The sequence below is a fragment of the Crocodylus siamensis genome, chromosome 1, assembly GCF_052110815.1.
Source record: "Crocodylus siamensis isolate JL-2025a chromosome 1, ASM5211081v1, whole genome shotgun sequence".
Classification (NCBI taxonomy): domain Eukaryota; kingdom Metazoa; phylum Chordata; order Crocodylia; family Crocodylidae; genus Crocodylus; species Crocodylus siamensis.
Window position 1 is genome coordinate 38,079,907 of NC_143395.1, and position 72,089 is coordinate 38,151,995.

Genomic DNA, 72,089 nt, shown 5'->3' on the forward strand with positions numbered 1-72,089 from the left:
GAGCAGTGGGGGAATCCTCCATGACTGCCCTGCCTGCTCCATCCCCTACACAGCCCCATGCTCCGGGCACTTAAAAAATGAAGAACCCCCCCCCCCCCCCTCCACGCTGACCAGCTGCAGCAGCGGGGATTAGAGCCCCACTCTGCAGCCCAGGTGTGAAGGCCAGAACCAGAGGGATTAATAAGCAATAAATATGTCCTTCTTAGAGGCATTTGGTATTTTGCCTAAACAGATAATATTAGTTAATATAAAGCTTGTAAGTGTGTAAACTGCAAATGTAACTTGTCTGTCATAAGTTTAACCAAAATGATAAATTAACTGTTCGTGGAATTGACTGGGCCTCATAGGCAAAGCTGTAGCTGAGAGATTAGGAGAGCTAAAGGTTTTTTGCTCAGGGTTCAGCCTTGATGATAAAACTGGATCCAACTGCCTGGCACAGCCAACACATTCCCGGAAAACACATCCCAAGAAAGCATATTCAAATGAAACTTAAAAGAGGTTGAGGCTTAGGCAGAGCAGTGTCAATTTCAAACCTAAAGGTGCTGCATCATAATTTGCTTATTGGATTAACCCAAATCTGGGTAGTAACCTTTTATGATAATTTTAACACCTTTCAATCCCATAGGGTAACAGCTATAGGGTAACATTGTGAGTGGCTCTAAAGCCAACATATTAGCATAAAACTAGGTATAAAAAGCGTGTGGATCAGGTGATCAGCAGGAAAGAGGGAACAGAATGGTCATTTCTGTTCCATTCCCAGACCCCGGACCCCTGGCGTGTGTGAGGATAGGATCCTGATCAAAGAACCGTTTCTGATAATCCCTCTGACATCGTCGATCAGGGACACCTGACTTTGCTGGAATCACTTGACACACATCTGGCACTGAGGGACTATTGATAAAGTTGCCAACCCATGTCTGTCTAGCTGTTATTTTGAACAGCCCACTGGCTAATACCCTTGCAGTGCCCAGTTGGCTTGCGACAGAATTAATCTATCTATCTATTGTTATTATCTGTTATTTACTATTAGCTCTTTAATACTGCATTATCTGCTTATCGCATTTATCTTCCTGTTAACTGTTGTGTGTGTGTAAGCTATAATAAATTTGCCTTTACTTCACTCCTAACTTTGCCTTCTCAATCCAAAACTGAACCTAACAGCCCAGCTGGCATGTAATAAAATTAATACACTCGCAGTACCCAGCTGGCCTATGGCACCCAGGGCAGTGGGGATCACCCCTCCCCCCCGACTGGCACCTGCATGGGTGCAGTGTGGCTTGGCAGGGTGCTGCATGCTGTCTGGGACCTGAGGATGCTGAGGCTGAGTGGTGCTGAGTTCTGGCTGACTGCTGGAGCCATCCCAGCTCCCAGACAGCATGCAGTGCTCACGTGAGTGCAAGGCAGAGAAGGGTGATCTCTGCTGCCCCCCACTGCACAAGGGGGCTCTGCCATGCAGAGACCCTTATCACTTCTGCTACAGCTGGTGAGTGTTTTGTTTTTTAAGGGCCAGGAGGTTGGGATGAGCAGGGGATGGGGCCAGGCAGGGTAGTCATGGGGACTTCTCCTGTAGCTCCCCTCACCAGGGCAGAGACAGGCACAGCCAGAGGATAAAATACTTTATACTGGGATAAATCTGACGTCTGTTTGCAGCTGCTGTGTGCAAATAATTAGCCAATAGACAATGTTGTAGATGCCATGAGTTGGGTTTTGTAGGACCAGTCCTAGTTGTTGCTGTGCATAGCAGATAATGTCTTATGTGTATTTTCTTATTTAGAGCTATTATCAGTGGTCAGCAGTCTCATGCTGATCTTTAGTATTAACTGTATCTTACAAACATTCTTAACCCTGAAACAAGTATCCAGTTTTGCTAATTTTGGTAGCATAATGAGGAAAGCATCCTTGGGTGGGGGATCCAGAATAGTGGTAACGATGGTGCAGCCATCACATTTGGCTATGTGGCACACACTCAAGAGAGCTCATTCTGCATGTTCCACACAGTCAAAGGGGGTGTGAATAAAACCCCTTGTTGTGATTCTGGATGCCAGTGAGCTCTCTTGAGTTAAGTTGCATATCAACAGAGCTCCTGCTTGCTGCTCTGCATTGGCCATGAGCTCACTGGCTGGTTAGCATAGGGTCTGCCCAGATTCCCTGCTTTCAATCAACTCCAAAGTGCTGCTGCTTTTCCCTCTTCTGTGTCCCTCCTTTCCCATCTCCCTTTCTTCCCACCCTCAATTCAGCACCTGGAAAAAGGAGATGAGCAGCAGTGTTACATAGTCCCTGGTCTCCAGAGCTGAGTGGAAGCACAGGCTGAGCATTGCTGCCAGCTTCTCATTCCCTCCTTTCCCCTTTTGCTGAATTTTAAGAGGTGGGTGAGGGAGGAGGAGGGAGCTCATTATGCATGCATGACACAGATAAAGGTGAGGGGTGCAATTCTGCTGCCCACCCCCAAATCCATCCCCAGAAAGCATTGTTTTCTAGGATAGAATTTAAAGCTCTTGTCTTGAACCACATAATTGCTGATGCCTTTCTCTACTAGTCAAATCAAACTTACCTCAAATCTTGTGCAATTAAGGCACACTAGTTACCACAAACAACTGAAGACATGGAAGCAATGTGTTTAGCATCAAATCTGGTTGCCGTTTGACTGCCTAACCAGAACAAGCAGGTACATATTAAGAGCTGAGGTAGTCTTCATCACAAGACCAGAATGGGGCTTTCAACAATATCTCAGTGGTTCACTGGTCCTCTGATCCTGCTTGCATTGACTTATTTGCCCTTAGTATGGTGACCAACTCTCCTAAATTTTCTGAGACAAGTCCAGATTTGAAGGCTATGTCTTGGTATCCCCAAATTGTTCCTGATATTAAAGTTTTGTCTTTAATTTGAACAACCTCTCTCTAGCCCCCCAAACATTCCCAAAGCTCTACATAGTTCCATACTGAGATGCAGCACTCTCCATGTAGTTAACTACATCAGAAACAGTAGAGGCCTGTTCATAGAGTGCTTGCACCTGCATTAATTTGCACTTTTAGCACCTCTAATTAATCTGCCCTCAGGTACATACTAAGGTAAGAAGACTAACTGGAATGGTGTGGACTGCTTTGTGTGCCTGAGCCCTACAGTGGGTGCTGGATTCTTGGAGCCTCCAGGACTATATCCTGGAATCTGGTTAACAAAAGTTTGCTTTAACTTCAGCCACAGCATAATCAGATGCTCTCTTATACTTAGCAACAACCTAATGACAAGGCTACTTGCTCTTTATGTGTTTTCTGTGATAACATTGACATTGACCTTTCTATCAATTTCCATAGAAACATTTTTTTGTTGTGTGCTTATCTTTTAGTCCAACACATACATTTCGGGTATTTAAACTCTCTGCAATATGCTTATCACTATTTTTTATTCTTTTTAAATACTGTTAGATTTATTTTGCGTTAAGAGCAGCTCATTCAAGTTTGTTCATTTTTTTTTGTACTGAAGTAGTGCTCATGCTAACTAGATTGGTGCTGTGAGCCTGGAGGAAGAATGCTGCAACTAGAGTGGTTTTGCAGCATTGACACTATATTTCACACTCTACCTTTTTCTTTTCCTGGTTCCTTTGAGGACTCCACACTCAAGAGTTGAGGGATTACATGTACTTCTGAAGATGGAATCTTCACAATATCTTTATTGTGGCACCAGTGCAGAGACTGACAAGGCAAATTGCACCCATAACCCCAAGACATATTCATATTCTCTTTTAGGCTAGGGATAGACATTGGAAAAGTCTTAGCCTGAATTGATTCAATCTTTGCAGGTTAGTCTAACCTGAGTAGGTTGAACTGATTTGAAACTGGACAAACATTCTCTCTGGACTTAGGAAATTCAGGCAATGCCTGCAGGGGCTCAGGGTAGATGCCAGGGAGCACTAGAGCAGCCCTCCCTTCACTTCTGCAGTGAGCTGAGCTGAGTGGAGGGTGGGGCGTGGCCAGGCTCGGGCAGGACTCTTTCATTAGGGAAGTCTTCCTGCACAGTCCCAGGGTTTTCTTTGCTGACTGCTCGAGGGGTGAGAGTGTTGCCAGTCCTGGGCTAGCAGTCTGAAGCAAGGGAGTGGAGTGGGGTGTGCAGTGCATGCATCTATTGATGATACAGAGTTTTTCAGTGTGCTTCCCTGCTTTGTCATACTGCCTGCAGCAAATTGACAGGTGAGCAAGCCAGCTGGGGGGCTGATAACAATCTTTATCACCTGATTACTAAAATAACAGCCTCTCTCCACATTACTTCAAACTTCTTAAACAGCTTACTGTCTGACCTGTTGATTAGCTCCAAAAATGCTAAGCAGTCACTGCTCTGTCTGCCTATCCCAGTGAAATTAGAGAGAAGCACATACATGGACACCTCTCAGCATTAGTTAGCATTAGAACCAGACCATGCTGGCTCTGGTCTCTGATCTGGCAGAGAGGAGGAAAGGATCTCTGCTTAAACAGCAAGTGGGGAGAGCAGGGCATGGGGAAGCCAGCAGACCCTCCTGTGCCTGCAAGTCTGCTCTGAGCACCAGCCAGGGAGCAGAGGCCAGGGGCCAGGGGCCAGGGGCCAGCTCTGCTGTGGAGCAGAGAGCCCTGCCCAGCCCAGAGAGCATTCCAGGGTGCTGGGGGACTCTGACTTAACTTAAACCAGGTAGGGGGCTGGGACAGACATTGCATGAACTGGTTTGAGCCAAAGCAGTTAAGTCTGATACTACATTCAACCAGGTTTATCTCAAACCAGGTTCAGCCATTTTTAAACAGTTTATGTGCACTGAACATCTGTTCTGTTACAAGTTTAATCCAGTTTCTGATCACTTAAACCAGTTTATGTGTAAAGTCTATTTTAGGAAGAAAATCTGTGGTAGTATAAGGAATTAAACCCAAGTATACAACATCTCAACATCTCAATATAATTTCCTAAACAGAGGACCCTCCTCCCTCTCTGTGGGTGCCAGTGGCCAAATGCTGCATTGGGACTATTGGGGAAAAATATCAAGCTCCAAATTTAACAAAATAGGAGAAAAAATAATAAGAAGAGGTACTTTAATTTTTGTAGATTTGCCTATGACAAGGTGATCTGTGTTCCCCTGTTTATCTCTTCCTTTTAGAGGAAGAATGGGTTCACTTGTTTTGAAGTCAGGGTCAATGTCCATCTTGCAGACAAATTAAATTAGAAACATTGCATACATTTTCTTCAGCTCCAGCTCACTTCAGATACTGTGAAAGGACATGCACACAGCAGTGTATAAAATGGACAGAGTGATTTGTATGCAAAAGTCAGGATGGGGAGAGAGGGAGGGGCAATGCTGTGAGAGGCCAACAAGAAGGCAATACACCCATAGTAATAAGGGGCCTTTAGCAAGCTCATAATGCTTGCAGTTCCGCCTTAATATAATGATTATAATCCAATCACATGCTTCAGAAATTTAAGAGGGTCCCTTGCAAGACCTTGGAAGGCATTTTTCCACTAATGAACAATTGCCTAGATACATTCCTTTTTTTTTTTTCTACCACACCTTCCTTTGAAGCATCAAAATGTGATGTTACAGGTAACCTTTAAAACATCTTAACACTGTGGAATATTATGCCATCCCAAGGTTCAAGCAGTTTCAGCGCAGTTGCAGGTTAAGGCTTAATGCCATCTCACACCTGTCCAACTTTGACTTGCCACTAGACAGCCTGGTGAGCAGGGTTGTGGACAGAATCTGGACTTTCTTCTTTCTCTGTGATGGGAGAGGAGAAGGGAAGGTGGTATGTAGCTCAGAGATAAAGAAACCACCATGTGACTTCTCTCTCTCTGCAGTCAGCAGGAGCTGCAGGTGAAAGGGGGAAAATCTTGAAAACAGGTTGCTTGAAGTGAATAGGCAGGAGGCAGAAGTAAAGAGAAGAAAACCAAACCAAGCCAAAACAAAGGGATCAAAATCTTGCTTGTTTCACAGAACTGGGATTGGGCTAGGGGGACAGTTGGGTTTGTATTCGCATCAAGGCAGAGCTGAGACCCAGTGAGTTTGCTGCATAGGTTGGGCAGTGGGGAGGGGTGTTGATAAAGTCATTTCAGATGACTAGTGGATCAGTTCAAATTAATATCATGGGAGAAGGGAGGTTGAGTCATAGTGCAGTGGCTAGCAGAAGTGGGGTAAGGCTGGGAGAGGGGAGAAGATAGTTGCCCAGTACTAAAAGCCAATTTCTTGTGCTCTTTACTGCTAAATTGGCTTTTTAACTGCCCTCTTGAACCAATGACCAGCCAGCCAAGTGCAAAGGGGTGGTAGAGCAAGCAGCAAACCGGTGAGCTGCACTTGGGTGCTCAAAGTGGTCAGGGTGTGCTTGGGTCATACCCTTGGGGATAGGAAGAGGTGTTGGCTTGGGGCTAGCACCACCCCACTGGGCAGTAGAGGTGAATGCTCCCATTCTAAGTGTCTTCATGACAGTTTAAAGGTAATCTGTAACACCACCCAAAGATGCTTCTGAGTTGGGACACTGGATGGAGAAGACCATTGTTCTGTGGCATTATCGATATTCCTTCTTCTGAAAAGTCTGTCTGGTATTCCTTGTTCATTTGCATTACTAGAGTTAGGATTTGGAAGAATTTTTTCCCTAGGTCAGACTGACCACTGGGTTCACCCTTCCTTCGCAGCATGGTTCCCTACTGGACATCCCTCACCAAATCAGTCCCTTACCATTGCTTTGGAATTTGTGGCACCTGGATATATCTTTTTCTCCAAATGCAGTAATCATTTTAGGATTTTTGACCTAATTAAAACATTTGAATGTGATATAGGATACATGAATGATGCTTGTGAATGGAAAAATACAGGTAGCAAGACTAGGTTATTCAATACTCTATTTTGGCTTGAAATTTGATATACTGAGGAAAAATTATTCATTGAGACTTTTAAATAGATGCTTAATATAAAAGGAATAATCATTAGATAATACCCATTACATACTGAACTAGGAAGTCAAAATTCCATTTGATCTACTTATTTTGCATACATGTATTCAAAATTTCATAGCTCAAAATAAGAAATAATATTAAAAAATGGCAATATTGTCCATATCTCTCTCTCTGATAAAGCCATTTAAAAATGTTCATCCTTAAGTTTATCATTTCTTTCCTAGAGTACCTCATAAAAGGAAGATCCTGGGTTTTTCATTTCTCTGATACAGGGAATGTTCTGGTGGTAGAAATGCTAGGACCCTAAGCAGTAGGATGAAAGCAATATTTATTTTCAGAACTGGCCTTATATTTTTTTTCTCAAACATTACAGGCATGTACACATTTCTTTACATGCACTGTGTTTTCCACATGCATTATATTTACTCTCAGACATTACCTTAAAATATCTTACCTTAAAAATTAAAATAATTGCCCACCCACGCGATCTATAGTCTCACAATTAACAGTTCAATAAATACATCAGAGAAATATGGTCCCTTGCAAATTCTATGTTCATCTTTTCTTTATAATAAAATGCCAATTATATTTTATGATAACATGACAATTATTTACTAATTTATTAATAGTCAACCCTGAGGATGAAACAAGGCAAATACAGAGTAGAGATTCAAAATTAAAAGGGCTAGTTTGCCTAAGAAACCTTTTCATCTTTACTGATCTGCCAGTTGATTTTACATGGGCATTTTCAGTTACTTTGTGAAAAATGAAAAGTGAAAATCAGAGCAAAAGTCTGGTTTTGTATTTATACTACTCCACAGGAAATTTTCATGGGATTCCCTACTGGAGGCAAGGACTTAGGAAGGCTTTGTGTTGAAAGAGGGTCTCTCAGTTTTCACATTTGCTGCTAAGAAATATAGTGCAGTTACTGCTCAATGAGCAGAAGAATCACCTGTATGACTCCCATTACTGTTAATAGAAGTTGCCATCATAAAGCCCCTTGTGCATTAATGGACAGAAAAGACTTATTAATACTCTGTCATCATTATCTTAATTCTCTCCACCTCCATCCTTTACAGTCACTGACTCAGCTCTTTCCTACTCACTGAGAAGTCACAGTGCAACCTGTTTATTTTGGTCCTCTGCTTTCATCTTTCTTTGATCACATTAAGTGGTTGATTTACCCACTAGGGGAACTTAGGAAAGCACTTGGAGTGCATATTAATATTATTTGTTATCTTACATCATTTATCAAGATTTATGTTTTTAAAAAACCAGACTTGTGCTGCATATTTAATACTTAACGGTAGGTTATTCAAGGGAAATGGTCTATAGGTCTGCCTGACAAGTGTAGCTTTCCTGACTGCATTGGTATGGACTCCCTTTTACCCCTGCACAAGTGAGAGCAGAATCACTAAAATAGCTCTTTCCCCACTTGTGCGTGACCACGATGCAGGTGCAAACAAATGTTAATTTCAAGCTTCCCTCAAAGGTAACTCCTAATTTCATGTCATTATCTGCTGGTGCAGAAAAACTAAAAAGGAGAATAGAAGAGGCATGATTAAAGTCTATTTTTATGTTCCAATGTAAACAACATGATTACTCTTCATTTTTCTATGGCAGATTCAATCAATCTTAATTGAATTATCTAGTATTAACTGAAACAGATGTGAGCAAAATAAGCAACAAGAAAGCACAATACGAATCAATGCAAATGATTTGGTTCCTGGAGATCAGATCAAACAACAAACAGTATCAAATTAACTAGTGATCAGATTAAATGGAAGTCATTGTACTAGTAAGCTGTTTCCTTCCAAGCTGACATCCATTCAGTTCCATAAATACATGCTGTTAAACAGCTCCTGTTTGTTTATTTCATTTGAAACTGACGCACCTATCCCTGGCATTTAAATGTTTCAGTGCCTTCACAGCTATTAAAATAGTTACCAAAGTACAGAATTACAAAATACAATTACCTCTTGGACTACTTATACAAAACCCCCATAATTGTGCTATGAATAGAGTACCCATGAGAAACCATCCTTTATATACCTATCAGTCTATCCCTCTTCCAAAGTGCCCAAGAGATACCAATTAGCACTGTAGCAGTCCCTGAAATGTGATAAAACAGGGATCTGTTCCAGAGTGTCTCAATCCCAGCTGTAAGAAGAGGATGGTTGCTTTGTGACAGTTGCGTAATTGCCACCTTCACAATCTTGAATTACCTGACAGTGAACCATATGCTCATCTGGATACCACTACACGGTAGTGGTTTTTTAGTGTTGTCCAATCAAATCTTGGTTACACATGCAGAATCAGATGTCTCAATAAATCGATGAATAATGCTAATTTAAAAACATTTAATAACAAGGAACAAAAGAGTGAAGCACTGGCATCTTGTGTTCTTGAAATTCAAAAGATTAGACCAATGAAAATCAAGATTAAAGACCTTGGCCTCAGTTTTTGTTCAATACCTATTCTTCTTTGCTCATCTCATCCCCTCCCCACACTAAGGATAGAGAGGTCCAACCTCCATAATGCAAATTCTCTGTGTTCTCCATATTTCCATGCACAAAGCTGTGTAATTCAGCACTAGATCAACTTGGATAAGTAATAGAAGAAGCACAGTGGTCGTAGCTAGGTGCCTGAATAAAATACTTCAGGACAAAATGGAGGCTATGTAAAATCCCCAAACAGATATCAAACCCCTACACCCAATAATTCCTCATTCCACAGTTTATCCCTGAAAATCTCCCCCTAGCTTTTAGAGCTTTCACCTTAGGTAATAACACTCCTCAAATTCTTCTTCAAATTTCACTATGCACAGGTCTCTTGTCCCCATTATGTTGGTCTGTTGCTAAGTCTGACTACTGTTTGGAACAGGATAGAAAGCAGGTGCAAAACAATGAAGTTTAATAAACAGCAAATACGGATGTTTCACCTCCATACAAAAATCCTATCAATCCTATATCTGTATTCATTTCAAGCAGTCACTGCCTCCTGAAGAATAAGTGTTTCACATATGGGTTTTTTTCAGATTTTAGTCTGTTTCCTAAATGAATTAAACATTTTCATACATATATTATAATTTTGTAAATCACATCCTGGACAAACTGAAAAGAAGCTTCCTTATTCAATGTTGGAATTTAAAGTCACACACTGGAAATCAGATCAAGGAAATAAATATATATCTCATTAGGATTATCAGTTTACTTGGGGATTAAGAGAAGTGTACTATAACATACAAATGCTGATCAAACCATTCAAGCCCACGTTCATCCATGCTTTAGAAGATAATGAAATAGCTACATTAGAGAGTAATATGGATAATATGGCTTTACACATATAACTTTTTCTCAGAATTAAATCACATCTGAAATGTTCATATGTCCTTAAGTTATTGGACTGAACACTTTTCCATTTGTTTATATAGTTTTTTTAAACAAATTGATAACTTCCTTTATTTCAGAGCAGAAGATTCTGAAGTATAACTGATGAAAATCTACATTGTACTCTCTAATTTTTAAAATGCAGCTGTAGAAGTTGCAGTAGGTAGGGTGCTAATTAAGATGCAGCACAATCTTTTCTAGATACCATTAAACAAAATTCCACTAATGCATTTAGATAGCACTCATCACTAAAGGGAGAAATGCCAGTCTATAAAATTAGCCTTAAAACATCTCAATGGGGCATGAAAATATTTTTTCCATGTCACAGTTATGAAACTTTGGCTATCTATACATAGTGTAAGAGTGAAGTTGTAGCCAAAATGGTCTGAATATGTGAGAGGCAAGGATTTCATAGGGTGATATCTTTTATTGGACGAACTATGTAATTAATTGCTTGCAGGCTGCATGTGACTGCATAGTTGGTCCAATTAAAGATATCACCCTAAGAAAGCCTTGCAGTATGTATACGTAGCACAATGCAATGCTGTTAAAAGTAGCCTCTTTTGGTCAAAGAGGAAATTTGCAGTACGGCAAAGGATTGATCCCACATCTTCAGAACTCCAAACCAGGATCTCAACCTCAAGGCCATCCTCCCTCCTCCTTTCTTTGTTTGTTATCCTTATACAGGACATAAAATACTGTTACAATAACTAAGACGTTATTCTTTTAAAGTTGTCCAGTCATATTTACCACTGCTATAAACCAAGACTATCCTGTGCCCTACTCTTGGTAGTGGCACGTAGTCACCGCTTCCCCCCACCACTCATTGCACAGGCTCTGGCACTGATGGCAAGCAGCACCTCTGGCCCCTGTTGTTAGCCAGTGCAGGCTTTTGTGATGGCATATGCCACATGGGCTGTGTAGGTAGTGAACAGACCCTCCCCACCTCAAATCCAGTCTGTGGGCCGCTAGTTGGACAACCTTGCTGTAAATCATCAAATAGTGATTTATACAACAGAGATTCTAGTTCCTGAAGAGAAAGTTAGGAGGGAAATCTTTTTTTTAATTTAAACATTTATCGACACAATGACTCAATTACTGCAGGACCTGGCTTGAATAAAGCCCAACTGGAGACACAATTTCTAGTGAAAAAAGGGGCTGGAGGGATTGTGATGATAAAAACAAGAAATGTAAATAACAGAAACTCTAGAAATACAGACATTCTGGGATGGTATCAGTAGAACTTTCCTTGCGTCTAATATGTTACACTGGGCTATGATTTTTTTAAATTGCTATTTACAAAGGTGAAGTTTTACGGTAATCAGTCATCTTTCTGGAGCAGAGGGTAATATCACATAGTTTCACCTGTGAAGTTCATTTTACTTTATTTTTATTTTTTATTTTTTTTATTCTACTTGAGGTTGCAGTCCTTTGCTGAGTATTTAATAGTACTTAATCACAGGTCCTGGGGCCATTCTTTTGAGAGCGGGATTCAGGGAAAAGAGAGATATAAGACTTGAAGAGGATAAACTTGCCTGATGGATTTTCTTTCTGGTTTCACTGTTGCTTTTTTTTTCTGTGGAGTCTAAGTTCAGTGAAATAGTCTCCTCACTTTGTATCCCAGTGGATGAGCAGGTTTAGAATGAGATTCTCCTCAGGAGTGTAGGAGACACATTTCAATTTCTAGCCATTTCAAATGTTAAACTGGATTTTTTACACCTACTATAGCAGGAAATTGAAATTTGTCTGTGTTCCAGGAAAAAGTAGACTCAGAGCCAACCTGAACCTTCACCTAAAACTTGAAATTAGAGTTGGGCAAATATCACAAAAGCATTTTCATGAGTATTTCTTCTAATTCCAAAATGAATTTGCTTCAGCCATATGCACATATTCTTAGTGTTTCTTGCCATTTATATTCAGGTGATTGTGTTTTACAGGCATGAATTCTCAAAGAAAGCTAATTTTAGCCTTATATGCAAGTGCTGAGGCATAGTGAATTACAACCTGACACACAAGTGAACCCAGCACAGGATGTATAGGACACTATTTGCCACAGCAGGTAGCTAGGTACCAATAACATGGAGGAAATTAAATGAAGGAAACAATGATCAGATGGTATTCTAGGATCATGCATGCCTATACTGCACCATAAGCTCATTGGCACAGATCAGTGATTCTTAACCAGGTTGCTGGGTGCTTCCAAATCCTTTGAAGGCTGTTGGAAGATGTGAGGAGATAAGCAGGTATGAGAAGCTAGGCACAGGTTCAGGCTTGGCCCTGCCTGGATGATCTCTCCCACTGCCCAGCCCGCCTGCAAGAAGGTAAGAACTAAGAAAATTAGTTTTTGAAATGGGGTGCTGTATGATTCACAAAAGTTATAGAGGGGTGCCTTGAGTCTAAAATGGTTGAAAACCACTGGCACAGATCAATACTAATTTTAATCGCCTACCCTGGAAATATTCAACAAGAGACTAGACGGTCACCTTATTGGGGTCACTTGACCCCAGTTATTTTTCCTGCTCGGTGCAGGGGGCTGGACCTGATGATCTTCTGAGGTCCCTTCCAGCCCCTTACAATTTATGAATCTATGAATGTAGCTCTGCTGAAGTTAGTTATACCCTTTGGGCACATCTTCATGAGTGCCAATGTATGTTTCCCGGGGACAAAGAGCAGGGGCACAAGAAGTGCTGCTGCTGCTTGTCCCCAAGAAACACTCATGTGTGCATGTTCTGGAATGTAGCATGTTGCCCCAGGTTGGGTAGGGGAGGCTGGGACCAGCACCTAGGCTGGCTCCAGCAGCCTTACCTGGGGTCCTGAGGGCCTCCAGAGGCTGCAGCCAGCGCAGTCCAGCAGCGTGGAGCCTGGTCGGCAGCTGGAGTATGGCTCCAGTCAGCCAGGCTCTAGTTTCCAGTGGTGCATACTGCTGCTATGTGTGCTGCCCTGCTTTTTTAAAATGTGGGTTTTTTTGACACTGGGATCTTCTGGTATCAACAGCCCCCACCTCCCCAAAGCATGGGGAACACCTTTATGTGCGACCAGTCTGTAGAACTGCACACTGCATGTCCATGCTTGTCTGACTGTGCCCATTGATACCGAAGACTGAAGTTTAAACTTTGGAGCCCACCAGTAAGTCTTAATGTAGCAACCTTTTTCTAGGAATGATGGACCCATAAAGGAAAAAGTGTTAACCTGCTCTTCTACTACCTCTTCCTGTAACTCTTATATTTAGGGGGTGTTAGCCAGAATCCAGAATTTAAAGAAAACTTACAGTCAGACTTTTCCCATAGGATTTCTTATATAAGTTCTAGACCAAGGAACTTCAGAAAAAGCAAATTTCAAATAGGCACCCAGATATTAGCATTCTGATCAGAAGAGAATAGAACCTCCACATCTCCACCTGGGCACCTGTCGCAAATGCACCAAACACATTTTTCTATTCTTTCTTTCTTTTGTTCTTTCCTTTTTTCTTTTTTTTTTCTTTTTTTGCACAGTTACCAGGATTTTGCAGTGAGGTAGAGATATCTGAGTAGAAAAACCCAGCTCAGATCAGCACCACATGTGCATTAAGCACTGTGGAAAACCAAAGTAAGAGTGTGTGCCTGGACTGTTTACTTTCTAAACTGGTAAGGTTGAAAAAGGATGGTAGAAATGAATTATCATATCATTTTTAGAGAAATGGGGAACTGAGGCAGAGAGATGCTATCCCATGGCCTGATTTCCTTCAGGAAGTCAAAAACTGAACAACAACAACAACAAAAATCCTGTATCCCAGTCCAGTTTACAAAATCCTCCTTTCTTCAAGAAGGAAAAACTACTAAATTTGTTGAATAAATTGTTGCTGTAAAATATTCATTCAGCTCTAGGGAGCCCATTGTTTTCTATCACAAACTAATGAAGCAACAAATTTTTCAATAGAACAAGTGCAAACTCTTATTCCTGATGCAATCTGTAGGGACTTAGATATATAGCCTATTGTGGTTACAGCATTATTTACTGGTGGTTCTCTCTTTTTGATCAACAATCCAAACATAATGTTCAAGAGCAGTACATAAGATTAGTTATGTATTGTGGATTAAGATTAGTCAACTAGTTTTTTCATTATGATGCAGGATATACCAGTAACAACATGCCTCACTACAAAAACTGTATTAATACACTATTGATAGAAGGCTATCATGGTTCTTAACTAGAGCAAAAATACAGTTATCTCCCTCATTATAGGGAAGCTTTATAACGCTTCTCAGATTTGGCTCCCAGGGATAAATTCATAAAAGGACAGATTGCATTGTATCTGTTTTGATTTAATCCAGATATTATCTTAGGTTTTGCTACCACAGTGTAGAATGGTGTGGAAATAAATAGAAATCATTATTGGATGTGGGTTTTCAAGTATAGAGCAAGAATGTATCAGATTTGCTTTTGCTGCTGAGCCTGAAGTCACTGACTGTGACAATGTTTAAATTCCACTTCACTATTTTCTCTAGAGATTTATAATTAGTCCTGTGAAAGAAACAGTACTTTTTCATTATTGGTGGTACAGTGGTGGATCCAAAAGAAGAGAAATATGCAGCAGAATATCATAATGAGTTCATTTAAATTATCATTTAAAAGGAAAAAAGAAATGTTGATTTATATGCATACATACTTTTGTCAATCAAAGTTATTTATATATTTGTATGAAGAGCGTAGGGCAGAAATTTGCAGGAGGAAATACCAACATGAATATGTATTTCAGGAACATGTTTTCTTGGCAGCGCTCTTTACTTTGGAGGTTATAATGGGTAACCAAAGCATTTGCATACTAGATAAAGACAGGTGTTATAAAAAAAAATACATAGTAATATCATTCAATTAAATCTGGAGTTGAAAACAGATTATATACCAGCCTTATAGGTTTAAAACAGAGTAGGAACATTAGGGACATGTCTGTATCATCAAAGGACCAGCTAGGGTGTGGCAATGAACCAAACACACCTCCTCTGTAATCAACACACCCTGAAATAGATGTAATATAGCTGCCTTAGCATGGCTTTGAGTAAAAGCTGATTAGAGCTCACAAAGACTGAGATAATAGGCATGTGCCCAGAACCTCACTGCAGTAGCTGCATTTAATCCATTTTGGAGTGTAGAATATACTGTGAGGGTGTAGCATTCTTTACCGTGATGCTCCCTAGTACGGTCTTCTGATGGTGTTGAAAATATTTTGACTAGAAACACAGAAATATCCATGATCTTCATCTAGAGACACTTGATTCTGATAGAACCATTTCTCTACACATCACTGTTGGTCCTTCCATGCTTTTCCTTTGTGCTGGTGGACCCACCCAAATTCAGTGACCAAGGTCATTTTCTTCTCCATCTTCAATGCCACTTCCTACTGGCCAAATAAATATCATTAGTTTGAGGGGCAATGATGTGCCTGTTACTTAAAACAAAGATAAGAAAGAAAATAAAGCAATTCTGTCAGCTTGGCTGACTTATACCTGTTACATGGTTTGAAGAACACAACATTTTCATAGGTTGATTATCTCTCTTCTACTTTTCCCATATGAGCTGTCTTATATAGCAAGTTATTTGAGACTGGGACCATGTGTGGATAAGAATGCTTGACATCACTAATGTATGAAGAATACTATCAATGATGAGTGTGTTCCTGGTGTGTGAGTTATCACACATCTCCCCATACGAATGAAGGATGGAAAGGAAAACTCACTGAGAACATTTGGAAATATCCATTCAGCCAGTAGGTGGCAATCTTGTTCTATGCTTCCCATTAGTTGTACTTCAACTAGATAGACAACAGGAAACTTGAGTCTCCTTTATAAAACTTGAGCTTTTATATTTGCTGTATTTTAGGCCTGAATTATGTATGGTAGTTTTATGATGTGCACTACTGTCCACTAGGGATTATATCACTATACATAATTTCCTCAGGACTGTAGGTTAGTATTTTTCTGAGGTATAGGAAGGAAAGATGCTTTATTTAGTACCACTTCCTTAAAATAAACATAATAAAAATTAGTTGTCATGCTAAGCATACACTGCTATAGATACAATTTATGTTTGAAATATTTCTTAGTGTTTATTTAATCTTTCACATTTTTAATAGGGTGTTAAGGTGACTGGATAGAGAATACTCTGAACAATTTGATGATTTGGTTAGTAAATAGCTATGTCTTTCAATGAAATTGCTGCAAGTTTTCATCAAAGTGCTTGCATCTTTTAATAGAAGATAATATTCTTACCCTTTTATTAAATAGTTTTTTTTAGCATTGTAGGCTACTTTATTCAAATGATTTTAAAATAATATATAGCTATTTGAAGGTTTTACCATTGCCTACATTACTGTGAAATTCTCTGGAACCATTCTTAGCTTTACATCTGAGGCTCAGTAATATTCTTGGTTTAAACTAAGAAAGAATATCAAGCTGATTTATAAATGGCTACGGTTGAATAGATAAAACTGTGTGGACACTAATGTTATATTCCATGTATGACACGTGTTCTGGATGTAGTTTGATAAAACTTCATACTGGACCATAGAAATCAAAATGTTGCTGATAGAAAGCTTTGAGATTCATTTTAGGCTTTCAAAGTTTTTAGGCTCCTTTTATGCATTTCTGATGCATCACAATATATCTCTAAGCACAATCAGACTGTTATTTTACCTGAGCTTAAGTTAACTATCCAGTTTTATGTGTTCAGTTTACAGAACATAAAACTTAAAGAGTCATTTTAGATTACATATTTTGATGGGATTAAATAATAAGACACACTTCTCCAAAGAACAGAGATTAAATTCACCACTATTCAGTAAGAAAAAATGAAATAGAAAAATATTATTTTTAATAATAGTAGGTTTTTGATGGTCATCATGTGAAAGATAAATTGCCAGAAATACTCACAGCTGAATACCTCTCTGTAGTTTGCTACATTCTATAATTTTTAACAGAAAAAGGTTGCCAATCAGGCTTGGTATATCAAGAATATCCATTGGTATATACCAGCTAACAGTAGGCAGGTCTGCGTAAACCAGTAAACACAGCTCAAACCCTGATCTTTTTAATTTACTATCTCCATTATGTGTTACTGTCTGGTTTTAAACATTCCCACATCATAAAGGATGTTGGCAAGTGAAGTGGCATATAGGAAAAGAGAATAATTGACAACGATGCTATTGGTTAAATTGACAGTACTGGAGAAGCAGAAATTATAACTGTTTGTTGTCCATCCTTATATTATTGGAATAATGAAAAACAAATTGGTTCTATGCTACAGATGGTCCTTCCAGATGAGGGTTAAGGCACATTAGCAGGGCACTGGAAGGAAGCTCATGCTTCTGTGATCCATACAGCACCTGTTCTCTATTGTACTTATTTATGCTATTACTCATTTACTGTGACTTCCATCTATAAAAATAACAACTCTGTACAACTAAGCAATCACTCCAGGCCCTTGGTCACCTTTGGCAAATATTAAAAAACACAGTTCTCCAGTGAGTTAGCAACAGAAATTATATAAAGCAGCAGCACTCCTTTTTTCCCTGCACTACCACCTCATATCTAATCAGGAGCTAGTACACTATTATATGGCTGCCTTGTGCATAGGAAACTACAGTTCCCAAGCTCTTAGTTGGAAACCTTTTATTAACTTCCTAATTTACGTTATAGAAAGTATTTCCTTATCCATTTTTTACAAACCTAAAAAAGAAGCAGATTATTTCTCATTACTTGTTTTTCTGTATCACCGGACATGCTGTTTCCAATAAAATACCAGCAAAGTCAAAGCCAAATGTCAGTCAGTTCTGCCACAGCGATGTAGGCATGCATGCATTCCTTAGTATCCATGTATTGATGCATCTAGCATGCTTCTTTTTCCTCCCCTTTCCTGAAGTATGCTATTCCCTTTACTTAATGGTCATGATCACCATCCAGAGAGTAAGCTCCTCAGGACATGTGGACAGGATTTTGCCTGATCCTTTTGTAGAATAGGGGAGGAAAAGGACTTTCCACCCTTAAGGGGAGGGTGGAATGTTGATCTCTGCACACAGGGGACTGAAAGGCAGGGAGCTGCAGCTGGGCTGAATCAGCTCCAGGCAGGAGCCAGCTCCATGGCCCAGTGGGCAGGACTCAGCATGGCAGGGAGCACCGCACTGCCATGGTTGCCAAGGTGAGGCATGGCATAGTGGAGCTGTGCCCCTGCTGCTAGCAGGCAGGCAGGTGGCACCTCAGCTTGGTGGCCATGATGGCGTGGTGCTCCCTGCCACACTGGGTCCCTCCTGCTGGGCCACGGAGCCCCTGTGGGGAGGGCCCCAAGCCTACAGTGGGCAGCCCACATCCTCCCCTCCTCCCCACCACAGGCTTTGCTCTGGCCATGCTGCCCATGGGGGAAGAGACGGGGCAGAGGGAGAGCTGGGCTCTGTACTTTGCTCCAGCTGCAGCAGCTGCTGCCTCCCATGGGTGGCAGCCAGGGCTTGGGTACTTTTGAGGGGGCAAGGGGGTGTGGGTCCTAGCCCTGTGGCACCTGCATGCTGAAGAAAGCTTTCAGAAGCACTGCTCTATTTTCATACCCTGATCACCCATAGAGGCATCCCATGAAGCATTTTTTTAGCTCCCTTGATACACCTAAGAGGCATCTGTTTTACTGAGTCAAAGTGTCTTTACGCTCTTCCTCTGTGATGGTTTTGTCTGTAGCAATGGATGATTAAGGGATATGTGGACTTTAATTAATGTCCCAGTTACTGGGATGACACAGTTTGTTAGCCCTAATGCTAAACTATCTGAAGTCAGAGAGTGATCATGATTCATGATTCTTTTGAGATCTGTTCAGTACTATGACTGGTGTGTGATGTTTTGCTTAAAAGCACATTGGCAACTCCAGTGTATTCTTTTAAAAACACACACATTCAGAATCCTAGTCTCATATTTATCCAAGTAAATAAACTGTGCTCGTCTTGATGCTACTTGAACATTTTCTTGGATTTAAATAATTAAAACAGGTTTTATGCTGTATTTGGCCAAGCCAAGTAAAACATGTTTTAAACAGTTGTGTGACTACAAAGCTTCTTTCATGACTTCCATAACAGCTTATATAACCTTCAAATAACCTTCAACTATATTTTCTAGTTGCTGAAATATCTTTAAACTTTGAATCCAAAGAGAATACAATTGGTCTTGAAACTAACTTCTTAACTGTTTTTTGTATATTTGGAGTTTAGCTTGAGTATGCAAATTGTGTAACATCCTCCAACATAAGCACTGGAGAATACACCTTTTCTGGTATACTGGACATCATGGTGTTTGATCTTCACTTTCTGTTAAAGAAATAAGATCCAGGAAGTGACATGATTAGTATTTTAGAGTGCTATTTGGGAGTTTTGAGGGGGCATTGGTATAGAAGGAATGGAGAAGGATTTTTACTTCACAATGAAAAAACAACATTGTTTATAGTCTTGGACAACTGTTCAGAAAAATATTAGCTTTAATGTTACTGTTTATTAGAGTGTATAAAATACTTCTAATCCAATCAGAATATAGATTACATGCAATATAGCAGAATTTTGTGAACAAAAAGAAAAGAACATAAGATGCAAATGTTTTATTTCGCTGTTAATTTACTGCTGCCTTGAGAAAATAATATTTTTTGAAGACACATATTGGGTGTTCTTTAATTTTTGACATTTCAGATACATGCATGTTTAATAAATCCATGTTTTTCGAGAAACACCTTCTTACTTGTTTCTTTCATCTGGCTTCAGATCTAAGCTCAATGATTCATTTATTTTACTTGTTCCCTTCCAAGAGTCTACAATTTCACTTCTGTATTCTGCTCTCCATTTCTCATTCTGTGTGGAGCAGTAATTTGGCTGGGCCTACCTTGCCAGGAAATCTTGCCAGATCTTTTTGCTGGTAAAACCCAGAATATTATAAATGTGGGGTTTTTTTTCTGTTTGGTTTTGTATCAGGTTCTAAGTAGTGCTTCAGCCGGAGCAGCTCTATCTTGTTCAGTTCCCTGGATCTGTAGCAAAGTAGAAATAGCTGTGGGGAAATGTAACTGCTTATAGGATATCTGCCTAAATGAAAATTAATTTCAAACCACATATTACTTGCATGGAGCCAGAGCTGTGAAAAAGTGAAAATATTATTTAGTTTCCTCTGCTTTGGAAAGCACTGGCCTCAAAGTGGCTGAAAGAGAAAATAAAATGCAGTGTGAGGAAAAAATAGGCAGAGTATAGAACTTGATCTTAAATGCTGAACAAGTGATCAAATTTAATGAAATAGGCTTTAATTAACAAATTCTGTGATAGTGCATATGGTAAACTGTGAATATCTGCAGCAGCTTGTAGTAAATATAAAATCTGCTATTAGTTGAATAATACGTTCCCAGAAGTAGTCACAACCTATGATCTGTGTTGAAATTAGGGTGATAAATTACTATTAGGAACTTTACTGAACTACCCTTAAAGCAAGCCCATAAGAGCTTTGATATATCAAAGCAGCAGTTTTTCTTAATAGTCCATGCCAGCAATACTAGTTCAACTGGTGGTATGCCAAGCTAATAGTGTACCCTCAGCAATCACAATAGGACTTGACCCTGTTGTGAACAAGAGAACCCCAAAAGAACAAGAATAATTTTAAGGTCAGATAATCTTTCCCACCCAAATCATAGGCCATGAATATGCCCCAAACCTAAGAATACAGAATTGACAGAACCCTACTATAATAATGAGCCTTGATAAAAATAATTGAATTAATAAGAAGAATTGAATACAACTACTCTATACAAAATTTGAAAGCAATAGAGGAAAAATAAACTTATTTCAGCTAATATATTATTCTGAAAGAAACCTCTTAGCAAGAGCTGAAAGTTATTTTAATTAGTATCAGTAAAGGAAAGGGGGACACATAAGTAAACAGAGATTCTCCCCTGCTAAACTGACTACAAATCACCTTGTAAATAGTCATCAGCAAAATCTTTTCTTGAGGAGGTGGGTGATCTGTGTTAAAGATACTGCATTACCTTCCCAAATAAAAAAGGAGAGTTTGCTTATTATCAATGACTTAGCATAAGCATACTCTCAAGATACACCATTCAGTTTACATTATAAAGAGTAGAGTGAAGCCACGTATGTAAAAACAAATGTAGTCTTTCTGGATTTAGGAAGGCCTTTGACACTGTCTCTCACCTCATTCTCGTAAAAAAATTAGGAGATTATGGTATCGATGCCTACACAGTCAGATGGGTTACCAATTGGCTGGAGGGCTGCACCCAGAGAGTGGTGGTGTTTGGGTCATTTCTGACCTGGAAGGATGTGGGCAGTGTGGTCCCTCAGGGCTCAGTCCTTGGGCCCACACTATTCAACATCATCAGTGACTTGGATGAGGGGGTGAAAAGCGCAGATGTGGGGAGAGGTGGGCATGCTAGAAGGGAGGGACAGGCTGCAACTGGATCTGGACAGGTTACAGGGGTGGGCAGATGAAAATAGGATGGGATTCAACATTGATAAGTGCAAGGTGATGCACCTGGGGAGAAAGAACCAGCAGCATACTTACAGGTTGGGGAACTCCCTTGTCATTAGTCAGAGGCAGAAAAGGATCTTCGAGTCATAACAGACTCCAGGATGAACATGGGTCACCAATGTGGGGATGTAGTTAGGAAGGGTAACCACATCTTGGCGTGCATCTACAGATGCATCATGAGCAGGTCCAAGGAGAAGATCCTCCCCCTCTGTGGCACTGGTCAGGCCACAGTTGGAGTACTGCGTCCAATTCTGGGCGCCGCACTTCAGGAGGGATGTGGACAACATGGAGAGGGTCTAGAGGAAAGCTACTTGCATGAACAGGGAGCAGCAGGGCAGGCCCTACGAAAAGAGGCTACGGGACCTGAACCTGTTCAGCCTCCACAAGAGAAGGTTGAGAGGGGATCTGGTGGCCATCTACAAACTGGTGAAGGGAGATCAGCAGGCAATTGGAGAGTCCCTGTTCCCCCGAGCAGTACTGGGAGTAACAAGGAATAATGGGCATAAGTTGACAGAGAGTAGATTCAGGCTAGATATCAGGAGGCGCTACTTCATGGTCAGGGAGGCTAGGATCTGGAACCAACTTCCAAGAGAAGTGGTGCCGGCTCCTACCCTGGGGGTCTTTAAGAGGAGGCTAGATGAACACCTTGCTGGGATCACTTGACCCCCAGCATTCTTTCCTGCCAATGGCAGGGGGTTGGACTTGATGATCTGCTCAGGTCCCTTCAGACCCTACCAACTATTGAACTGTGAAACTATGAAACTGTATTCTATGGGTTTTAGAAATAGAAGGGATTTCAATATTAACATAGAAGTTCAAGCAATTATGACAGATTCTTTATTATTAACTATATTTTTATCTTCTGGTCTTTCTCTTAGTCTGTCATTTCAGTAAGTCTTGTTAGAATCTGACTTAAAGTACTGATAGAACAGCACAGATCTACTTGGTCCTAGGTCACCCGTCTAAATCCAGTTTATCTGGATAAGAGACAGAGCTCATCTTCAGCTGATGTTCTCTGGAAGCTGTTGTAAAATGCCTTGGCTGTCTCAGTTGTCAGGGGCTGAGATTATTCTCACTTCCTATCTAACACAATTAGGATTTAGGCCTAATTCTGATTTCACTTACAGTTTTTACCCAATGTTAATCTGTCAAATTTAATGGAAATGCTTCTGACCTAGGGATGTGTAAATGAGAAGGAAAACAAATCAGGCTCTTCTTTCATTTCCTCCCCATTGTTTTGGAGATTTTCTATGTTACGCTTTGTTATTGACTGGAGTAGAAGGCTAATGAGACAAAATGTGGTGTAGCCTCAGGAAGTCATTTTTGCAGATAATTTGTTGGGTGTCTGTGTTGCAGCATCTGTCTATTGCTCATTTTCCATTAATAGAAGATATAGTTAATTGGTTAAGTTCAGCTATATTTAACAAGCCACCAGCACTGCAGCATATTTTAATACCCATTAAGTATTTATGATTTCCTCCTTTTTTAAATGATTTGACAACAACTAAGGCATCAAGATCATAAGTCACTTTTGAACATGTATGTCTTCTACAGTAATATATCCATTAAACTTACAAAAAACAGGGAAGGAAATCTGGGAATTAGATTTGCACAGGCTTTGTAGAAGTGCACATATAAGACAGAAGTTTTTCTATATAATTTCTTGTAAACCTGTACAAAAATAATTTCTTCCCTGACAAATTTTCCATTGGATTTTGAGAAACTTGAAAAAGAAGAACAACTGTATCACTGTATCTTTGATTTTATATTCATATATTCTCTTGTACAGCATATCTCCAGGACACATTTAGGAGGCATATACCACTTCCAAAAGAAAAAAAAATGATAGCATATATTGACAAGAAGAGACTCTATGGTAAATGGGGAATGGTTACTGACCTTGCCCTTCTAAAAGGCTATCAGTCCATTAAATGATATTTTATTCTCAAAATATAAAATTTTAATCAAATGATTGAATTATACAGAACACATTGAAGTGAGTGGGACTTTTTTCATTGAGTTTCCTAGACTTTGGATCCATCCTAAGTTAGCAAACTTTGTTTACAGGTACATTATACAGAATGGGATAAAATAATGAAAGCTGATACAAGTTTATGGAACTACAGTGAAATATATGAAATAATGTAAAAAACTTTGAAGAAATGTGAATGAGATGTAGGATTAGATGATGTGATATAGTTAAACATGGAGAATAGTTGTTTGCTAATGTTGTGGTTATGAAAAATATAACCTAAATTTACTTATTTAGTTGCTAATGACAGTGTTAGATGGTTTTGGAAACAAATGTAATGAACTTTGCAGGTGAGAAGAACCTGAACAAACTGCCTCTTCCTACATTCAAAGTGAAGAAGTAGTATGGAAAGTAGTGTTGTCCCTAGTGAATTTGAACATGTGTACAGCAATTATGTTTCCAGTTAACTGTTTACAACATCATAAATTAAAATATACGTAGAGAATAAAGAGAAGACTAAATAAGAAGACTTCACTTCTAGGGAGTGTGGCGGAGAGATGGGACAAAAGAATATCTTTGTGATCTGAAATGAGTTTATTATGGTATCATGCATCATAAATAAAATACAATTAATCAGTTTCTGTCATTGGAGTTATTTGGGTAGTATTTATCTATACTGCTGTCAAAAGCCTTCTAGATTTTTTTAATGACTTTTTTTTCATTTAGCAGCAACAGAGCCTAGTGATGGTGAGCTCAGGGCCAGAGGTTAAAGTGAATCAAAACATGAAAGGAAGATCTTCAGATGTGGCTGTCATCCAGACAGATCCGAAAATTGTGTGATTACCCAGTGTTACAGAATCTTGTTGGTTAAAGGCACAGCACAGGAAAGAAAATGGAACACAAAGAATCATTGTGTCCCCAACTAGTCCACAGCTAGACAAACAAATTTCTATCGGTATGGAGTCTAAGGAGTTCATAGTTATTCCTAGAAATGCCCTTATTTAACTCTGATCAGGATGAAGAAACTGTGTGGATTTAAGCATTCTGTTCTGTTTCCAAAAGCATCGTAGTGTTTGGTCTTTAAATGCAGAAGACTATAGCTCATCTATGATCAGGCCTGTCTTGTAAGTTGAAACACAAATTAAGGAGCAGTTAATTCCTTAATGATTCATTTTGTACACTAAGTCAAAGTACAATTACATTTCCCAATGATCCTCCATTCCCTTTTAGCAAGTAAGGTATTACAAGCAACCATGTCAGAGTAAGAGGCAAGAGAACAGTTTAGAGCTCAGCTATCTCAAAGCACAAGAATAAGCACTTGTCTGTAGGATATCAAGTTACCTGCAACACCACAAAACATATTCTTATATGGGCTGGGGGTGACACAGGAAGGAGGAGCAAGGTGGAATGCAGGCTGGCAGCAGGTTGTCTTGAATTTGGTTAAGTCTTCCCAACACTCTCCCCCCTCTATTTACACCCAGAATTTATATGTGGCTTATTTTAATAAATATTCTGACTGGTTCACTCATTGTCAAGAAGGCTGACAATGTACTGGGCTGCATTGTAGGTGTGTTGCTAGTTGGTCAAGTGAATGATATTCCCCTCTATTCAGGTCTGGTGAGGTCACATCTGGAGTCCTGTGTCCAGTTTGCCCCCCCCTCCCCCCACTATAGAAAGGATGTGGACAATTGGAGAGAGTCCAGCAGAGGGCAACAAAAATGGTTAGGGGGCTGGGGCACATGATTTATGAGGAAAGGCTGACAGAGGTGGGATTATTTAGCCAAATGAAGAGAAGACAGAGTAGGGATTTAATAGCAGCCTTCAACCACCTGCAGCGAATTTCCAAAGAGGATAGAGCTAGGCTGTTCTCAGTTTTGGCAGATGACAGAACAAGGAGTGTTGGGTGTACACGCCACAAAATTGACCTTTAAAGTGGATTAAATGCTAGGGCTGTGCAAAGCTTTGGTTGCTGATTTGATTGAGAGAGTTGGCCTCATTTGGTGGCTGAATCTCCAAATCTGAATTGAATCAGGAGACCAATAAAAATGTCTGAATCTATTTGAAGCCTCTGAATCAATTTGGAAGAAAACTGAAGGAGATTTGGCGATTTGGGCAGTTCCTGTTTGCCACTGCAGGGAGCTGGATCTGGGCTCCATGCTAGTAAGTAGGGGCTGGATGGGGAGGGGGACTGGAGGAGGAGGGAGGGTATCATGGGGAGACCCCTGCCTGCTCCACCAGCCCCCTGAGTGCCCTTTGACCCCTGCCCGCTCTCCCAGGCCTGTCAATGGCTGCCCTGCCTGGCATCAGCTCCCAGCACTTAAAAAAAAAAAAAGGCATGCACTCATTGGCAGCAGCAGCTTTTGGGGCCTCTGGGGGTTCATGGTTGTGCCCCCCAAAGCAGCGCGGGGCAGTGGGGGGGCAGTGAATATCGCCCCCTCACCTGGCAGGAGCTGTTGAGTGTGGGGCACTTTTTTTTTTTTTTTTTTTTTTTTAAGTGCTGGGCTGCTAGGGCTGGGCAGGGCAGCCATGGATGGGACTGAGAAAGTGGGCAGATTCAGCCAAATCTATTTGGAACAGTGATTTGAATCACTGAATTGAATCACTGTCCCCTGAATCAGCTGAATCCGAAGTGAATACTAGCCACTTCACACAGGCCTATTAAGTGCCCTTTTGCATATTGTGCTGTTGTTTGCATGTTTTGCAGTGTATTGCACATTAAATGACTTTGGGATGCAGTAAAATAAAACATCTCTAAGGTGTTTTACTTTGCTACCTTACAGCCATGGAGGGAAGCACCTGTGGGTTTTTAAAAACACAGCTTCAGTTTAGAGTGAAGTAAACCTCTGTGGTGTGTACAAATGGCCAATATTCTCAAGTTGCAGCAAGGAAAGTTTAGGTTGGATATTAGGAACAATCTTCTCACTAGGAGGGTAGTAAGACAATGGAACAGATTACCGAGAGAGGTTATGGAATTTCCATCCTTGGAGGTTTTTAAGACCCAGCTAGACATGATCTAGCCAGGGATGGTCCTGCTTTGAGCAGGGGGTTGGGCTAGATGATCTCCTTATGTCCCTTCCAGTCCTAATTTTCTATGATTCTAAGCTGTCTGCTTCAGCAAGCAGGGAGTTGTGCTCTAGCATCCTACTCCACTCCTCTCCCCCTCGCCCCCCAACTTCTGGTTTGAGCCACTGCAGGCATGTGGCTGCATTTCTGGAATAAAAAAATGAACGTTCATTTGCTTATCAGTTCAATGTACACAGCTTAGACTACCCTGCAATGATTTAATAATTTCAGGAGTGAACTAGATAACCTCTTGAGGTCCTTCAACCTCAGGCTCTTTCATTGTCTGTACTTATCCAGAATGCTCCTACTATGCAGAGGCAAGTTATCTACTATTAAAATAGTTGTTGTGCACTATTATAATAGTAATGTTAATATTAAAAAATAAGATGTGCACCAAAGCCTCCAACCCAAAAGACTCCACTAGATAAGTTTTGTCGTCAATCTATTCAGAAGCAAGCTGGGCTTCTGTGCTGGGCTAATATCTGAAAAGAGTTTTTTTTTTATCCTTCCTGCCACCTCTTAAACAATTGTGTCTGTTGGCATCTAAGTCAGATATGTTTCTTTTCTTCATCACCAAAATTTGTACTAGAATTTTGATATAACTGTATTTCAAATTGTATGTTCTTCTTTCTGTGGACAGCCACAGAGGGATCTAGTCAACAGCAGTGTTGGACCATCAGAAGCCACATTTCTGGATTTGGCAGGGGCTTGAAGCCAGCCTTGCAAGATGGCTTGTGTTTTTGCACTAAAGTGATTGGACAGATCTGGCTGCCAAACCCACAGTCTTCTAATTTCCCTCCTCCACTCTTCCCCCCCCGCCATTGCCACCCCACCTTTGAATAAGGAACAGTCCATGAGGAGGAACTGCACCCATTTTTTCTTCCCCTTTAGTCACTCCCATAGATTTTTCCACAGTAAAGTGATTTGACTCTTCAGTTCTGCAACTGGAAAATGGGGAGAATACAAATAATTTGCCTTACAGGGATACTGTGAAAATGTAAGTACAGTGATAATGAAAACTATTATGTCAAAGATCATTATTATTTTCTATTATCATCTACCTTTGAATGGTGATTTAATTTGGATTATGTTTGCTGAACATACTTTTTAAAAATACATAAGCTGTTTCTTTCACAGCTCTGACATTTACCAGAGTACATGGATTTCAAATGTGCTTACCCATGGAGCTAGTTATTTTATATGTTTACTCTTTTATTACAAGAGCTTAATTGGAAGTTTGCTCATCAGGCTATGGAGAGTTTAATTAAACTCAAAGAAGAAACCACTGAGAAAAAAAGTAAGTGCTTAAATGTGCTATTTTTGTTCTGATCCTACAAAGACATTTTTCTCCCTGATTGTCCCATTCTTATATTAATAAACAGAACAATAAACACCCACCTCTGGAATCTGCTAATTTAAATGTTGGCAGCTTTCAGGCTTGTTTTGCATTCTCAGCCTGGCCTGATTTTAGCAGCATCTCCAAGTGGGCCTAAAGGGGCTTTTTTTTTCATTGGAGTTCATATCTCCAGCAAACACAAAAGAGCACTTATTTACTTATGTTGTTTTGTGGTCTTTCAGGAGTTCTGCTTGCTACTGAAGCACTCCCATCACCCTCACTGAAGTTAATGATAATTATGCATACAGATGGACCAGAAGAGAGGTGGGGGATGGGGGAAAATGAGAGAGAGGGAGAGAGAGAGAGAGAGAGAGAGGAAGGACAACTATATTGAGGGGAAGATGGGTTGGAAGGAGATTAGGGCCTTGAACAGACATTATGTTTTTCCTAGGAGAGTTGCTGCTCTCCCAGGAGAAATGACATATCTTCCAGAAGGCACAGATGTTCCAAAACCCCAGGCTTTTTCTCCCAGGGTAAAAATGGCCACTCCAGAAGAAAAATAACCTAGGAACAATATGGGTGAAATTATAGCCTGGAGAGTTTCTCCTCCAACAGCAAATATCTATACATGCCATAGCTTCTCTCAGAAGAGATCGCAGTCCTTCAGCTTCTCCCTCTGCTCCCTGGGAAGACAGTGTGTCACTCAGTGGACTCTGCTGCTCCAGAACGCTCCCCCTTTCCAATCTCCATATTGTACTTCAGGGAATCACAGGAAATGGGCAGTCTGGGTCAGCCAATCAGGGATGCCCTATGTACTCCTATGATCTGTCTCCAGGCAGACTAAGGAAACCTGCAGAGAATGCTGAGATGTATGTACATGGCTCTGTGCCAGATGCAAAGAGTCAGTATTGCAATCTTTCCGCTCTTCTGGGCCTCAATATTTGAATGTCTGTAAACATGGCTCTGGGTAGGTTTATTTACTTGGGGAGCAAATCTGGGAGAATTCTCCCTGGTTATTTGAATGTTTGTATGCAGTCATTGAGATTGGGGACTGCCCCCCTTGCACTACTGTGGGGCACTCCATCCGCCCCACCATCTCAGCGTTCATGAGCTGCCTGGTACCTTGAGGTATGTAGAAAAAACATATAAATCTGTGTCTATGTCCAAATCATTGAATCTCTCTGAATCTCTCCAAATTGAATCAGAGGCTTCCGATTCAATTTGGAGAGATTAAGATGTCTCCTGATTTGATTCAGATTCAGAGATTTGGCCACTGAATTGGGCTGAATCTCCTTCAAATCAAATCAGCAACTGAAGCTTCACACAGCCCTATAAACAGACAGTTCTGTTGGAGATGGTGCTCCCTAGAATCAGCTTCTGACCATAGTCCTATTAGGGTACACTGATTTATTGGAGAAGTCATAATTAACAATGGGGTAATATACAAAATTCTCAGTCCTTAATTTCAAAAAAGGCTGATTCACCCTACTTAGTTTCCAAGAAGTAATTCTGTGTCCAATAAAGAAACAAAGGAAGCCTGTTCTGCCCCCAGTTAAAGTGATTCTAGGGCATAAACTGAGACAAAACAAACACAGCCTGGTACTTGTAAGAGGATTGAAAAAAAAAACCCAGAAAGGAGTGATGTTGTGCTTTTGATACGACAGAACATGACTCCTATTAGGGAGTAGTAGGAGCAAAACTCCTAACTAGTTTAAAGATGAAGCTTTACCAGGTTATGAAAATGATTATATGATATTGTTGCCTGTAATGCTGGGAGACTGGAGTCAGTGACCCAGAAGTCCCATCCACTATTATGTTCCTATAACTACCTACTAGTCCTGGGCATATAAAATGGAGATATGAGAGAGAGAAGCAGAGATAATGCCCTTGTGAGATCAGTTATAGGAATGTGACAGACATGGACTGCAATAATGGCAAGTTTCAGATCCTAAAGTAGAATCTTTTGCATCTTCCAAGGGATACTGAATGAGTACAGCCCATGTTGGGGACCAGATGCTATAAACCACACACAAGGGCATCAAAATTGCTAATTTGATTTATATCTCATTTGTTTTCAATCCATCTTTCTGGATAGTTCATGATCAAGAACAAATGGAAATGCAGCTTGTCACATCATGGAGGAGCTTTCTGATGTAGGGAGAATTAAAGATGATTTTGAGAGATTATTGTTTGCACAATGATCCTTTAAATTCTAGGGTTTGAGCATTCAGAGCCTCAACGATGTTTTTGTGGTTTTGTTCTTGAGAAAGTTTTGTTCTTGTCTTATAAAAAGAGAATGGGCCAGATTCTTTCATCTTACCTGCAACCATCTATACTTTTTGTAAATACAGAGAAGGAGTTGGGGAGAAGTTGTAAACTCTCCTGCAGGTGTGTGTGATGTGTTATACTACAGAGGGAATTCTCACAGGTTGTTGCATTGGGTTTGGAAAAAGGAATATTTAATATTGCAGAAACTACCTAGAACCTATACAGAGACTTTTGTCAAATATTCCAGAGTAAACTTCATGTGGCTTAACTGCAGCTCAGTACAGTCAATTGAGCTACTGTAGTTTTACTTGGGCATAAATGACAGCAAAGGAAGGCCAACTATTTTTGTAGTTGTTCAGAAAAGTAGATCATCATTTTTATTTAAATTGCAATAATACTTAGGAATGCCAGTAAGTGATCCGGACCCTACTGATGATGCATAGCCATGCAGTGACCTCTAGCTCAAGCAGTTTATATGCAGTCTTGTTATTCTGCATATTCAGTCTATGCAGAAGCCAAGAGACAGGCAAATATACAAGAGAATAGAAAGAAATTGTGAAAGAACACAGGTCAGCATAATAGCATAATAGATGGTAGACTTAGCATATCAGTTGCATAATTGCTTTCAGGTTTAGTTAGGTTCTTCTTCTTAAAATAATGTGCATATTTCTATTTCTCCTTCTTTGGATTACAAATGTATTTTGCAGCATTAAAATATACCAGTGGTGATCTACTGCTTGCCATACCCTAGAGACCCATGTATAAGATAAGTAAATTGCTTTACAAATGGCCACATAACTGTCCTTTTTAAAACCATATCTTTGTACGATGGAAAGTGCAGAGTAGGCCACTTCAGATGTTAGATAGCAGTGGCAAAGCATGGCTGGGAACAGGTCCAAAAGGCCAGGGTAAACAGCTAAGTTTCCAAGCTCCTGAATTCCATCATGGCAGAGCCTTTGCTGAAACTTGCTGTAAGGCTCCAATATTTGCAACCATTATGGGTTTAAACTGTAGCAAAGTCGATTTAGATTAACTCTCAAGAAATAGCTTCCTAGCCATGAGAGCAGGACAACTGAACAAGCTGCCCAGGCACATTTGGAAATCTTCTCCATTGGAAGTTTACAAAAAAACCCCTACCCTGTGGCCCTACTGCATGAACCTAGATTTTAGAAATAAGGGAATTAATTCCACAGTTCCCTGACAACATGCCATATTTAGTACACAGGAATAACTTTTAAAGTTCTCTATTATGTATTGACCTTTCTCTATTTTTTTTATCATTTGCATGTTTAACTTTTCCTGAGCAATGTCTATGCTAAGCTTCATGCCATACATTTACAAGTTTTCCCTGGACTCTGTATCTCTGGTGGACCACTTTCTTAACTCCACTATTTTTAGGCTTCCTTGTTCATTCATAGTGACCTTTTTTATTCCTTTACTATTTATTGCTATATGACATGCATAACCTTTGAATATACATTAATTTAACTTTAAAAGCTTTCCATTCACACGCTATCTCCCATTATTCTTCCTTCCTGCTGCCATTTAGGTTAAGATGCCCCAGAGTGTTACAAAACTATTGTGGGAATCCATGCTTATTTTTCCACTCTCCTGTCACACTTCAGTGATCCAATTAGTTCAACTGTAACCTAATTCAGCTATATCTATTAATGTTTAGATACCGCGTATGCTTAGATTATCAGTCATATGCTTTCTCGTTTTCTCTAAGCCTACTCATGGATTGCTCTTCCTGATTAGGGCAATTTCTCAGAAAAGGGAATTTAACCCTATTTAGATTAAGGAGGGAATTGAACTTGCATTTCCAACTTCCTGGTTCTAACCCCTAGGCTATTATTATAAATTAAGCATCATCTTTTTCTGGACATGTTTCTGAATGAATGTGGCTCCTATGCTTTGTACTGGACTCAGTGCATGTTACATGTGCTTTGAGCATTCCTACTGGACTGTATGCCTCAAGTAACTTTTAAGTGTCGCTGTGGCTAGTTTGTAAATTCCCATGGAGCTTTACATGTAGGAGTGGATGCCTAGTAGCTCAGAGCAGGGCAAGTCTGAATATATGGAGATGCCTTATGAACTTTTGGGTTAAAAAGGCAGGTGCCTTTTCAGCTTCCTTCCAAAGGTAGGCATCCATGAAGTGTAGTTTTTTGTGTATCAGAATTTTGGACTTAGTCTACTTAGGCAACAGATATGACCCAGATAAGAGTTTTTTGTAAGGGAGAGGGTGTGGTGGGGCTAGCAGCCTGCATTCACAATGAACTGCAGATACCACCATGGTATATACAAATACAAATAAACAGGTAGTGTGGTGCTCAAAATAAGAACACACTTATTTGCTTATATGCTGTGATATAAGATGTTTTTTAAAATGGACAAAAATTAGAATTTTTGTTCAGACAGATTAAATCTGTCTTTCATATTCTGGCTCATATCAGGGCTATGTTAGGGAAACTTCATAGTTCTCTCTACAATGTCATAACTGGCCACTGGAGGTGAAACAATGATTTTGGGTCAGTCTATAGGCAATATTGTTGCTTCTTTTTAATCTGCTATGTCTGGGACAAAAAAAATGGAGATATTTCCAGAAGATTCTCATGTTGTACTATTGTAATCCACTCTGAAATCTCCTGGCACCCAGTTCTGCAATTTCAGGGCAATTTTTCATAACTTTTTGGAATTTAGTGGTGCCCTATTTAAAGACCAATTTATTTCTTACAGTACTTATTTTTTCATATACTAAAGTACCTTAAAGAATCTTGGAGTTATAAAGCAGGCATCAGCAGGTAGGGCACCCCTGAGAACATGGGTGAGGGGTGGTGGTTAGAGCTGACATGGGCTGCTAGGCAGGGCAGATTGGGAAGCTTGGGAGATGGTCATTAGACTCCTGAAGGAGGCAAGTGATCCTACAGCAGGGGATGACAGTGTCCACTGGTGCCAAATGAAGGCAACAGAAGCAGAAACCTGCTGTGCTCTGCTCTTTCTGCTGTCTGATCGCCTCCCTGTCCCAGGCCTGAGGGCAGCCTCTACTGCTGCTGCGGCTCCTCCTCCTCTGGGAGTCTCAGTGCCAGTGACCAGAGCCATCATTTCCTGTGACTCCTCCCAGCAGCCCAGGGAGCATGGAAGAAGTGGAGTGATGAGCCAGGCTAAAAAAGTGTAGCAGGCTCACCTTTCAGAGCTTGGGTTGAAGCCCAGGCTTGAGATCCTGCTGTTTTGATTGGTGGAGCCCGTCCACCAATCAGGAGGCAGCAAGAGAAATAAAGTCATGTCCCTTTCCTGAGGGGAGGGGGAGAGGAGCTCCCTGGACTTGATTGAAGACTATAAACTGTCAGGTCCAGAAGACTTCAGGGGTGGAGACCTGGAGCATATAAAAGGAGCTGTGTGCCCAGCACGAGGGGCAGATGTGGCAAGGGACTCAAGAAGAGCAGAGCCAAGAAAAGCTGGGGAGCTCTCCCCCAGTGGGCAATAGGTCCAAGGCTCCTGAAGCTGCCACTGGAGAAGCAGCCTTGCAAGTGGTGTAAGACCACTTGGGCTGTTGACAGCGCACAGGGACGGCGCACGGAGACCTGGACCTGAGAGTGGTATGACTGCTCAGACCCATCATGGTGCACGATTCAGTGCACAGAGCCCAAGCTTTGGGAACTGCAAGCGGCAGCTTGAGCCTGCAATCCCGGCAGGGCCAGAGGGCCACACGGTGCATGGTGCAGTGCATGGGGCAAGGGCCTTGGGGCTGCAGTGAGGTGGCTCATGTCCCATCTCCCAGCAAGTGGGCAGGTCCCATGGTACACAGGGTGGTGCATGGGCCCGAGCCAGGGAGGAGTGGAGGCTGCTTGGGTTAGCCTCGCAGAGTGAGGATGGATGACTGGAGCCTGAAGGGCCCAGCCTGTACTAAAAGAGTCCGCAGTGCCAAACTAGGGCATGGGGAAATAGTAGTGCTGCAGCATGAGTCCCAGCACCCGGAAGCCAGCAGTGGTTGTGCAGCAGCTGAGAAGAGCTGAGCCCTCAGTGCCCAGAGCAGGGCACAGGGTGTGGAGGAACCCAGCAGCGTGGGAAAGGCCTGGAGATGTGCTTCAGCAGATTAGACCCCATCAAGCTGTGCCCTGACCACTGCCACCTTAGGGAGTGTAAGTCATTGGGCCTTTGGGTCCCACAGGAGAAAGACGTTTGGGGCAGACAAACCCAGAGAAGGGGCTGGGTGAACAGCCCCCCACCTGCTCAAGGCCTTAAGGGGAGGGGCCCCGGTGCTTTCTGGACACCCCCCTCAAGGGATCCCATTAGAAGGAGGACTATCTCTTGCCGTGGGTCAGGGACTCTATTAAGGAACAGGCGTTATTAAGATTGTTCCTGTTTGCGCTATATATTTTGTAATTGAAATATTGTATTGTGATGTTGTGTTGATGCTGCTGAATTTGTTTTATTGTGATGGGTAAATAGTCTTATTTAGGGTTTGACCTTTGTTATTGGTTAATATTCACTGTGTAAATGTATGTATATGATATTTAGTTTTTGATTATGTATATTATAACTCAATAAATTGTATATAGTTAAGAACTTTGGGCTTGGGCTAACTCTATAGAGGAAAGAGGGATCTGCTCGAAATTCTGGGAATCTGCTCACAGCACCCCCTTCTGCCTACCTATCCCATCCAATTGAGTATAGGGAGCACCCTTGGGTATACCCGGGATACAAAAGCATGAGGTATACCCAGGATACAAAAGCATGACTGTGTACCCATTCGTGGTAGAGGATGCTGCTTGCAGAATGGGGCATTTGGTGATAGTTCTGTTGCAGAACAGTGGCTGAGCTCCACCTTGACTCATTAACTCATTCCTAACATGCTCCCTGAGCTGGTGGTAGAGTCTGTGGAGAATGTTGCTGGGATGCCAGGATGGATGCAGAGTACCCTGTTTGTGGAGGAGCCAGTGCTTATCTCTTAACAGGGGCCAGATGCCACAACACCTTTCCAAGGAACTTGCAGCAGAAAGATTCTTCCAGCTGAGAATCACTGGCCTAGAGGAAACCATATGCTGCTCCAACTCATGCCAGAGGATTAGACCAACATTAGCTGACCTCTGATCAATAGACTAAAACTGGGGTTAAATCTGATTTTGTTTTCCTCTGACCTATTTTCTGAATTGAGCAATCCAAAGAGCACAGCTAAGGCCCTGGACCTATTTGTTCTTTCCATAAGCTATATTGATTTATCTACTCAAAGATGGTCTCCTATATAAAATTCTTGCTGCTTATTTGTCCTCTGTAAAACCTGGCCTTGTCTTCCTTATGACAGATGCACAATTTTTTAAAGCCCGTCCTTTAAGATCAATATTTGCTTAAATTTAATATGCAATAAAAATTGGAAGTGTCTAGTTGCTTTTAACACCTTTTAAATGGTCAAAAAATACAAGTAAAATCCTCAAAAGATAACATCTATACTAGTTATGTTATGCTTTCAAATGGTCCCATCTTGTTTCTCTCAAGTACTCCTCTTTATATGCTGCCCATATAACTACTATCTCATTTCACTTCAATTAAATCAATTACGAATCCCCACAGCACCATAATTAGTGAAATATACTTAACAAAATCAATCAATAATTATTTTGAACATCTCATAATATCACAGCTAGAAAAACACTCAAGTGAAAACTAATTAATTGCTATCAACAAAATAAAGTGATTCTTACATCTCAAATACTATCACACATGCATAATTAGCTAATACATTTTAAATGAGTAAATTATTCTGTGCAAGAAAGAGCAAAGAAAGAAGTTAAAGTGTTGCCCATGGAAACATTTTCTCAGTAAGAATGAAAAAATGTTACTAGAGTATTTTTTATCCTAAATGTCTGCATAAACCAGTTGTCTAAGTCATAAGTGACCAAAACTGACCTGCTCAGCTAAAAACAAAATTATAACACAGGTTCTTAAGCAGTGATCCAGCAGTTCCTATCCTTCCTTTATTTATAAGTAGAAGGTCATTATGAGAAAGTGGGTGGCATTATTAAAAAAGTCTGAGAATCACTGATCCCAGCTAAGGTTGCTGAGTAGCTTATGATGGATACCAGCAGATTTTGATTAGTAGGTTAGGGGGCAGTTATCACTGAGAATGTGTTTGACATGTAATCCCATGAAAGTGGTGACAATTACATTATGAAAGGAGGTGAAAGTATAACAGTATCAGACTAAACAGAAAGTATACAGTTTTGCCCTGCTCTAGCTAAACCTGGTCCAACTAAAAAGTCAGTAAACTGCAGGATCAAGGATCCACTGGATCAGATGGTATAGTTTATGGTTTCTTCTGTTAGTGATGGTATAGTTTATGGTTTCTTCTGAAGGGAAAAAGTCACAGTGGTTTATTCCATCATAGCCCTGCTACTGCTACCTATAGTATCATAGTATCATAGTAGCTAGAGTCGGAAGGGACCTAGGTAGATCATCTAGTCCGACCCCCTGCCTTGGCAGGAAAGAGCACCGGGGTCAGATGACCTCGGCAAGGTGCTCATCTAACTTCCTTTTAAAAATCCCCAGGCTAGGAGCCTGCACCACTTCCCCTGGAAGCCGGTTCCAGGCCCTAGCCGCCCTGACTGTGAAGTAGCGCCTCCTAATATCTAATCTAAACTTACCCTCCGCCAGCTTGTGACCGTTATTCCTGGTCACTCCTGGCAGCGCACGGGGGAACAGGGACTCCCCCAATACCCACTGATCCCCCCTGACCAGTTTGTAGCAGGCCACAAGGTCCCCCCTTAACCTTCTCTTGTGGAGGCTAAACAGGTTCAGGTCCCGTAGCCTCTCCTCATAAGGCCTGCCCTGCTGACCCCTGATCATACGAGTGGCCCTCCTCTGGACTCTTTCCATATCGTCCACGTCCCTCTTGAAGTGTGGCGCCCAGAACTGGACGCAGTACTCCAGCTGCGGCCTGACCAGTGCCGCATAGAGAGGGAGGATCACCTCCCTGGACCTGCTCGAGATGCATCTGTGGATGCATGACAGGGTACGGTTGGCCTCCTTGACTGCCTCCCCACACTGCCGGCCCATGTTCATTGTGGAGTCAATGACGACTCCAAGATCCTTTTCCGTCTCCGTGCTGGCAAGAGGGGAGTTCCCCAACCTGTAAGTGTGGTGCCGGTTCTTCCTCCCCATGTGCAACACCTTGCACTTATCAGTGTTAAACCCCATCCTATTCTCATCCGCCCACCGTTGCAACCTGTCACGGTCAGCTTGTAGCCTATTGCACCCTTCTAGTGCACCCACATCCCCCCACATCTTAGTGTCATCAGCAAACTTGAACAGGGTGCTTTCTACCCCGTCATCCAAGCCACTGATGAAGATGTTGAACAGTGCGGGCCCGAGGACCGAGCCCTGCGGAACCCCACTGCCCACGTCCTTCCAGGTCGAGAAGAACCCATCCACTATCACCCTCTGGGTGCGGCCCTCCAACCAGTTAGCGACCCATTTGACTGTGTGGGCATCGACACCACAGTCTCCCAGCTTTTTGATGAGGACAGGGTGAGAGACAGTGTTGAAAGCCTTCCGGAAGTCCAGAAAGACTACATCCACAGCAACCCCTGCGTCTAATGATTTGGTGACCTGATCGTAAAAGGCCACCAGGTTGGTCTGACAAGACCTGCCACTGATGAACCCATGTTGGTTGCCCCTGAGCATGCATTCCCCCGCAAGGCCCTCCTGGATGTGTGCCAGGATAATTTTTTCAAAGAGCTTACCCGGGATTGAGGTAAGACTAACTGGCCTGTAATTTCCCGGGTCCTCTTTTTTTCCCTTTTTGAAGATAGGGACCACATTGGCCCTCTTCCAGTCCTCCGGCACCTCGCCAGAGCACCACGAGTGCTCATAGAGCCGCGCCAGGGGTCCCGCAATGACCTTGGCCAGTTCCTGTAGAACCCTAGGGTGAAGATCGTCCGGACCAGCGGACTTGAACACGTCCAGCCTCTCCAGAAGTACCCTAACTAACTCCTCACTAACCCCTGGCCCAGGCGTGTCTCTCCCGGGGCCCGAGGGGGGCCCAGCAGGGAGGTGGCTGAACTGGTCCCTACTTAGGAAGACAGAGGCAAAGAAATCATTAAATATGTTAGCTTTATCATCTGGCGTGATGACTAAGTTGCCCATCGTGTCCTGCAGGGGCTCCACATTACCCGGGACCCTCTTTTTACCCCCTATGTATTTGAAGAAGGACTTCTTATTGTCCTTAATCCGGGAAGCTAGTCCTATCTCCATCTCTGCCTTGGCCCTCCTGACTGCCCCCCTACATCCTCGGGCGACTGTAACATAGTCCTTCTTGGTGATGACCCCATCTCTCCATTGGGTGTATGCCTCCCTTTTAGCAAGGAGACATTCCCGGATGCTCTTAGTGAGCCATGGGGGTTTATGTGCCCTCCTGCTCCCTTTGACCCTTGTTGGGATTACCTCCCTTTGGGCATGGAGGATCGTCTCCTTAAGGAGCAACCACTCCCCTTCGACATCTGATTCCCTTCCCCTCTGGGTCCTCAGCGCTTCCCCAACGATCCTCCTTAGCTTGTTGAAGTCAGCCCTCCTAAAGTCTAGGGCTGTTGCCTTGCTGCAGCCCTTTGCCACCTTATGCTGGATGGTGAATTCCAGCAAGCGATGATCACTGTCTCCCAGGTGGCCCATCACCTGCAGCCCCCTCACCAGGTCATCACCCGTGGCCAGCACCAGGTCCAACAAGGCGTCTCCCCTGGTGGGACTGTGCACCTCCTGGGTTAGATGGAGGTCCTGCACTCTGGCTAAGAACCGACGTGAGCGATCAGACTTGGCTGACTGCTCCTCCCAGCAGATGTCTGGGAAGTTCAGGTCCCCCATGATGACCACATCCTTTGCCCTCACTGCCTCTGTGAGCTGACCTAAGAATTCCTGGTCGAGCTCTTCTCCCTGGTTGGGAGGTCTATAGTAGACTCCCACCGTTAAGTCTCTCTCCCCTGGACTGCCTTTTACTCTAACCCAGAGCACCTCAGAGTGCCCCCCCTCTACCCCCTTGCTGAGTAACGAGGAAGTATATTCCTCCTTGATGTAGAGTGCTACTCCTCCACCTTTCCTTCCTATCCTGTCCCTCCTGTATAGCCTATAGCCTATAGTGTGGCCTCTTACCTTTGTTCAGCCTCTGTCTCCTGTGTTGTGATGAGTCTTATGTTCAAATTTTTACATATTCAGAATTGAATTAAAGAATAGGTTATTTTCATGGCTATATGAATTCTCATGCTGTCCAGCAATGACATAATTTAACTCTCAAACTTATGTTCCCTCTACCTCTATGCTTTGCCTTTCTCATTCAGCAGTTTGATTTCACTAAGTACCCATTTTTTTTAATCTCCATTTGACTTGCAATATTTCCCTACTCTAGCATATACCAGATGAATTACTTCTTTGCTCACAAACTTAGTTACTTATCTGGGAATTAATTCCATATCTGTGTTGTGCTAAAACCCACATGATGTGACATTTGTATGCAAATTTAATAAAAATTTGACCATAACTCACTCAGGACTAGAGCCCTTGGACAGTGATAATTGCATAATTAACAAGACTGGAGGAGGAAGATAACATTAAAAATGTACGATATTATATGGGAAAACAAAACACTTGGTCTTAGATCAGCCATTACTCCTGCTTTCTTTTAAAACCTGTTTCCTGTTTGTCAGTGGTATTTACTTTATGCGGAATTAAAATCAAAACTCAATTAATTAATCCTTATCTAAAATACAACTTAACTCTGTGCACTTCACTCTTTCTAACTCTTCAACCATAATTTGTGGTTTTTATGTTAAATTGCATTGGTGTTTGGCAAAGTGTTATCTGAAATATCTGATTAATCTTCAGTGAAAATTCTGTTTTCACTTAATTTAGTGTAAGTCCATTAGTATTGCTTGCTCTTGGTATAACCCAGTGATTCTCACTGAAGGTGGTACAGCACCTAGGGTGCTTTGAGATCCTGTGTGATGGGTTACTGAACAATAGTAATACTGTTAGGCAGGAAAGCACAAGATACACCCAGAATTTCAAATAGGAATCTGCAGTGTCAAAAATATTTTGGCCTGCGTAGCACTTTGAGGTCCCAGGGACAGCTGTGACTTGCCCTCGTGGCTCCGCGACTGGGCCCCCTCTGCCTGTTGACTGCCTTCTCTTCTCACTTGCCACACCTTGATGGAATAATACTAATGATAGGGAGTCAGCCCTTGGGCCTTTGCATGGCTCAAGTCCAGCTGAACCCCCACTGGGGTTCCCCAGTACCCTAGTGGCATCTACTGTTTCTAGGCCCCTTACTGGACTTCTCTCATCTCAGGCCTCTCACTGGGCCTCTCAGGTTGACCATGATCTACAGGGCACCAAAGACTTTAGGAGCTAATTGTGTGGCTCCAATCCCCCAACCCCACACCCCAAGCCTCATGGGGATCCATATGTTGTGCTGCAGGCCCTTCAAAAGCCCTGCTCATGTGTGGCAGTCCAATAGGGGGAGCTCTTGCACTGAGCCACCCATCTCACTGCACCTGACCACCTACCAAGCTCCGGGTGCCTCCCTGGGGATGCTTCACACCTGGCCAACTCCATTCCTGGAGCATACCAGCAAGTCTGGGGTTAATGATGCCACAACTCATGAGTTTTGGTCTGTTAGTGGCCCTGTGCCTCAAGGCACACTGGCCTCATAGACCTGAAGGGTACTCAACCCACTGCAAGAACTTAAGGTGCTTCCCTTAGTTTGAAGCACAAATAGTGGTCTCCTTTAGTCAACCAGACCAAGGATACCCTAAGGCATAATCTAGACCCTCTCCGAATAAGTCTGCCATGCTAAGTACAGAGGAAAAGGAAAACCCTTATTGATCACAAGCAGTAGGTTTGGAATAGGGTAGGGGGTAGAGCAATATCAAAGAATAAACCTTAGAGCAAACAGTGGCATGGTAGCCTTTGACCACACATCTAAGTTACTGCAAGGTATATATCTAGTTAGCTGTCAAGTGGCTTACTCACAAGTATCACCCAGAGGCTGATAGAGCTTTTCTCTGAAGGCAGGCAGTTCAAAGGGTGCCCATGTGTTTCAAGGGAGTGAGACAGAGAGCTGCTGAGGTTCAGCTACTCTCAGTGTCTTCATCATGGTTGCCACACCTCTTCCTGGGCAGTCTTTAACTGATATAGACCTTATCACCTCATTTAACTTATATAGACCTTATGAGCCCCGTCCTTCAGGAATGTATCCAGCTCAGATTACAACTCAGGGTTACCTGAAGCAGATGGGGGCTGGGGCGACTGCCCTCTGCAGTGACCATGGTAACCACATTGTCAGATAGATAATAAGCTTAGCAGAGTTTGGGTAGAGACTGAAATGGCATTCTGCCAAACCCTACTGTATACCCCAAGCTTTGCAAGGATCCATATGTTGCACTGCAGTCCCTTCAAAAGCCCTGATTCCAGGAGCTCTTCACCTTGTGGTAGCAAAGGAGACACTAGCTTGCTATCTCAAGCGTCAGGCATATATCCTCCCATGGCTCTGTCTCCTTCAAGTCAGCAGACTGCCTGGGTTGCCTGCAGGTACCTGCTAATTGGCCCAACTGCCCTGTTGTCATGGTGACCTGCAGCTGCTGCACCCTGCCTGGCCTGCAGTGCCCCCTTGCTAGGCTACTTATTTCCCTTAAAGAAAGAGAGCCAGGCTCTCTGTTATATACCTTCCTTCCTCTCCACTTCCTTATAGCCAATAGACAAGGAAGGACATGGGGTGCTCAGTCTTTGTCTGGTTCTCCAAATCTTCACCCCAAGCCAATAGGCACAGATTTCCCCATCTCTAATTAGAGTTCCTCCTAACATAGCATCCCAATCTTCCTGCTTTGCCATCCCTGATGTGTTCTTATGACCCCAAGAGATCCCAAACTTCCTAACTCTATTTCCACTGCCCCTGGGGATTCCTTGACCATTGTGGTTTAACATCCCCCTCCCCCCAGGTCACAGTCCACCCTCTGAGGTGCCAATAGTTTATGACTTTGGCTATTTTCCAGACAGTTTCCTCATTTTTACACTTGACCACCCTGCAGCCACTGGGTCTTCCCCTGGAGTCTTTGTACAGTTCAGTGAATGTAACTCACCCCATTTCCTTTCTCAATTGGCCCAGTCAGGGAGATTATTCATAAGCACCCTTCTGTTTCTCAGAATTGTCTCAATCTTGGTCCATCATCTCTTACCTCCTGAGCTGGTGTAGGGTTGGTTTGCTTTCTTATTCTTGATCATACTGGGTCTTGGTTCATTCCTGGGCATAGTGGGTGATCTTTTTGCAGTCTACATCAATGGCTCTCACACTGGCTACTATATTCCACTTGTAGCCTGCAGGATCTGTGGCACATTGTGCAATTCTTCTGCCCCTCTGCCTGCCCAGGTATGGCTGTTCCTCTTGTTCTTTCTTACACCAGGGTATATTCCCCTTCAGTGGCATCTCAACATCTATCCTTAGAGCACTAACTTCCTTCTCCTCATAAAGGAGAGCATGTAGCATGGCCTTATATTATGCTACAAGCAAGACCAAATGTCAACTGCCCACAAACTCCACCGTAGAAGCCCATAACTCACGTGCTTCAGAGCGGTCTACCTAGACTACCTGGGTGTTTCATCCTCTGGTGGACTTTCGTTTTTTTTTGTCCCAAGTCCTGGTTTTTCAAAGAAAGTTCAGTCCCAGTTTGGGCCTGGACAGGTGGACCTCTCTGGAACCTGTTTGGCCTTCTCTGGTGTGTCCTCCTGGTGCCCCAATCCCACAAAGCCCCTTTGGAGTGAATCAGCTTCTTCCCTAACATTTTGGAGACTGCTGCTGCCTTCTTTTCTCTTGACTTCCCTTTGGATCAGGGCTGTGACTGAGGTCAGGTTCCTGCAGCCTTCTTGCCTCCTTTGCTTGCCATGGCTTTGGGAGCTGTCTGTGGCCTTCTCCCATGGGCATGGATTTGTAGGAGAACCTTTTTGCGGGGGCTTTCTTGCAGGTCTTTGTTTTCTGACCTTCAATCTCTGTCTCATTTTTTATACTTACCTCTCCAACTCTCCTTCTACCTGCTGGATATGGCCCTACAAGGCTGCCACTTCAGCCATGTGGTTGGGACACTCATCCCCTTTTGGCTTTGCCACTTCAGCCTTCTCACACATGCTGGTTACCTTCACCAGATCTTTCATCAGTTCTTTCACATCCTGCCTATTTGCAGGATTCAGCTCTTCCGGGTGTGATGAGAGGTCTCTCAGTCCCTGTGTGATTTCTTGATGCAGCTGGAGCTGTCCAGCACCACACCTTTGCTGCTCTAGGCCTAACTTGTTGCCCAGCTGATGGTTTTCTCCAGTCAGATCAGTGTTGGCTCACTGAAGTACCATGAATTGCTCCTCACAGCTGGCCTTCTCTGCCTGCAAGTTGCTGCTCTGTACATGGGCTTCATCCAACTCCAAGTTGTTCATTCTTGAGAGCTCTTTCTGCCAAGCTGTTCACTCACCCTGTCAATAATGATACAGATTCCCAATTGGTATTAGCTCTTGCACCAAGGCTGGGGCACTAGTGAGGTTTTCCTGCAGTATAGACGAGAGCTGCTGGCTCTGTATATACCTCCCATGCCAGTCCTGCACCTCCTGCTGCAGTTCTTGCTGAAGCTTATTTTGTCCAGTTAGCAATTTCTGCAGAGCTGCTACCTTGGCTTTCTGCCTTTTTCCATCCCCCAGATTGTCAGGTCTTTCATTCCTTGAGGAAGACTCCATCCCCCCAGCCTGAGAGGAAATTGTGTTTACATTGTCTCAGAATGCCCGTAGCTTCACCTCCTGCTCTTAGCTCCTTTTGGCCTCTGCCACCATCAACTGCTTTATTTATTTACTTCTGTCAGCCTCAGGTGCCAACAAGTGTTTTCAACTCCTTACTTTTGCTCTCTTTGCTACCTGTCAGCATCTTCTGTCTCAAGGAACCTACCTCCACCTTAATTTGCTTGTGGACTCAGCATTCTACCACCAGCTTCCACTGCAGGTGGTCTTCCTGTTCACTCAACTCATCCACTCTGCCTTTAACAGTTCACATTCCAGTCTCTGTATGTGGTCAGACACCAGAAGTGCTTTGCACTCTTGTTTGGATGCTCAGAACGCTGGGTGGATAGGTGTTCCAATAGTTTCTGATGCACCACTATCAGTACTCATTGGGCTTCTGTGCTTTGCAGTTGAAGTTTTCTCTCTCTATCTTCATATGCTGGAACATCTGCCCTATCTGCTTCAGCTAGTCTTGGCTGTTTGCCATCTGGGATCCAGCCTGCTGAAATGGAGTGGACCACCTCTCCAATTCACTCATCACGTTTGTGGGCCTGATCAGTTGCTGTAATCTGCTGCTTGATTAACAACTGCACTAGCTTCTCCATCTCTGCAGCTCTCCATTTCTTCAGCTCCCCACAACCTCACCACTGGGTAAGAAGCTCTCTCTATTTCCCACCTGGTCCCCTCACTTGGCCTATGGGTTCCCTTTCCCTTTCTCTCACATGGCCATCTTTTTCTAGCCAATGCACCAGTGTAGCATGTCAGGATCCCAGAGGTGGCTGTGACGCACCCTGGTGACTCCATAACTGTGCTCCACTCTGTCCCTAGGGTGTCTTCCCTCCTTGTCCATGATGCTTTGATGAAATAATACTAATGATAGGGAGGCTTACTACATGCTTTGGTATGGCTTACCAAATGGATCCCCACTGGGGTTCCCTGGCACCCTACTGGCTTCTACTGGTTCCAGGCCCCTCACTGGGCCTCTTTGGTCGCAGGTCTCTTGGTGGGCCACTGTGGCTGACAATTCTCCTAAAGCTTTAGAGGCTAATCTCATGGCTCCAATCCTACACCACACCCCAAGTCTCATGGGGATCATATGAGGCACTGAAGTCCCTGCAGGAGCGCTGGTACCAGGAGCTGGTCACCTTTTGTCAGGCAGGGAGACTTGCTAGCCCAAATCTTAGGCTTTTATCCCTCCAGGGCCCTGCCTGCTTCTGGTCAGTAGATTGCCTGGACAGTCTGCAGGTGCTTGTTAATTGATCCAGTTGCCTTGTTGTCATGGTGACCTACAGCTGCTTCACTCTGCCTGAGCTTCTTTCCCTTAAAGGAACAAAGCTATTACAATGTGTTATGGTTTGTCTGAATTCTTTGCAATGGAAGAATTGCTCTGCTATTTTTCCATAGTCAAAAAATGAGTCAAAGTAAAGATCTGCAATTGTCTAAGGGCATTCCTTTGAGTCCAGTAAAAGATTCCTTGAGTCTAAAAAAAGGCTGAGAACCACTGGTATAACTCCTTGGACTATGATGAATATACTACATTTTTTGTTACAACCCAGGTGTAACAGCCTGATCCTGTGTCTTGGGTGGCAGAGGCTGTGGCAGAGCTTGAGCTAACTGTGGCAGCTGTAGTAGTTGGGCTAGCAATGGTGGCAACTGCCATTCCTGCACCTTCTAAGTGAGCACTCAGGGCTGGCTGCCCACTGCTTGTTAGTCTGCTAGTTTAGAACACAAGCAACAGTTAACTCTTTTATGAATCAAGTAATTAATATTAAGCATGCACTATTCAATCACAATAAATATAACAATAAAAATATAAATTATAATTATAGGCAAATTGCAAAAATACATATAATAATTTTAACAAAAAATATAAAAATTATAGTTGTAAAATGTGCCAACCAAATAAAAACACAAAACATATTTTACAGGGTTCACATTTCAAGACATTGGGACATATTGCCAGGGGAACCATATTGGGATCCTATGACCCCAGCTGACTTCCTGCCCTTTGGGCGAGGTGCTGGACTCAATGATCTTCTTTCTGAAGTCCCTTCCAGCCCTAATGTCTATGAAATCTATTAAAAAAAAAATCTATGAAATATTTTTCATTAGAAATTTTTCATTACTGACAGACGCAGCCAAAACCAAGCCTTGAGTTGAATATGAAACAAAGAAAAAAGTTTGAAAAAAGGAAGGCAGCTAAACTGAGAAGCAAATCTGGTGAAATAAGCATTGGTTTTGATTCATTGTGACATTTTAAAATGGGAAATCCATTAAAGAATCATGAATATATCTGGTCCTTAAAATGCAGATGATACTTGTTTGCTAGGTTCAGATGTAGCCCATACAATATCTTCCTTAATATATTAGAGTAGTTTGTGTGTGGGGGGGTGAGGGGGGGAGGGGGGATGTGGGAGGAACAGGACTACAGGCTTGTGAGGATATACCTCACACACTGTCTGAGCAGTGCTAAGTGTTTTTCCCCGAGAACAATTTCTTTGTTTTTGTTAATTTGATCAGAGATTTTTGTGCTTCATTATGACCATGTTCCCTCCCTTCATTAAGTCCTCTAATTTCATATAACATGCCCTAGTCGCATCAAAACATCTGATTGAGGGTAATACAATACATCTAGATCTCCTGTCACTCTACTGATACTCAAAAAACTATCATATGTACAATGGTAAAGATATAAACATATACTCCAAAGGCTGAAGCTTTGTTCCAAGTGTTTTAAATTCAGTGATGTATGTCTAAGAGGCAAAAAACACCCCAATGGCATGACATAGGTACATATGTCTGTACAATTAAGTTGACTTATGTGAATATAATTATTTTCTTATATAAAATCCTTATTTTTAAATGTTTCCTCTGAGAAGGCATGCATACTCATGGAGTCCTAATTGCATATTACTATTTGTTTCATAATATTCTTTGTTCAGCACCATACCCACATAACAAATGTATAGGCACTTGAATATCTGATTAAATTCTATCATTAAAGACACAAGAGTCTAAGCAAGAAAATATATATCTTCATAAACAGCAGTTCACAAGCAGTCCAACAAATTCTTGGAGTTTGTTGGGGATAACTTTTTGATATAGATGGTATAGAGGCAAACAATTGAGGTAGCTCCTCTTGACTTGCTACTCACAAATGAGGAGGAATTGGTGGAGAATGTGAAAGTGGAAGGCAACTTGGGTGCATCTATATGTGCAATTAATGTGCTGTATTATGGCACATTCAAATAAGGTACAGTAAACTGCACCTGGGAGCATGCCCAACAGGCTCAGTTGAATCCAGGGATGCTCTCCCCTCCCCACCCCGCTCTGTCTCCTTGCAGATATAGACAGTAAGAGGAAGACCAGAGGTTCCTTACAGAATGAAAAAAGCCATCTGGTCACAGAAGATACAGGTAAGGCTGAAGTATTTAAGTCCTTTTTTTCCTTGGTTTTCACAAATAGAAGCAGCTTCCAGCTGATGTGTGCAGTTGATAGCTGATGTGTGCAGCAAGGATGGAGTAATGGCAAAACAGGTTAGGGATTACTTAGAGAAGCCAGATGCTTTCCCAGCAGCAGGGCTGGATGGGATTCACTCTAGGGTACTGAAAACTTTTTGGATGGGGGAAGGACAGTGAATGTGACATTCCTTGACTTTAGCAAGCTGTTTGACACTATATCCTACAAAACCGTCATTAACAAGTGAAGAAAATACAGACTAGACCAAACTACTGTAAAGATGTACATAACTCATTGTATAAACATGCTCAATAAGTTGTCATCAATGGCTTAGCCTCTAGTGGGGAAGAGGTATCAAGTGGAGTTCCTCAGGGGGCTGTCCTGGGTCTAGTATTTGTTTAAAATCTTCATAAATGTAGATGATAGGAGTGAGTGTATGCTTAGCAAAATTTCCAAAAGACAGTAAGTTGGGCAAAGTAGCAGATACTTCAGAGAGCAGGGCTAGGACCCAGAATGACCTGGATGTTCTGAAACAAGGACAGATGAAAAGTCCTGCACTTTGGACAGAATAATTACATGCACAAACTAGGGAATGGTTAGACTATGGTACTGCAGAGAAGGACCTGGGATGTAGTAAACTATAAACTGAATAACAGTGTGCTCTTGCTGCAGAAAAGACCTACAGTATATGGAGTTGTATTAATTGGAGAGTCACTTGTAAATCAAGGCAAGGTATTCTTTGGTATTTCACACTTAGGAGGCCTCATTTAGAGTACCGTGTCAGTTTTGGGTCCCACACTTCAAGAAAGATGTGGACAGTTTGGAAAAAAGCAACAAAAACAAATTAGGGGCCTGGGAAACTTGACATATGAGGAAAGGCTAAAAGAGATAGGATTATTTAGTCTGGAGAACAGAATACTAAGGGAGATTTGATAACAATCTATTACTTGAAGAGCAAAGAGGAGAGATGGGCTTTTCTCTGTGGCTGCAGGGGGACAGGACTAAAAGCAATAACCTCAAGCTTCAGCAAAGGAAATTGAGGCTGGAGATTAGAAGGAACTTTCTGACTGAGAAGGGACCTACTGAAATCACAATTGCACATTTTTTGTAGAAAATGTGAAATTGGACAGCTCCACAAAAATAGTAGGCTTTGTGGACAATGGAGGGTTCTTTGCAAAAAGAAAAAGAAAGAGAAAAAGACTTAATGGCAGACAGAAAAGGACAGGAAGCTCTGCCGTCCTGAAGCACTGGGAAGGGGGAGGGAGGGCAGGAGAGAGCAAATCAGAGGCTGAGTCTGTTGCAGACTCAGTCCATGGCCACTCAGAGAAATAAGAGGATTTTGGCATCAGCTTTTAAAGATGCTACAGGTATGCTGGTTCAGCATGCTTAGGTCTGAGGAGGATTCAGCATGAAAACTAAGAAAAAATCCCCGCAAGGCAGCTGAATATGTTTCTGCATTGGACTGTGTAAGGCATTGTCTGGCAGGGACCTTGCACGCAGAAGGGAAAGACACTTCTGTACCACTTACAATGTCACTCTGTATGTGTCAAGGAAAACCAGTATAGATCGACACCTGGAGTCTGAAACATACATGAAGCGAAAGACTGTTACAAGGCTGAAGGTCAGAGCAGGAAACAAGCAACCGTGTCCTCACCCTTCAAAAGGACCATGGGAAGCAGCTGGGAAAGTGAGAGGTAACATTTTCCCTTGGGAGGCTGTTGTGATGGTGAACATTCTTCTGGAGAAACTTAATCACCCAAAGTTAAAGGACTACTTGAACCAAAATGTATCAAATGCTGGCAGTTTTCTATGGGCCAACAAGCTTCACTAAGACTATCTCCTTGCAGTGACTGCTTTGCATGTACAGCTCACAAAGTCTACATTGGCAGAGTATGACTTCTTCTCCATTGTGGACAATGAAACCATGGACCCTCAAGATAATTACATGCTATACATTTTATTTGTACTGGGGAGCCGGACAGACTGGGGCCTGCCTGCATATCAAACAGAGCCAGTCCACCTCATGTCTGTCAATTTTTCTATCATCTCAGGCCATAGTGAAAGCAATGGTCAACTGTAGCTTAGAATTTAACAAGATCTCAGCATTCCTGTTTGCCAATGCCATGTACATATGCAAGGCTTTCCCTGATGTGCTTCAAGGAATGCTGCCCAATGCCATTCATGTCACCTGCAAATGCAAACATTCTGTACCTAGTAAGTGACATCTAGCATGTGCAGTTCCTCTGTGTGGATAGCCTGGTGTCCTCCTTCAAGAAATCCTTCAAGCACTGTCTAGGCTGTAAGGTTCAGTACAGGGAGTCCATTACCAGCCAAAGTGGGGACACACATGCTACTGTGTACTGCCACCAGAGCCTGTGCTTACTAGATTAAATCCATGGTTCAATGAGGTCCATTACCACACCAGACATATGCAGCACTACCAGCAGTTTGAGAGGAAGGATCTGGAAATCATACCCAGGACACAGTGTATTCTTAAGCTTCATGATCTCAGGTTGGGGTGACATGCAAGATCAAATGACAGTTGTGGCTGACAATGTCATGCAGTTTGAAAGTGAGCAGGCTGTGATCCACCGCGCACACACACCAAGATTTGATAAGCTGGGTCAATGATAGGGCATCACAAGAATTGTTAAGATGTCCTTGTGAAAACCAGTACAGAAGAGACTTCTTCCAGGCAATAGTTTTGAAACTGAACCATACTATAGGTACAGCCCATCACTGCCACCGCAGTTCAGACAATCAGCTGCCTCCTTCCTTAATGCTGTTCATTTTGCAGCCCAGCCAGGTACCTATTCTGAGTTGTCACCCTCAGCTATTGAAATAATTCTCTGGACAGCAGAAGAGCCATGACAATTTATGTGAACCTAGTCAAAGACGCCTGTACTGTGCCTGTGTTCTGGGACATCTAACAATCTGTAGGGAGGGGTGGGACTGCCAGGGCCCCTTAGCCAATCAAAGACATGGGAAAGCCCCACTGTGATCAGCCTGTGAAAATGGGGGCTGGCTTCAGGATCTGGACGTAAAATTAGGTGGCTGCCTCCCATAGCTATGAAGGCAGTCAAGCATTGGAATAGGCTAGATATAGAAATTGTGGAATCTCCATCCTTGGGAATTTGCAAAAGCAGGTTGGATAGATATTTGGCATAGATGTTTTAGTCAGGGAGCTGGACTAGTTGACCTTGTGAGGTCCTTTCCAGGTTTCCTTTCCTATGACACTGTGATATGGTTTCAATCTATAGAAGGCTCAGATTTGGATGAGGGTCAGTTGGCTTCATCTTAATCCAATCTTGATGAGCTAATATTACTGGTTTTCTCACTAGCGAGAATAAGAGATTCATATAGTAGACCTTAGAATAGGTCAAATGTTAACAAAATAGTGAACAGAAGAAAACCATTAGAAATAATTCATTCTCTTTCTTAATATGCATCAAGACAGGGCAGAAAAAGAGGGAGAACCACTGAAAAGAAAGGTGAATTAATCCGTACTTACTGCAGGAGGTCAATGGATTGCTGCCAGTGTGCATGGCAGCCATTCAGTTGAATTTCTGAATTAAGTTCTCACTCTAGATTGGCCAGAGACATGCCACGACCTGGAGAGGGAAAGGCCAGGGGAGAACCCAGTGCTTGGAAGCCAGAGACACTAAGGAGTTCCCTTGCTGAAGCTGATCTGCTGAGAACTGAGCAGGATCAAAGCACTGGGGAGAAGACAAAGGAGACTGGAGGACTTCTGCCACAGGAAATATCACTACAGAAGTCTGGACCGATGGGATATGGTTGGGCAGGAGCCCCTCTCTCAAAAGTAAGCAAAGGAGAGGAGCATGTATAGGAGCCAGAGATCTCAGCCATTCCAGAAGGCAGGACTACTCATTGAGGACTCATAGGAGCCTGGAGGGACAGTATTCAAAAATTTTTTTCTTTGGTATACCCACCTCAGCTGAGAGTGTTTTTAAATTTATTTTTATTTATTTTTTTCCTTTCTTTTGATATAAGTGTACTTGTCAGATTGTCCCAAGTGAGGCCAGTGGCTGGGCTGTGACCCAGATCCCTTAGGCCTGGAGAGACTGGGGCTTGTACAGCTCTATTCAAGGAAGAAGTCACCCCAGACACTGTTGTGTTTTCTTTTTGTTTTAACAGTCTAGATGTGGTAAGGCTGGGGTAAGAAGGGGAAGGAGAAGCCCCCTAAATCCATCTGATCAAGTGATCTGAGGTGAGGTTTTCCCCACTTTTCTTGGCAAGTACTGCCTGCTAATACTAACCAGAAACAAAGACATGGCAGGTGAGAATACAACATCAGGGAGGGACAAAGGAGGTAATTATCATACCTCCTTAGCCCACTAACAGGTGGGGGGAAGACATCATCATACTGAGGATCCAAGCCCTATAGCATCTATCATCGACAGCAAGAAGCAAAAAGGATGTCTAAGAAGAAGCTAATGAGTTAAGGAGTTTAATTAAATGGTGGCTGAAAGAGTAGGAATGAACAGTTAATTTTTGAAATATGAAAAACATTTTAAGGAAGCAAAATAGGAATAGTATTTTGAAGACTTTTACTAATTATGTGAGATACGAAGCCATGAATGGTGGTAAAATGTGTACGTGACACTTTTTTTTAGAATATAGTCAAGAGAGGAGAAGAATGTAAGGAACTTCAGAGGAATTAGAATAAAAGTAGGCAGGTAAACTTTAATGTTGATGTATGTAAGGTAATGTACATGAAAAGCAATAATTTGGACTATTCACATGTATTATGCAGTAACTCAGGTTAGGTGAACAGCGTGAGAGAGATTTTCTTGTTCAGAAGGCAGATTGGTGCTCATATAACTTGGTTAAATTTACTTTATTCCTTAAAGTTTGAGATGAACTTGTTTAAAAAACTAAACATATTCTATTAAATTTTCTCAGGGCTTTAGAACAAGAATAGAATAAATACCCAGACATTAAAATTAAACAAATATATTATGGAGGCTAAGACTTCTGTGAACTTCATTATGTGAAGTAGGAATTAAGCAATGCAATAACAACAAATTAAAAAAAGAAAAGAAAAAGAACACCAGACGACAGAGTTCAAAATAATTTTTCATCCTGGTCAAGCCTAATGTTTTTTTCTTATGATTCCCCCACATTCCTGTCATGGTTTTACCAAGTTCATAGATATAGGGTCGGAAGGGACCTTGTAGATCTTCTAGTCCTGTTGCCCTGTGGGGTCAGGCCAACTCTCAGGTTCTCAATACTGCACTGTTAGACACCAGGGTGTAACACAATTGCACATAAGCAAACACACAAATCAATGCATCAATGCATACATATGCACATTACCAGCTCAGGCACATACACATCCAAACCAGCCTAGGCACATGCGTACCTATCACCAATTCAAGCACATACACTATACACCCCAGAAGTTAGACAGATCTCTCTCTCTCTCCATATATACACACACACCTCAGATACACGCACGTTCAAAATAACTAGTCTAGGTCCATGCGCACCTATCACCAGTTTAAGCCCAGACTTGCTACACACACCAAATTTAGACAGAATCAGTTACCAGTTACCAACACCTGCACATCTAGTACACATACGTGGATTACTAATTCATATACCACACACTCACACAATGATATCTATATATGTATATATATATGTGTGTGTATTCACTAATTTACACACATACCACCCACCTACACATACACACAAGTGAGTTCCTAAGTTGGGTGTTGTGATGTGTATGTATGTATGTGCTTGGTGTACTTGGGATACCTGGGGAAAAGGTTAAGGTAAGAAAGTAGAAGTGTAGGGGGTTAAAGTTACCAGGACTGGGATTAGAACCAGTATACTACAGGGGCCTGGGCTGAAGAACTGAGGCTCAGGGGTAACTTTAGGTTAATTGATCTTAATTGATTAAAAGACAATGCCCAAAGCCTGCAGAACAGGGAAGCATGCCAGCACAGAGTCTGGGACTGGAGCCAGAGCTATGGGGGAGCTGAAAAGGTAGATGGGGAGAGGAGGGAAAATGGGACTAAGGGAAAGTGTGCATGTTAAAGAGGGGTTCTGGGTGTGGGGAGCCAGAGGATGGTTCCAGGGCAGCCAGAGAAGTTGCAGGGAATGGCAGTAGGCTCTAGCTGCTGGAGAAAGGCTCCAGCTTGCAATATAAAACAGTGGATATCCAAAACCAAAAACCTTGCTACCAAAAGAAAAATGTTTAAAGCTTATCCTACATCTTAGGTTACTTATACTTTTCTATAGGGAATAGAGAGGGAGAGAAAAAACGTCAGAAATGGTTGGGGAAGGGAAGGGGAGTGAATGCAATAAAAAGAAAAAAAAGAAAAAGAAAAGAAAACCTGGGGGTTTTGCTACAGCCCGATTCCCTGACCTGGGCAGGAGAGAAAACTGAGCTCAAATGACCCCAGTCAGGTAAACATTGGGCCTGCTCCTAAAGACCCCCCAGGGTAGGAGACATCACCACTTCCCTCGGAAGTTGGTTCCAGATCCAAGCCGCCCTGATTGTGAAGTAGTGCCTTCTAATGTCTAGTCTAAACCTACTCTCTAGTGACCTATGGCCGTTATTCCTTGTTACTCCAGGAGGCACTCGGGGGAACAAGGTCTCTCCCAAACCCTGCTGTCCCCCCTAGTAAGTTTAGAGATGGCCACCAGGTCCCCCCTCAGCCTTCTCTTGTGCAGGCTTAACAGGTTAAGGTCCTGTAGCCTCTCATCATAGGGTCTGCCCTGCTGTCCCCAGATCATGTGAGTGGCCCTCCTTTGGACCCTCTCAATGCTGTCCACATCCCCCCAAAATGCGGGGCCCAGAACTGGACGCAGTACTCCAGCTGTGCCCTGACCAGTGTCACGTAGAGGGGGAGGATCACCTCCTTGGACCTGCTTGTGATGCATCCGTGGATGTAGGACAAGGTAGTTAGCCCTACTGACTGTGTTCTCATATTGTTGGCCCACGTTCAGTAATGACTCCAAGATCTCTTTCTGCCACCGTGCTTTTGAGAAGGGAGTTCCCCAACCTATAGGTATGCTGCTGATTCCTACTGCCCAAGTGCAGCACCCTGCACTTGCCAGTGTTGAATCCCATCCTATTTTCATTTGCCTACCCCTGTAACCTGTCTAGGTCCTGCTGTAATCTGTCCTCCCCTTCTAGTGTGCCCACCTCACCCCAAATCTTGGTGTCATTATTTCAGAACATGTTATTTCAGAACAAAACATTATTATGCTTATATGTTAAACTATAGCAGCTCATGATCATTTGGGGCATGACTCAAGGGCAAAATTAGGGTTTAGGATTAAGGACCAAGTTGTCCACTTCCTATGATCCTATGACTGTGTGTGCATACTTTTTGAGGAAAATAGGGATAGAAGGGACCTTACCAGATGATCTTGTCCAGTCATGCAGAAATATCCCTGACTAAGCCATCCTGCCCAAGTGTTTCCCCAGTCTGCTCTTAAAAATTTCCAAGGAAGGAGGTTTCACAACTTTAGGTAGCTTGTTCAAGTGCTTTATAACCTTCACAGTTATAAAGTTCCTCCACAATCCATATATTAGCGACAATGTTAGAGAAAATGACTGATATGACTATTACTTGATCAGCTGTTTCAACACTCTGGGTCTCTATACATATGCTCCAGGGTGAATGGAGGGGGGCTTTAATTAGAGCAGCTCTGACAGCAGTTCTAATTAAAGAGCTGCAGTGTCACATGTATTCAGCATCCTGTGCTTCAAAATGGCAGCAGGGGCACTTTCACTGAAGCTTGTTCAACAAGCTTTAGTTAAAGCACCCCTGCTGCCATTTTGTAATGTAACAACACTGAATACCTGTGATATGGAGGCTGCTAGAACATGCTAATTAGCATGTTCCAGCAGACTTACAGCAGGTTATGATTAATCACATACATTGGAACAGAGATCTGTCATGTGTATAGGTGCCCTTTCTGTTCCATGGTTTTATGATCTTTACGTCATATATTGCAAATATATAATAAAGGAACTAGAAACATGAAATGGGGAATCTTGGTAACAACACTATACACATGTCAACATTTAAATAGTGGGTTTGCAAAGGTTCTGCCTTAAAGAAGCTGAGACCAGGACAGTCCACACTATCCAAATAACTTCCAAGCATATTTCATATCCTTTTTATGTATGCCCTGCAATTCCCGCTCTCCCTTACTATTACAGCAATGTTAGATCTGAAATGTTATTTAGCCATATACAATTGAACAGGTGCTAGCTCTGTTTTCATTTTATTTCAATTAGATCCTTTTCAGAGGTCACCTTCCCTTTAAATAAAATAGTGTTTGAATGTAATTTATTTGCTAACATGATCTTCCAGAGTCTGTCAGAGCCCACAGAACATTTTGCTCCTGGAAACTGGGATGTAGTTTTATAGCTACTGTTTAACTGTAACAAAAGTGTCAATGCAGATTAAGGGGCTTAAAAAGTAAGGGGCAAGTTACAATACATAATTATTGTAATTGTGGCTGTTTTGAGATAAAGATTTAATTCTCATTTTCAAGTATCTATTTGGAGGACCCAAGCTCAATGTGACTCTATCTGAATATTTTACAGGCAACATGCTATATGTCATATACAAATTTCAGTTAATATAGTACATTAAATGACATGCACTCTAGAACATTACAAAACATTACCGAATATTACATACATCACATTTTTGTAAAATGCATCTGAAGAAAATCAGTGCAAACAGGACACTATGACCTCCTAAAATTTTTTAGCAGCTAGAGGCGTCTCTTGGTTTTTTTTCTTCAAGCAAGTTGAAGCACTAAGCTTAGACTCAGGAGCGCTTGGTTTAGTTTCTCACTCTGTCAAATACTCCCTCAGCTAAATTATGAAGCTTTAAAGTATTTTGTGCTTAGGTGACAAAATATCTTTCTTCATCTGAGACTTAATTATCTGGGGCCTAAGAGCATTTCTATACAGTTTCTCTCAACTCCAGGGTCACCACTGACAAAAGAGTCCTTCCCACTCAGGTGCATTAAACACACAGTTAGAGGTAAATACATAGTTCAGAAGTGGTCCTGAGTGGCTTGAGGTGGAATTGAGTGCCTCAGCTCATACTGCTTTTAGGCCCTCTAGAAATAGAAATCCCAGCATGGCCACAGGGCATATATTCAAGGCCATGCTAAACTAATTTTTCTGCCTAATTGCTGATCCTTTTTGCACCTGAGAATATGGACAAAGAAGGTCATGAAAACAAGCTCAACAGTCCCCATCTGTAAAAAGGGAATACGAGCACTTCTTTACCTCATAAATATGTTGTGTGCTAAAAGCATTAAATATGGTTATGAATTCAGATACTGAAATAACAGGGGCTATACATATATGGAAATGATTCATAACATACAGCATTTTTTGGGTATCATTCATGAGAATGAAAATTTCTCGGGCTCTTAATCAGTATGGGTGACAGAAGGAGAGCAGTGTTAAATTTGGGTCCTGATGTTCTGGTAATTGAGAGGTTAGCATGCCAAGAAATGTAGCTCATCTTTATTCTTTTTGGGAATATGGTCACAGGCAATTTCAGAACATATCCATTACATCATATGAAAACCCCTCGTAATGTGGCCTCTGGAACTGTCAGAATGGATATTCATTAGACACAGAGAAAGTGTTGTCCTGAGCATTAGAACACGTCATTTCCTTTGTTCTTGTTATGAAAGTGTACAGATGTAGGGCACTATGTTCTCTGTACTGAAAGTATGCACATCTAGACTCTGTTCACCATTAGTTTTGCTTTTAAAATGTAATAAGAGGTGAATGTCCTAAAGCCGTTTTCCAGGGCAGCTGTACACTTGGCAGAGTTCACTCTTACCACTTTTCCAGTTTGGTTTTAAGACAGAAATTAACAATAAAATAATTTTCTTCTCCCTAGGACTGGATACTGCTACAGCACTTCCTTCAAGCCTGCACAATCTATACCCTGAATCTTTATTCCTTAGAATTAGCATCTTAATAAGCAGCCAGCTGTTTGAATCAGCAGACCCTTCTTAACATTTGCCAACTAAATCAAGATTGGCTAATATAATAGGGTGTGTCAAAATACCTGGTCTTGAGGTAGCTACTGCACACCTCTGGAAGAGGTCAGACAAAATATAACCAAGAGAGTACAAGATAGATGGCAAAATAAGTTTAAATAGCAAGTGAGGCATGTGCCTTTCACTGCAGAAGTTTCTATGGTGCATTTAATTAATTTTGTTACAAACAGTTTTTATAAACAAACAGAAATATAATGTTCAGGCCTAATATCTAAATTTCCAGCATCTAATGAAACAAGTCTTTTGTTCATTAAAGCTTATGCCCTGCATCTCTGATTCAGTTAGTCTGTAAGGTACAAATCTACCTTGCCTTCTTCCAAGGTTTCACAGTCATTACATAATATTGTTATTTATAATTTAGTAGGTGGTCAGCCTCACCTCAGTCACTGGAAAAATCATGGAGCAGGCACTCAAGGCAAACATTTCTAAACACTTGAAATGTCACTTGCTGCAACTTGAAATGGTTGCTCCTTGTTCTGTCATCTGCCACCACTTAGCATAGTTTAACTCCATCCTTTTTTGAACCCAACTTCAGGTAGTTGAAGGCTACTATTAAGTCTCTTCTTAGTCTCCTCTTCTGTAGACTAAATAAGCCCAGTTCCTTCAGTCTTTCCTCATAAGTCATGTCCCCCAATCCTTTCACCATTTTTGTCACCCTCTGTTGGACTCTCTCCAGTTGGTCCACGTCCTTTTTGTAGTGGGGGCCCAAAACTGAACACAGTACTCCAGATGTGGACTCACCAGTGCTGAATAGAGGGGAATAATCACTTCACTTGACCTACTGGCAAGACACCTGCCAATGCAGCTCAGTATGCTGTTAGCCTTCTTGGCAACAAGGGCCCATTGCTGACTCATATCTATCTTATTATCCATTGTAACCATCAGGTCCTTTTCTGCAAAGCTGTTGCCCAGCCAGTCAGTTCTCAACCTGTAGTGGTGCATGGGACTGCTCTGACCTAAGTGTAGGACTTTGCACTTGTCCTTGTTGAACCTCATGACATTACTTCTGGCCCAATCCTCCAGTTTGTCTAGGTCATTATGAATCCTAGCCCTATCTCCAATATATCTACTACTACCCCCAGCTTGGTGTCATCAGGAGACTTGCTAAGACTGCACTATGCCATCTTCCATGTCATCGATGAAGGCATTGAATGGAACTGACCTCAGGCCCGACCCCAGAGCACTCCACCTGCTACTGGCTGCCAACTAGACACCAAGCCATTAATTATTTCCCTCTGAGCCCAATGCTCCAGCCAGTTTCCTATCCACCTTACAGTCTATTCATTTAGGTTGTACTTCCTTAGCTTGCCTGTGAGAATGTTGGGGAGACCATATTAAAAGCCTTGCTTAAAAAAAAAAGAAAAAAAAAATCAAGATACACCACATCCACCAGTCTCACTATATCCACAGCGCCAGTCATCTCATGATAGGAGGCAATCAGGTTGGTCAGGCATGACTTACCCCTGGTGAATCCATGCTTAATTTCCTACTCACCTTCTTCTTCTCCAAGTGCTTAGAAATGGATTCCTTGAGATCTGCTCCATGATTTTTCTAGGGATTGAGGTGAGACTGACTGTTCTGTAGTTTCCTGGATCCTCCTTTTTCCCCTTTCTTAAACATGGGAACTAGGTTTACCCTTTTCCAATTATCTGGGACCTCTCCTGATCTCAGTGACTTTTCAAAGATGATGGCCAGTGGCCCTGCAATCACATCAGCCATCTCCCTCGGCACCATTGGTTGTATGCCATCTGGCCCCATGGACTTATACATGTCCAACCTTTTCTAGGTAGTCCCTAACCTGTTTTTTCACCACTGAGGGCTGCTCACGTCCTCCCCAAACTGTGCTGCCTGGTGCAGTAGTCTGGGAGGTGACCTTGCCTGTGAAGACTGAGGTGAAGGCGGCATTAAGCACTTCAGCCTTTTCTGCATCCTCTGTCACAAGATTGCCTCCCCCATTCAGTAAGGGACCCACACTTCCCCTGATCCTCCTCTTGCTATCAACATACTTGTAGAAACCCTTCTTGTTACCCTTTATATCCCTTGATAGCTGCAACTCCAATTGCACTTTGACCCTCCTGAATTCATCCCTGCATGCCCGAGTAATCCTCTTATATTCTTCCCTAGTTTTTTGTCCAAGTTTTCACTTATAAGCTTCCTTTTTGTGATTTAAAATACTGAAGAGTTCCCTGCGAAGCCAAGCTTGTCTTTTGCCATACTTGCTCATCTTCCTGTGCATCAGGATGGTTTGTTCCTGCACTCTCAGTAAGACTACTTTAAAGTACAGGCTTCTCTCCCCGTCACATGGGGAAAAACTTTATCATGAGGGCAAGGGACAGAAATTACACATAAGTCAGTTTAATTGATCAGAAACTGATTTAAACTTGTAACAGAATAGAAGTTCAGTGCACATAAACCAGTTTCAAAATGGCTGAAACTGATTTAAGATGAACCTGGTTGAATGTAGCATCAGATTTAAATGATTTAGGTCAAACTGGTTAATGAAGCTTCTGTCCCAGACCCCTTCCTAGTTCAAGTTAAATCAAAGTCTCCCAGCATTTTGCAGTCCTGGGCTAGGCTGGGCTGTGGTTTCTGCTCCAGAGAACAGGTCTGGCCCCACCCCTCTGCTGCCTAGCTGGAGCAGTGAGAGCTGGTTCAGTGGCTGGCTCACTGCCCCCTACCACCACCCTAGGCAAACCCCTGCTGCGGTCTGGGGCCAGGGTAGGAGGGGAGAGGTAAACTTCCCTTCACCTGAGTAGGGAGCATCTTGCCCTGCCTTGCTTACTTAGTGCTGGTTGTGACTGGACTACAAAATCCCAGAGGCACCTGGAAGCAGAAAGAGGAAGTGATGAGCAGCCTTGCAGAGTCCTGCTGCTGTTAGTCTGTACACCAGATTCCAGAGCCCTCAGGGGCAGCAGGAAGAGGAAGCAAACACATAGCCCATGCTGGATATATGCCACAGAGCTCTGCTGTAGTGCTTCCCAGCTTCTGGCTTGAGCCACTGCAAGCATATGGATGCAGTCCCTGAATCAAAAGTGAATATTTGTTCATTTGCATATTGGTTTGATCTTTGCAATTGAGACTAACCTGCAGAGACTGAATCAGTTCAGCCCTGGGTTTTTTACCTGTCTGTACTTAGCTGAGGATGGTAGTAAAACACTGGAACAGGCTACCCAGAGAGGTTATGTAATCTCCATCCTTGAAGATTTTAGAAACCCAGCTAGACAAAACTTTAGCTGGAATATTCTAATTGGGGTTGGGCCTGTTTTGAGGAAAGCTTGGACTAAATGACCCCCTTAGGTCCCTTCCTAAGACTCCGTTTTTAAATTATTTTATGATTCTAAATCTCCAGAATTATAGTCTGATCTCAAAACTTCTATTAAAACAGATATTCCCTTCTAACACAATATTGCAGAAACACCTGCTCAATTAATGTTACAGAGGGGATATGGGTTTCTAATTCTCTTAATCTACAACATTGGCTCTCACTCCAGGCAGATACACTGTTTATACTCCCGTCTTTCCCTTCTAATTTAGAATTTTAAATAATTCCACACTTGAGGAGATTTTTAGAGTCTTGAAAGTCACTGATTTTAAACTATTAAAAGAGACAAAATACATGTGAACTGCAACTAGTTTATCTTAGCTGTGCTAGCAAAAGTTTGGAATCCTTACAATAAAAAAGGTTAACAAGGTCAATCCAGTTTCACACCTGTTATGAATTGCACAGTAATTTAGATGGGAAGAACCAGGAAGGGGGAGGCTTAAGATTCTAGGAATTAATTTGAATTTCCCATAGATAAAAATGCGAATCCCTCTGGAAACTGTGCTCCAGAAAGTTAGGAGTAGAAGAAATTGTGTATGGTGATGGGATACATATAAAGGGGAGAGAACTTGAAAATATTAAATTAAAAGGCTATCACTTAAAAACAAACAAACACAAAATAAACACAAAATGAGCAAACAAGTGTTGCAACCTTGCTTCTTTCCCCCTGCACAAATGCGATAAAGAATACCTAGTATAGTTTTTTTTGTAGAGACTAAGGTGGTGACTATGGCTAAAAGGAATTAGATGTTAATCATATTTTAAATTAGAAACTGTACTCTCTAGAGGAGAGGAAGATTGAGTTTGCAATGAATTTAGGCTATAAATGAGAAAACAATGATCTTGCTGTCTTAATACTTGATCCTCAGGTGATTCAATTTTAATTTGCTCTAATGGGAGAAGGAGGCACTAAGGCCAAGATTCACTAAGTAGCCCAGTGGCTATGGCACTTAGTTGGGAGGGGAGAATCCTGTACTCCAATACTTGGTTCCAGGGAGTACATTTTATCTAAAGTTATCAGATTAAAAACATAAATAGTTTTGGGAATAGGGACCAGAAACAACAATTCTGTACACCAAGGTGAGTGTCATAGCTGTTGAGTTAGTCATGCTTCTTTTTGCATGTTCACTCTCTGGTCTCCTGAATATTATAAAGTGTTTAGCTCTACACAGGGGATGAAAAATTCCATTGTCACTTCATCCTAAACCTCATTCTTAGGACATTTGTGTAGGAGAATAGGGTTTTGAGTTTCAATCCCACAGGATGAAGAAGAATATTAGGTGATATAGGAGCATGAACATCTAAGGCAGAATTCTGCTTCGCCTAATGGATGACTGACCCTGTGCACCTCGAGTCTAATCCTGAGTTACCTAAATGTTCTGTAGAAGCAATTCTATTATGCCCTCTGAATCTGTAAGTGCCTCCATTATAGGAATCAGGAGACACCCGTGCATCTCTAGAGGCTGATTTTTTCCTGTACAGGGAAGCACTTGTATGCTAGAGGGGTCAATAGAATTCCCCCTACATAACAATCGGGTAATTCAGAACTTGGCTCAAGCTGAAATTTGGTCCTTCAAGAGGTGAAACAGAATTTTGCCTCTAGTGTGTGAGATGGGTTTCAAGATGGTAAGGCCTCAGAGCACATACACTAGCACAATTTTAAATGTCTAAGTGCTGTTACTCTTTAAAAAGTAAGAACCTACATACTCTCAAGAATATACATACTTAAACAGGATCTTTGTGGGTCTCTCTCTCTCTTTTACTTGGATGCCTAAATTACTTGAATACTTCAAGTTTATTTTCAGATCGGGCCTAAGCGCCTTATTAGCTTAGGCCCTTTGCATTCTGTATGCATAAACACAGGGCACTTGTACATGTGCCCCTATGGCACTGTTGTTACAGCACCATCGTACTAAATGACGGCTCAGTAACAGCTGTTACTGTGCCAAGTCACTGGTGCACAGTTATTTTTAGCCGCTATGTCACTGCTACGGTGACATAGCTGCAGCATCACAGTTTGTGTCTGGTGATGTAGTGTCTCATGTAGATGTGCCCACAGAAAAGCTTTCAGAGAAACTAATTAATTCTGAACTCCCCAATTTAAAAAAAATGGGAGGAAAGTGTTACCATGCTCTTAAGATATCATTACTATTGACTGATAAAATGTATGTTTTTACATGCCACTGATTATTAAATTTATATCTGAATTAGTTTTGTCACTGGGTAGATTATGCCTTTTGCCAGAAGAGCAGCTTGTAACATTCTATTTTAAGTTGTTGACTTTCAAGGCTGATACTTGGTTCTACCTCATTATGTACCCTGAGGGCTAAGTTTATTAAAATGGCTAAAATGGAGAATCAGAATAATGATAGGAATTTCCCACTAAGGGATCTCTCGAATACTAAAACAAACCAACAAACAAAAAAGAACTACATATTTGAGACTTTCTTGATGCAAACATACATACAAACACAGGCACGCATACATGCATGGGCATGCCCTTTGCAAATAGGAAGCCATTTTTTTTCTTTTTACTATTTGCCAGTTAGTTGCCCACCAAGACTCAAGAGGGTCTACAATAATAAAAACAACAAATACAAAGAATAAGAGCGATAGTTGATTCAAGGTGGGTTTTGATTAGAAATTAGTTTTAAAAGTTCACTAAAAAGGTCTTGGGTGAGCAGTCTTGAAATCATGCACTTGAATTCTAATTACGATTACCCAGGTGTGAAGATGTAAAGTACTTGCTTGCCCAAAGCTAGTGCATGAATACTTCTGACCACAAAATAATTGCCATATTTAATTGAATATAAGACAAGGTTTTTCTTTTCAATCAACATGGGGAAAAGCTTCTCATCTTACATTTGCATACAAGCAAACCTCATTAAATACATTGTCTATCATTAAAGTGCTGTTAAGAGCAGCAGGCATTTAGTAATGAAAAATAACCATGAAGTTGGTTAAATGCAGCAAACACTGACCATGACTATAAAACACACAGCCCACATTGGGCAAACACACCACAGGAACCTACCATGAGGATAGGTTAGCACAACCCAGCTGAATAAGGTATACAGTAGTCCCATTGTTCTCAGTCTGTCAGTGCCAAATATTTTTTCAAGTCAGGGTGAAGCACTGAATTAATACATGTAGACTTTCTCTTCATTCCCACAGCTGAGTTGTGCCTTTCTTTCTCATTTCCAGTCATTCACATTTCTTCCCCAGCCTTAAATGTCTTGCAAACATTACTAAGTGGTATCCCAAATAGTTCACCCAATCCCTCGCTCACCATCCCACACATAGTTTCATAGTTTCATAGTAGCTAGAGTCGGAAGGGACCTAGGTAGATCATCTAGTCCAACCCCCTGCCTTGGCAGGAAAGAGCACCGGGGTCAGATGACCCCGGCAAGGTGCTCATCTAACTTCCTTTTAAAAATCCCCAGGCTAGGAGCCTGCACCACTTCCCCTGGAAGCCGGTTCCAGGCCCTAGCCGCCCTGACTGTGAAGTAGCGCCTCCTAATATCTAATCTAAACTTACCCTCCGCCAGCTTGTGACCGTTATTCCTGGTCACTCCTGGCAGCACACGGGGGAACAGGGACTCCCCCAATACCTGCTGATCCCCCCTGACCAGTTTGTAGCAGGCCACAAGGTCCCCCCTTAACCTTCTCTTGTGGAGGCTAAACAGGTTCAGGTCCCGTAGCCTCTCCTCATAAGGCCTGCCCTGCTGACCCCTGATCATACGAGTGGCCCTCCTCTGGACTCTTTCCATATCGTCCACGTCCCTCTTGAAGTGTGGCGCCCAGAACTGGACGCAGTACTCCAGCTGCGGCCTGACCAGTGCCGCATAGAGAGGGAGGATCACCTCCCTGGACCTGCTCGAGATGCATCTGTGGATGCATGACAGGGTACGGTTGGCCTCCTTGACTGCCTCCCCACACTGCCGGCCCATGTTCATTGTGGAGTCAATGACGACTCCAAGATCCTTTTCCGTCTCCGTGCTGGCAAGAGGGGAGTTCCCCAACCTGTAAGTGTGGTGCCGGTTCTTCCTCCCCATGTGCAACACCTTGCACTTATCAGTGTTAAACCCCATCCTATTCTCATCCGCCCACCGTTGCAACCTGTCACGGTCAGCTTGTAGCCTATTGCACCCTTCTAGTGCACCCACATCCCCCCACATCTTAGTGTCATCAGCAAACTTGAACAGGGTGCTTTCTACCCCGTCATCCAAGCCACTGATGAAGATGTTGAACAGTGCGGGCCCGAGGACCGAGCCCTGCGGAACCCCACTGCCCACGTCCTTCCAGGTCGAGAAGAACCCATCCACTATCACCCTCTGGGTGCGGCCCTCCAACCAGTTAGCGACCCATTTGACTGTGTGGGCATCGACACCACAGTCTCCCAGCTTTTTGATGAGGACAGGGTGAGAGACAGTGTTGAAAGCCTTCCGGAAGTCCAGAAAGACTACATCCACAGCAACCCCTGCGTCTAATGATTTGGTGACCTGATCGTAAAAGGCCACCAGGTTGGTCTGACAAGACCTGCCACTGATGAACCCATGTTGGTTGCCCCTGAGCATGCATTCCCCTGCAAGGCCCTCCTGGATGTGTGCCAGGATAATTTTTTCCTGATTAGGTGTGGCCCCACCCTCTGTGAGGTGGAGCCAGACCAGGTTTCCCTGTAGCTCATTTGCATATATATTTTTGGAGGGTTCCAGGACTCATGACAAGAAAAACTGATTCTTGTCATGAGTTGGAGGCAAATTAGCACATATATATTGGGGGGAGGGGTATCTGCAGTACACACACACACTAAGCAGCACTGAACTATGGGGTCACCACGCTGTTGACCATGCTGTTGACTCTTCTGGGGCCCAGCCCAATGAACAATATGGTAAATCATGGGCTTTTTTTGTTGTTGAACTAAAATTATTCAGAATTTATACTATCTACAAGTAGGTATATGAGTACCACCTAGCAATGTGTTTATGGAGGACCTGTGCTAATACTTGCATCACTTTCAAAAAAGGTTAAAAACATCAATTTTGGATGAGCTAACTTCATGGGTAAATATTGTAATTTGCCTATATCCAAATTACTACAGGTGTGTTTATTTCCAAATAATTGTTTACAAATTTGTGTCTCATTTTCATGTGCCCAGGGGCCAAGAGGGAATGTACACTTTGTGGTTCTGCAAAGTGGACATGGTGCAAATGGATAGGTTCTGTGTTGCATATTTGCAGCATGGAGACAAAATTAGATACCAGGAACAAAAAAGGAAACAGATAAGGTTCATTATCTATAAAGTGCTATAATATCTGCCCAGGAAAACTTGAGTTTTAGGACTTCCTTAGCTTAAAAGTCACACCACCACCTCCCAGGAGAGAACTGTAATGACCAGGCTAAAGGAAGTAGAAGGGCAGGGCAAGACGCTTTCCAACACTTTTGGCGGAGCTGGGTAACTGAAGAAAGGAATGAAAAATATATACAACCAAAAAAGAAGAAAGAAAAAGAATAAGCAAGAGTGGGCCTTATTTAGTCATTTAGTGGTTCAGTCTTTACATAGCTGTCCACAGCGTCAGTGTCGGTGAAGGGGTACCTTCTGCAGTTGGTGGGGGGCAGGAGGGTTTGCAAGCAGGGACCTGCAGCTGCTGCTGGCCACGTCAGCAGTAAGGTGGGTAGGGAAGTGTGGGCAGTGGCTGCTGCTGCCTTCTGTTAGCAGTCAATCTCAAGGGGGGCAGGTGCCCCTCCTATAATTTTCTATGCATTTTAATTTCCTATAATTAACATTTAATACTTTAACACTTAAGACATTTGGTTCTTTGCCCGGGTAATTATTTTGTAATTGCAGTGTTTGTTTATTTTCAAAGAACTTAGTAAAACATATTTAGGTAAAAAAAAAGTTTATTTTTAAAAGAACATGGTACAACATATTTAACATTTAATATTTAACATGGAGTGGAATTTCTCCATATGCAGTGATGCTACACAAAGTAACATGGGGCGACAATTTCAATTCTAGTGGAAAATGAATTTTTTTTATTGTAGAACTTCTTTGTAAAAAAATGTTAATGGTATTTCCTGTTGGTGCCAGTATACACAACCCTTTTTGACTACCAACTCTGGAGCAAGCCACATATAACTGTCTGTGTAAAAAGCATTGCTCCCTTAAATCAATGCCAACAACTTTTAAAGATTGTCCTTGGAATTTGTTTATCACCATAGCAAAACATAACTGTACTGGAAATTACAGCTGCTTGAGTTTGAAAGGATAATCAGTGGGAATTATCAGTATTCTGGGAATGAAAACCGTCTTTCCCTCTGTGTATCTGTTAAAATGGTGGCCTCTATTCGATGCTTTTTTAAATGAACGACTTGAAGTCTTGTACCATTGCATAATTTTGAGGTATCTAAATTTCTTAGTAACATAATCAATGCTCCAACCTTAAGTATCAAATTTTGATGTGGCATTTCTGGGGGTTCAGGCAAATTAAGGAATGCTCCCAGATAGTGAATAGCTTGATCCAGATCTGTTGTACTGTCAATAGATCTGTAGACGATTTCAAGAATGTGCATTTTCTGTAATAGCTGAGAATTTAATTGGGAAAAAATTTCATTCTTCGGTGCCAAGATAGCTCGCTTGCACAACCATGCAGGAGGCCTGGAACTTACATTTTCAAGGTGTGGGTAGTACCTTCTCTTCATAACTCTTGCAATCTTATACTTCACATCCGTTTTACTGCAGCTGAAGTAACACTAAGAGTTGAAGTCTTTTTCCTTGGCATTTTCTGTATTATCCTTTCTGCAGAACAAATTGATAAGCAGTGGGGAAAAAAAGGGAGGAAAAGAAACCCTGAACCAAAAGCCAAAGGGCTATGGTTGCCAAATGGCAGAAGCAGCTTGTTTGGAGATGTTAGGCAAGGATGTTTAAGAATGACAGTTGAACTGAATTCACTGTATCCAAAATGGAACAGTACCAGTTTTTTATCTGAGAAATGAAGTAATGCCAGTTACTAGGGCTGTGCTAAATTTCACCTGCTGCTTTGTTTCGACACTGTTTCAACCAATTTTGAGGTTGAAACAGCAAAATCAGAACAAAGCAAAGGCTGTTGAAGTAGCCTCAAAACAAAATGAGGCTAGTCAAAATGTTTCAAAATCAAAAGCATAGGCTCCTTGCACTGGAGAGTTGGATTCCTTGGAAGGGTGGTCCAAAAATTCCACATGCTGAAAAGGAAATTTCTAAAGCTGGTGGAGCAAACTGTCTAATGGAAGGACAAGGGACACTGTATGTGATCTTCCTGCACAGTTATGGTCTATGGGAAGTTATGGTTTGTTTATTTTTGAGCAACTTTTGAAACATTTTGACCATAGACTGGGTATGGGAAGTTAGTCCAGCTGAGCTGTCTTCCCATCCCCCGTGCTAGATCATACCGGGCCAGGAGGCAGCTCAGCTGGGCCGCTTTTGCATCCCCAGTGCTAGATCATGCAGGGGGTGGGAGGCAGCCAAGCTGGGCTGCTTCCTCATCCCTGGTGCTAAATTGTGGGAGGGATGGGCTTGACTGGGCTGCCTCCTGATGCGATCTAGTACTGTGAGTGGGAAGTCAGCCCAGCTGGGCTTACTTCCAATCCCTAGCAAAATGTCAAAACAGCATCAAAACAGCCTTTTGTTTCTATGGAACAGAACAGAACAGCTGTTTCAACTTGAAATGAAATTTGGAACTGAACGCTGTTCCATTGAACTGTCGAAACTCAAGGTGAAATGGAACAGTGCCATTTCGCACAGCCCTAACAATTACTGGAAGGCCCAAAAAGGGTCTAGTGAAAAATAACCTGCCTATAGTTTTCTTCAAATGGTATTCAGTAGTTTTAGAAGGTTTAGTGTAGATAGGGCCAGCCATTCTTGAGTTATAAGTGAACATATACTAATGAAAATTGAGATTAATTCTGAATGTAGTGGTACCAGTTTGTTACCTGAGAAACAAAGGAATCCCAGTCAAGGGAAGCCATAAAAAGGGTCAAGTGAAAAATAACCCATCTATAATTTTCCTCAGGTGGTATTCAGTGCTTTTGGAAGGCTTAGAGTAGATAGGACCAGCTTTCTTGAGTTAAAAGTGAACATACATACAGACATGTCCATCTGTCTGTCTATATGTATGTAGGTTCCCATGATATAGGGCTAGTTCAGGGCCAGTCAGGAAAGTGGGAGGGCTTTGGCAGTGGCTTTTAAAGTGCCCACAGGCATGCTGCTACAGCATTATGCAGCTTGAGGAGGATTCTTCATCATGCCCACTAAGAAGAAATCATCCAAGATGGCCAAATACATTTCAGTGCTGAACCATGTATTCTGCAGGAACCTTACATGCAGCTGGAGGCATACTATTCTGCACCTCCTGCAATGTAATTCCGGATGTGTTGAGGAAAACCAGTATAGATCAAGACTTAGAGTCTGAGGCACACATGAAGTGAAAAATTGTTGCAGAGGCTGAAAGTCAGAGAAAGTGACCATGCCCTTCCTCTTTAAGACCACCAGTGAAAGCAGCTTGGTAAGCTGAGAAGTGGCATTTTTCCTTGTGGAGGCTCAGTGGCAAACATCTGCTGGAGAATCTTGATCACTCAAAGCTAAGGGACTACCCGAGACAAAACATGCCAAATGCTGGCACTTTTCTATGTGCCAACAAGCTTCACCCCCCACAGTGATTGTTTGGCATGTACAGCCCACAAAGGCTGCCTTTGTAGAATATGAATCCTTCCCCATTGTAGCCAATAAAGCCACCAATCCTTAAGATAACTATGTGTTGCACATTGTATTTGTACCGAGGAGCTGGACAGACTGGGGTCTGCCTGTGTTTCAAAAAGAGCCAGTGCACCTCATGTCTATCAATTTTTCTGCTGTCTCAAGCCATTGTGAATGTAGTTGTCAGCTATAGCATAGAATTTAAGAAGATCTCAGCATTGATCTCTGACAATGCCATGTGCATGTGCAAGGCTTTCTCTGATGTGCTCCAAGGAATGCTGCCCAACACATTTCATGTCACCTGCAACGCAAACATTCTGTCTTTAGTAAGTGGCATTTGGTGCATGCCTGATGTAAAAAGACTGGAGTCTTGTGCCAAGAAAGCCTTCAAGCAGTGTTCAAGATACAAAGGTCGAGTATGGGGAGTTCATCACCAGTAAAAGTGGGGACTTGCATGCTACTGTGCCACTGTCACCAGAGCCTGTGCTCATTAGGTGGAATCCATGGTTCAGTGTGGTCCTCTACAACACCAGGCATATGCAGTACTACCAGCAGTTTGTGATTGAGGATCTGGAAGTCACACAGTGCAAGTTTAAGCTTCACAATCTCTTAAGGTGGGGTGACATTCAAGATCAAATGCTGTTTGTGGCTCACAATGCTACTCAGTTCATGGAGGTTCTAATGTGGTTTGAAGGTTGGCAGGCTGTTATCCACCATGCATACAAGCTGATGGGTTTGATAAGCTGGGTCAAAGATAGAGCATCATATGAACTGTCCTTGTGAAAACCACCACAAAAAGAGACCTGTTTCAGGCAACAGACTGTGAAACTGAACCAGGACTAGAGGTATGACTGGTCACTGCCACCACCATTTAGACAACTGGATGCCTCCTTCCTTAATGCTGTTCATATTTTGGACATCAACCAGGTGCCTGTTCTGAGTTGTGACCCTCAGCTATTGAAAGCAATTCCAGGGTGGTTGAAAGAGCATGACAAGCGATATGCTGCTTACATGAACTTTGTCAAGGAGGCCATATACCTTTTGCCTGTTCCTGTTTTCTAGGATTCTGTCTCTGACTGGTTTCCACATCTCTACAATTGCTGCCTCACCATTCCAACAAAGTCAGTGGACACTGAGTGAGCCAGTTTAATGTATGGACTAGTCTTCCCCACACAGATTCACAGAAGTTTAGGGCTGGAAGGGACCTCATGAGATCATTGGGTCCAGCCCCTGTGCTCTGGGCAGGAAAGACTGCTGGAGACAGAGGTTGTCTGTAGCAATGGTGGCTGGATGCAGCATGCTCATAATTAATAGCTAGCATGAATTGCCTGTCTCAAAGTTAGCTTCTTTTGGTAAACTTCTTTTTTATAATACCCTTTAATAAAATGTATATCATTGGTATTAATAAAATGTATATAGTTGGTATAAGTTACAATTCATGCTGTATATAGCTTTATTTGAATAAGATATTTCTGTTTAGAGTTTAATTAAGTGCTTAGATCATTTAATAATGTATCAATTAATGATTTCCATGGTCTTAATTCCCCAATTAAGACCATGGAAGCCATTAAAGGAATACTGTTAAGCAATTAAACTGCAGTTTGGGGCCATCTGGCAATCCCCAGGGAAGGAGGGAGGGAGGGTGTGTGTCTGTGTGTGTGGGGGGGGGGGGGCAGGGGCGCTGCTGCATTCAGGCCATAAAAAGGGTGATTGGGCACAGAATCTGCCTCTGAAACAGGTTTGCTGCTCCCTCAAGTTTGGTAGACCCTTAGCTACAAACATCTAGAACTTGTCCTCCACAATATGCAAGAAGACAAGTGATTTGACTTTATTATTTTTCTCTCCTGCCCCTGTGACTGTTAGGTATCATGCAAACCTTTGTCTGAATTCCCTCCAGTTCTATGCTAAATTGCCCAGCATGAGAAGGGCAGGTGTAGGTTGACAAATCATAACTGCCCATAGACCATAACTGTGCAGGAAGGTCACATACAGTGTCCCTTGTCCTTCCATTAGACAGTTTGCTCCATCAGCTTTAGAAATTTCTTTTCAGCATGTGGAATTTTTGGACCACCCTTCCAAGGAATCCAGTGTAAGGAGCCTATGCTTTTGATTTTGGAAATCCATTCTTGGGCCAGACATCTATAACTTAGGGGTTGCAGCAATTATATTTTAGGCACCAAGTTTTTTTATTTTTTTTTATTTTTTATTAGATCTGACCTTTGGTCCCTCAGTCCTAGATCCAAACACCATTTTTCCTTTCAG